The sequence below is a fragment of the Quercus suber genome, unplaced genomic scaffold (genome assembly GCF_002906115.3).
Source record: "Quercus suber isolate HL8 unplaced genomic scaffold, Cork oak 2.0 scaffold_1196, whole genome shotgun sequence".
Classification (NCBI taxonomy): domain Eukaryota; kingdom Viridiplantae; phylum Streptophyta; class Magnoliopsida; order Fagales; family Fagaceae; genus Quercus; species Quercus suber.
In genome coordinates this window covers 1-63,954 of record NW_027070592.1, presented here as the reverse complement: position 1 = coordinate 63,954, position 63,954 = coordinate 1, and the positions used below count along the sequence as shown (strand labels likewise).

The following is a 63,954-nucleotide window of genomic DNA, read 5'->3' as shown; positions in this document are numbered from 1 at the left end:
TGGTCTTGAAGGTGGCAATGTGATCAAAAGGGTCTCGATTCCCATCGTACGAATCTAAAGAAGGCATTTTGAATTTCGGTGGTAGGGGATGGCCATTGATGGAGGCCGTAAAGGGAGAATCAGTTCTATGAACCAAATCTTCTACTGGGTTTGCCCTCCTCATATTCTCCTTCATTTCGTCCATGGCCTTCTTCATCTGATCCATCTCTTTCTTCAAGTCGGATGCCCTTCTCGAAGTGGTATCTCTTGATGGACTCCCATGCTGAAAGTTCTCTCTGCCCTCTTGACCCTGAGTTTGCCCTTCTTCTTCCTGCTCTTGACGCGTCTGCCTTATTAAGTTAACTTCTCTCCGTAAATCCTGATTCTGGTGAGTTGACTCCGCCATCGCAGCCGCCATAGATTGCATATGTTGGACAGACGGGGCTTGTATATTGGGTGCAGATTGTCGGTCGCGATGAGGATTACTCGATGCGTCCCTACTCTGTTGAGGGCCTAGGCTAGTTGCCCTTGATCTAGTCCGAACCATTTCAAACCCTTTCACGTGAGAAAGAAAATCGCAGAACTAAACAAGTTCAAGAGCGATAAATACGTTCCCCACAGACGGCGCCAACTGATAACTCAAGAAAATCAGTGGGTTGAAAATCTTCAGACTTCAATAATCTTGAGAGTTGAATCCTGTAAAACCAAACTCAATCAGAGTAAAGACCGGTGGAGGCCGGTCTATGACCCTCCGATGATGAAGTTAGAAGGCTGGAATAGAGGAAAAAATATCTAAGTGTTTTCTCCTTCCTCTAAAATGAAAAAGTCAGAATCCTTTACCTCTACGCAGAATTGTGTTTATATAGTGTATGGAACGGTTATTTTCTCTGATAACCGTTCCTATTGTCAAGGAGTTCACCAAAATCGGAGATAACTTCCATAACTTCCGTAGATGTTGCTTCACCTGAACCGGTGTCTCACTGCGAGTGATGGAGGTTTTGATTTATTGGTTAAGTCACGAATGCTTGGCTCGTCCATCCCTAATTAGGGGTGGACGTGCCTTAGCATGGCCATGCCTTTCTCGTTCGTCCTTTGGGACGGACGAGACCTTGTTCGTCCGTCCCAAAGGACGGACGCGACAATCTTGGCTGTGCCATCTTTCTTCTTCCGTAGACGAGCCATATGGACATTTTCAAGGTGGTGTTTTATGGCATCATCAACTATCAATTGTTTATACCCTGTATTTGTTGTGGGAATTGTTGTAAGGGGTGTGTGATAGAGAGTGTGTGAAGACTCAAGCAATTTGGAAGCTGATGGAATCTCGCGGGTATCTCGCGACTAAGCTTCCAACGAAGTGAAGCATGTGCCCTGCACATGCTGGAATGCGAAGAGTCAAGACAGATGAAGACAGCTGTCTCTCGCGAGTATCTCGCGAGTAAGGCCTTCCCGCGAGACACCCGCGAGACATGCTGTTCTGCCAGCCTGTACTGAATGACTCACAAATTTTGCACCTATCCTATATAAACCCCCATTACCCACAAATGTTGAGGAATGCTTCAGAGAGAAAACCCTAGCCAAACACATTTGTAATTAGAGATTGTCATTCCCACCTTTCTCTATACATTTGCTTGTGGTATCTCCTCAACCCTTCCCTCTCCATTTCCACACCATTGAGAGGTTGATAGCCCAAACACTTACCACACTTTTGAGAGTGTTGTGTGACGTTTTGGTGCTGCTGGGAAGCATTGGAAGAAGCCTGGAATGGCAGATGCAACATGAGCTTGTTGCGGGATCCGGAGAACTAAGACAAGACACGGTTCCGAGAAGCCTTGTTGGAGTAGGAGCTTGGAGGGCTTAGGTACATCGGGTAGATTAGGTTTGGAGGGTCTCTTGCTTACTCATGTATCCCAACTGATTGTCTAGTGGATCGATTTCCGCTTGGAGGGCGGCGGAGAGGTTTTTCGCCGAGTTCTTCGGTTTCCTCTTCGAAAACACGTCTTGGTGTTTTCTGTGTTTGCATCTCTCTTCCCTACTCTTTTATATTCCATTACACTGCTGTGTTGTTTAGTTTATGGATTAGAGTAGCTATATTGTTCATCTGCTCGCTTTTACACTATTCCGCACTTTATATTAAAGTTGTGTAAAATCTATCGAGCCGTAATTTTAATCGGGGGTCTAAACAGCTCTTGTGTTTTTCAACACGTTTTCGAGCTTTCATGAACCATATCCTTCTTCTAACTTTTGTTGTAATGTATTATATTTGCCTAATAAACAACAAAACTCTATAAGTTTCAAATTTATTATTCCAATTTCTCACCTCTTAAGGAAAAAGGAGATTTTCGTAATAATAAAAATTCATCACAAAATTACAATGTTATCTTAACCAAAATTAGAATGAAATCAAAGAAATAAAAGATAGACTTTATAATAATTTATTACTCAAACAATTGGTAGACATATTCAAATTCATAGTCATGTAGATTGTGCTTTGATATAAACTCAAATTCCTATTTCCAACAAAACTAAGTATTAACCCTGTAGGGACAAGGGCCTAAAATTATATATTGGACCTTGGGCTTATTCGAGGTCGTGGGCATGTCCAAGGAGGGATAAATAGTTAAAAGGGATTTCAGTTTAGAGTCTCATAAGTAGAAAAAAGTGTAGGAGGCGGTCTGAGGAGGAATTCCTCCTCGGCTATGACAAATATGGCTTAGATATGTATTCTAACGATGAACGTGACCTTCATAGAAGTTCTAGTGATAGGGACATGCCTCACGAACATACGAGAAGGAAGGGAAACCAAAAATATCTAAAGGAAAAATGCTACCACTGCATTAAATGTAATGTAGCTACTTTTCTGGCCGCATTTATATAGAGAAGACCCCTGAACATTACTGCCTTGGCTACCACGACTCACAGAAAGCCAGAAAGGGTGTCCAATGGGACAGACACTCGAGTAAGGGCTCAAATGATCAACAAGTGTAGGGTTGAGATAGCCCAAAGGGAGATATATAATGTAAAAGATCCTCCATGAGAGGGGGATGAAAAATAGAGAAAGAATATTGTAACAATCAAAGTAACAATTGTAATCAGTTTTATCCATTTATAATAAGATTTGTCTCATCGGACAAAGAATTCATTCAGTCTTATGTGCTTTACTCTTGCCTGATCATCTCTTGAATTCATACTAGCCGTTGTCAAATTTATTGGGGCCTAGTTCTCCAACCCTCTACAAATTTATTGTACTGAGCTCACTGGGCCAAGACCCCATACATTTAGGGCTTGGGCTGCAAAACGTGTCCCTACAATTGGCGCCATTTGTGGGGAGAACTTGTGTGATAGTGAGTGCAACGGTTAACTATGGTAGGTTCAGGTCTACACTAGGTAGAGTCTATAGCATCCCAATGCAAAAATCCCTTCACCAACCTCGAACGCAAGTAGGATTGAGAAGGCAGCGTACACCCACACGTACTGGTAAAAGTCATTCTCGAGTTGGGAGTCACATCTCTTAGGAGCAGAATAATAGAACCATGCAAAAGGAGATTGACGATTTAAAGAAGAAGCTGCGCCATGCACGACAGAAACGAACTCCCTCCAATTCTGACAACTCTTCCAATGATGAAGAGGATGCTAGTTATAGGCGAAGGTCAAGAACTCCACCAAGCGAGTCTTTCTCCTACGATGAAGAGCACCATCACAAATGAAGATACAAGAGCTCACCTTATAAAGGCTTAGGAAACGACGCTATGAGTAAGGTGTTGAATCAAATCTCCAAATCACCTTTCACGCGCAAGATAGAGAGGGCAAAACTTCCTTGGCGATTCCATCAGCCCATGTTCACCATTTATAATGGTTGAATGGACCCTGTAGAACATGTGAGCCAGTTCAACCGGAGGATGGCTATCCACTCTAAGGACAAGGCTTTGATGTGCAAAGTATTTTCCTCAAGTTGGGACCTGTGGCGATGAGATGGTTCGATGGTTTGAGGGCCAATTCCATAGATTCCTTCTAGGAGCTCACCTGGGCCTTTAGCTCTCACTTTATCACATGTAGTAGGGTACCTTGGCCCTTGGACTCATTACTGTCCTTATCCATGCGAAAGGCGGAGACTTGAAAACGTACTCGAATAGATATTGGGAGATGTACAATGAGATAGATGGTGACTTTGATGACATGGCCATTAGTACTTTTAAGGTCAGCCTCTTTGCCGAGCACGGTTTAAGGAAGTCTTTGATTGGCAAACCTGTCACTAGTGTGATCCAATTCATGGACCGAATTGATAAGTACAAGAGGGTTGAGGAAGACCAATAGCAGGGGAAAGGTAGAGCGAAAGTTATCCTTTAGGAGAGGAGGGATTTTAGGTCAGACCGATTCAACAATAATCGACCTTAGAGAGATTTCATTGGATAGTCAAGATTTGCCAATCCTCAAGCAGTCAACGTTGTATTTCGAGAGTCGGTGCATCAGGTTCTGGAGAAGATTAGGAATGTGCCATTCTTTAAATGGCTAAATAAGATGGCAGGAAACCCTTCAAGTTGCAATCAAAATCTTTATTGCTAATACTATTAAGGCCAAGGACACACCACGGAGGATTTTAGAAATCTGTGAGACCATCTAGACTAACTCGTCCGTGAAGGAAAATTAAAGAACCTTTTACACCATTCTAGTGACCACCAGGTCCAAACACACTCAGAGCCCCAAAGGGATGATTCTTTAAGACCGCCCTTGGGAATTATAAATGTCATCTTTGCTACTCTAGGGAGAACCGGCTCCTGCCCCTCCAGAGTGATGATAGTGGCTCAGTTACCCGCCGAGGATACTAATTCAGGGCTGAAGAGGGCTAAGATGGATATCCTACTGCATTGAGCTTCTCGGACGAGGACAAAATTGGCACCATACAGCCCCACAATGATGCCTTGGTGGTGACGCTCAGGATTGGGGGATATGACGTGAAGAGGGTGATGGTGGATTAGGGTAGTGGTGCTGAGATCATGTACCTCGATTTATACAAGGGGCTGAACCTAAGACTCGAGGATTTAACGGCCTACAGTTCCTTGTTAGTAAGTTTTGATGGGAAAGTGGTCATTCTGAGTGGTTAGATTAGGCTACACGTGCAAGCAGGTTTAGAAGTGGTGGAGGTGGACTTCATTGTGGTGGATGCCTATTCCCCGTACACGGCTATTGTGGCTAGACCTTGGCTTCATGTCATGGAAGCCGTCTCATCTACTCTGCACTAGAAAGTGAAATACCCGTCGAGGGGTCTCATTGAAGAGATTGTGGGGAGTCAATCCATAGCTAGGTAATGCCTAGTGGTGGCCATCCTACATCAGTGCGAAGCTAGTTCCTCGGCCTCTACTGAAAGGGGCTTATAGCAATCAAAAACTCTAGAGTTGCCAGCCCGTGGATCAACTGAGAAGCCGAAGTGTGAAGATTTGGAAAAGTTTGTTATTGGTGATGACCCGGAGTTCTTTCAGGTCGGGGCTCAGTTGCCTCCTATAGAGAAAGAAGAGCTGGTAGAATTCCCTAAAAGAAACATTGATGTGTTTGCATGGGACATTATTGAGGCCCTGGGGGTGGATTTGGGATTCATATGCCATCATTTAAATGTGAACCCATCCATCACTCCCAAAAAGTAGGTGCCTCGGTGCCTATCTAAAGAGCATGCAGATGCTGTTAGAGACGAGGTGATGAAGCTCAAGCGGGTAGGGGTTATCAAGGAAGTTTTCTACCCTGAATGGTTGGCCAATACTGTGGTGGTGAAAAAGAAGAACAAGAAGTGGTGAGTGTATGTGGACTTCACAGACCTGAATAAGGCTTGCCCAAAAGATCCATTCCCTATGCTTTGAATAGATCAGTTGGTGGATGCAATGATGGGCCATCCTAGGATGAGCTTCTTAGGCGCCTTTCAAGGGTATCATTAGATACCACTTGCCTTGAACGATCAAGAAAAGACAGCTTTTGTCACTCCTATAGGAAACTACCATTACAAGATGCCCTTCGATTTGAAAAATGCAGTGTCTACTATCAAAGGATGATGACGAGAATGTTCAAATCGTAGTTGGGTAAAAGTATTGAGGTCTATATAGACGACATGGTGGTGAAGAGCAAGGTGGTGTTCGAGGACGTTGGAGACCTCGAAAACATCTTTGAAATCTTGAGGGAACACAAGTTGCATCTAAACGCTTCCAAGTGCTCATTCGGCGTGGGATTAGGCAAGTTTTTGGGATACATGGTGACTCACAGGGGAATCGAGGTTAACCTCAATCAGATCAAAGCCATTAACAGTTTGCAACCACCTTGAAATCCCAAAGAGGTCCAGAAGTTTACCAGAATGACTGCTATCTTGAATCGGTTTATTTCACGGTTGGCGGAAAGGTGCAGACCCTTCTTCCTCTCGATGAATAAGTGGAAGGGATTCAAGTGGAGCGAGGAGTGTGCTTTGGCTTTCCAAAAACTTAAGGAATACCTGTCTAAACTCCCCATCATGTCTAGTGCTGAGGCAAATGAGGTCTTGTTTGCCTATATCACTGTAGCCCTTCATGCTGTAAGTTTGGTATTGATATGAGTTGATAGTAGCATACAATGGCCAGTTTACTACGTGAGCAAGTCACTACCCGAGGTCGAGGTTTGTTATCTACCATTGGAGAAAGCCATCTTGGCGGTGGTCCATGGTATACGAAAGCTTCCTCATTACTTCCAAGCACACACAGTTGTTGTCTTGACTCAGCTTCCACTCAGGGCTATACTTCGAAGTTCTAATTACATGGGGAGGATTGCTAAATGGGGCACAATTCTAGGGGCTTTTAACATCAAGTACATGCCTCGTACCTCTATCAAGGGCCAGGTCCTCGCAGACCTAGTGACCAAGTTCACTGAACCCCCATTAGAAGAAGTGACAACGACATAGAGCATGGATGAAAAATCGGTTGACACAATCTCCCTACAAGAACCTTTATTCTGGAAGGTATACGTTGACGGTGCGGCAAATCAAAAGGGCTCTAGAGTGGGGCTAGTTCTAGTTTCCCTTGAACAAATCACCATTGAGAAGTTATTGAGGCTGGACTTCTCGGCCATAAATAACGAAGCTGAATATAAGGCTTTGCTGATGAGGATGGCCATGGTTAAAAAAATGGGCGAAAAGGCATTGGAGGTGTTCTCACACTTAAGATTGGTCATTGGCCAAGTGAAAGGAGAGTTTGAAGCCAAAGACGAAAGGATGCGAGGGTACTTAAGTTAGGTCAGACATTTGCCGTCAGTCTTTGAATCTTTCAACCTGTTGCACATCCTTAGAAGTGGAAACACGTATGTTGATTCCCTAACCACACTTGCAATCTCCTTGGCACAGAACTTACCTTGGGTCATTCTTGTAGAGGATTTGCACAAACCCGCGGGGGTGGAAAGAGAGGTGGTCCATGTTCACCAAGTTAGAGTAGGGCCTAGCTGAATGGACCCCGTGGTACTATTCTTGAAGGAGGGTATCCTGCCCAAGGAGAAAGCAGAAGCAGACAAGATACATTGGAAGGCTCTTCGATTCTGGCTCTCCGAGCCATACCTACTGTGCATACACCCCAAAACAACAGAATTACTCCTTGAGGAATTACATGAGGGAATTTGTGGAAGTCACACTGGAGGCAGATCTTTGGCATACAGAGCCATCACTCAAGACTATTGGTGTCCAAATATGCAAAGGGAAGCACAAGAATATGTAAAGAAGTGTGACCAGTGTCAAAGATTTACGCCAAACATACACCAATCGGGAGGAGTCCTTAATCCTCTGTCTAGCCCTTGGCCATTCGTTCAATGGGGCTTAGACATTGTAGGCCCTTTCCCCAAGGTAGCGGGAAACAAGAGATACTTGTTGGTCACACTGACTACTTCACTAAGTGGGTGGAAACCGAGCCCTTAGAAAACATCAGGGACGTGGATGCAAAGAAGTTTGTTTAGAAGAACATTGTCATAAGATTCGGAGTCCCTCGTACCCTCATCTCGAACAACGACCTTCAGTTTGATAGCAAATCTTTCAGAAGATACTGCGGTGACTTGGGAATTACAAATAGATATTCTACACCAACTTATCCCCTAGGAAATGGACAACCTGAGGCTATTAACAAGGCCATAGTGAGTGGACTCAAGAAGAGGTTAGATGATGTGAAGGAAAAATGGGTGGAAGAACTGTCATATGTCCTCTGGATGTACCAAAATACACCTCGCAGATCAACCGGGGAGAACCTTTTTTCGATGACTTATGGGGCCGAGGCTGTTATTCCTTTGGAAACTGGCTTCCCTACACTGAGAACTAGCTATTTCAATCTGAGCAGTAACAATGAATTGCTAGAAAGGAGTTTGGACTTTCTTGAAGAAAGAAGAGAAAATGCAATGATTCAATTGGCATACTACCAACACAAACTTAAGCAAGGTTATGATGCCAATGTAAAGCTAATGCCATTAATGCCTGGTGACTTGGTGTTGAGAAAAGTTCTGGGTACTACGAAGAACCCAATGTGGGGAAAGCTAGGCCCAATTGGGAAGGACTATATCGCATCACCTCGGTGGCTGGTATCGGAGCATATTTTCTAAAAGACTTAGATGAGCATGTAATACCATGCCCGTGGAATGTAAACAACCTGAAAATGTATTATTATTAATGAATGTCTCTTTTGTCAATATGTTCATTTATTAAAGGCATTATATTTCTCATTATCCAATCTTCATAAGTGTTAAACAGATCCCAAGTTATATCAGGCCTCTTGGACCACATACTTGGGTGAAATTAACACTCAATGGCATTTTCATAAGTGTTAAACAGATCCCAAGATATGTCAGGTCTCTCGGACCACATACTTAGGTGAAATTAACACTATCCCAAGTTATGTCAGGTCTCTCGGACTACATATTTGGTGAAATTAACACTCAATGGCATCTTTATAGGTGTTAAACAGATCCCAAGTTATGTCAGGTCTCTCGGACCATATACTTGGGTGAAATTAACACCCAATGACATCTTCTTAAGTGTTAAACAGATCCTAAGTTATGTCAGGTCTTTTGGATCACATACTTGGGTGAAACTAATACTCAATGGCATCTTCATAAGTGCTAAACAGATCCCAAGTTATGTCAGGTTTCTCAAACCACATGCTTGGGTGAAATTAACATTCAATGGCATTTTTATAAGTGTTAAATAGATCCTAAGGCATGTCAGGTCTCTCGGAGCACATACTGTTAGAAATCAACACTAACTCTCTTGTCTTTAGAAATTTCTAGAAACTTCTAGAAACTCTTAGAACGTTTCACATATTCTCTAGAACATTCTCTTGCATTCCAGATTTCTTTATGAGATGTCTCTCTTTAGTTCTCTAGAGACTTCTATGTAGAAGTAAAACTCAGCCACATGTTTATAGAATAGTTTAGAAGCTTGGTAAATAAAGTATTTAAAAAGAAGAAGCTAGAAGCTTCAAGTTGGTTTCCTAACCAACATACATTTAGTATAAATAGATGTAGCGTGTGTGAAGTAGAGTGTGAGACTAGTAAAGTGAAGTAAGGTGAAGTGAATGAGTGTCATAAAGCATCAAGTGAGAGATGTGTAAAGTTGTATGAGGTGGTAAGTGTGTGCCATAAGCCAAGTGTGTAGAGTGAAATAGAGTCAAGAGCTAGTGTGTGTAGGTGTCTAGAAGTGAGGTGTGTGGAAGTGTATTTGGTGAGTAAGTGCCGTGTTTGCAGTGCATTAGTGTCAGTGTATGGGAGTCAAGTATCAGTGCTTGTAAAGTGTTGTAATTCAAAGAGTTAAGTTTTTAATAAAAGCTCTCTTGTTCAGTCATTTGTTCAATAATCTAGTGTCAGAGCTTCCGCTAACTCAACACATACTTGGGTGAAATTAACACTCAATGGCATCTTTATAAGTGTTAAATAGATCCTAAGGCATGTTAGGTCTCTTGAGCTGCATACTTAGGTGAAATTAACATTCAATATCTATGGGAAATCAATACTTGATGGTATATTGCTAAGTATTAACACTGGGATACCTATTTTTCCTTCACTAATTGGTGAAACAAGTCCAGGATTATGTCCAAACTCCTCGGATTGTTGGTTTTGAACAGGCTAAAAGCCCTCATTTGTTTGTCTAAATGTTGGGCAGAATGTAGGATGTTTGTCCCTTCTATTCTTCACAAAGTAATTTACTTACCTGTATTAGATTTGATCTTCATCACAAAAGGATCAATTCACAGTGCAAGTATATGGCAAATCTTTTTATTGCTGATATTTAGTCAAATTATTTAAGTTGATGACAAGTTGCTGTTATTAGATGTTATTAAAGAAAGAGATATAACACTTCAAGTTTATTGGCAATAGTCAGTCCTAAAGGCATACATACTAGAAACACATAGAATAAGATTAAAATAAAATGGAAGAGAATGAGAAGAAAAGTCTTTTCATTGATTAAAAGAAAGATGCATTACAAATGTTGGTAGAACACCATTACCAAAAAAAGAAAAGAAAAGAAAAAAGAAAAGGTAAAAAGTACACACAGAAAGCTACAAAAGAAAATCCTAAACTTAGGTCTTCGCCTATGGAGGGTCCTTCTTAGAATCAGCCTTCTCGAATTGGGAATCTCTAACCTAAGACCTAAGCTCTGCATCCTTGGAGGGCTTAGCCTTCATCGGAGGCTGAGCCTCCTCACTCACTTTAGCCTCTTTTGGAACTTCAGCATCATGAGGGGGAGCTTGGGTGGTAGGAAGTTGCTTGGAAGGAGGGACCAAATCTGGAATTTCTCAAATATCCTCCGGGAAGAAGATATTCTCGGCCCTCCTAAGCTTGGAGTTTGCAAGGACTCCTGCACGGTCCATCGCTACTTCCCAAGACTCGGTGCAGTAGTCCCTGCACATTACAACCACCTCCTCGACCAGTCGGGTCTCTGTGTCCTTCACCCCACGCTTGTAGGATTCCTTCATCGTGGCCTCAACGGCTTCCCTGGACACCTGAGTTGCATCTTTGACTCTTTGCGGCTCTGCCTTGAGGTCCAAAACTGTTTGCTTTTCGGTGGCTAGGTTTAGCTTTGTTGTGTAGAGAAATTTGCGCTGGTCCTCGGCTTGGGTCTCAGCAGTCTTTAGGCCAGCCAAGGCACTCAGGCGCTCCTTGTCTACCTCCTTCAGCTTATTAGATAGCTCCTTGTGCTCCTCCTTAAGGGCTGCAAGAATCTTCTCGGCATTAGCTCGGGACTGGGCCTTGGCATTAACTTCATCGCGAGCATTCCTGACCCACTCCTCAGCTACAAAAACTTGTTGAGTGACCTGTATAACAATAGTGAAGTGGTCAAATATGTTCATATGGATAAACGTGCACCTAAGTGTTTGGTGAAGAAGAATGTTGACTAACTTACCATTGTGAGGTCCCTCTTCAATGACATGAAGAGGTTGGATTGCCTGGTGCGCCTAAGGCCATCCATGTCCTAGGAAGGAGAAAAGGCTGCTCTAGGTCCTTGGTGAGAACGGTGGTGTGCCCCCTTTGAGATTCCCAAAGTGTGGCATCCTAAGGAATGAAAGCACCGTCTACCTCTAACTGAAGGGCCCAGGTGCGCTGCCCTCGGTGGACTTCAGCTTCAACTCAGCTTTCTACCAATTTGGCCTTCTTGTCTTTGGGGTCCCTAGTCTTTTTCTACTGCTTGTCCCCCTTTTGAGGTCCCACCTCACCTTTCTTCAGGTCCTTAACCGACCTCTTCTTCCTTAAATTCGGAATGGCCTTCAGTCCGAGGTCATCAGGGAGCGAAAGGGGAGGAGGAGGAAGATTAGGAGTAACTTGGATCTTAGGGACTTCTTTCGAAGCTTGTCCTTTGTTCCTATTGGCCATTAGGCCTTTTAAACCAGTCTTTTGCTTTAGGTTCATGCCTTCTTCTTCGACTTCTGAGCTGGTATCAATCCGAGCAACTATCAACCTTAGAGAATGTGCAGCAAAAAATCAATCAAAGTCAACTTCGGAGTCTGAGAGCTCTACTAGCCTTGTTGGCACTTCACCTTCCTTGTTAAAGCGGAACCGGTCAATCTCGGCCTCGAGGGATAAGTGTGTAGAAGCTATCTCCTCTCTTGGAGCAGCTACCTCCTGAAGGGCGCGTTGAATGGGCAGCTAAACGGAAGGAAGGTCTCTCCGAGCCAAAAATCCTGGCTTAGAGATGTCTATCCGAGCCAATCTAGGGCTTCCGGCCTTTATTGCTTGGCTTGCGTCCTGAAATATGCGGGACAGGGGCACGTAGTCCAGAATCAAATGAGTGGCTTGTAGCTGTCCATCTTTACTCACAAATATCTTTGACCTTAAAAGATAGTTGAAAGCTGGAACGTTGGTTAGGCTGATCCTCGGAGCAACGTGGTTTTTATCTACAAAAATATCTGAGAAGGAAATTGTGGTTAGACCAATGAAAATCATCATTAGAAGAAGATGAAGTGTTAAAAATGAAAACGAATAAAAGGGCTAAATCCCTTGCCCAAAGAAACTAATCCTAGGGTAACCCACTTGGCTCTCATGCCCGAGTTGGGCAAGGAAGACCGTCGTGCCACTCTTTGGAGGCGACTAGATAACCGTCTTTCAAACACTTGTTGGACTTAGGGAGGCAAGATATTAACCTAACGACGTCGGAACGGGACTTAAGGTAATCTCCCGCGTTAGCAAGGGAATGACACTCGTACATATGAACGACGTCATGCCATGTGAGCCCTAAGTTCATCTGGTCGTTCAGGGCATCTACACTCCATTGGACTATAAACAGGTTGGGAGCGCACTGATGGGGACACAGCCTATGGTTAAGCAGGTAGTCTTTGGTTATCCTACCCATGGGAAGTGTCATTCCTCCCTCTATAAAGGCGATCATTGGAATGATAACCTCACCCATATCTCTATTGGTAAGTATTCGGTCTGGGGGACAATATTGTAAGCCCACTCCCTGCGGGATACATTATTTGGCCTTGAAACCCTCCATACCGGTCAGAGCTACCAATCTAAGCAAATGTGGATGACAAGGAGAAAGTTTTCTAATAAGGAAGAAGGCCGAGGACCACGACCAAGGAGAAAAAGAAAGTTTGAAGAAATAGATACTTAGGAAAACAAGTGTGTGTGTCAAATCTTGAACCTTTAACAAAATATTTTGGTAATTTCTTAAGGAAAAGAGTTTAGGAAACTTGGGGATCTATGGAGCTTAGTGAGTTAGAGTGCTTGAGATCTCTGGAGAACTTGAGAATTCGTAAAGTGAAGGGAAAATGATTTCCCTCAATGCTTTTTATAGAGGGTGAAAATGAGTGGGAGCTATACCACTCAAAATTCCAGGAGAAAGATCAACTGTTGGATTTGCACCTCACCGTTAGATCTGGGGAACAAAGTGTCGCCTAGAGCATTTAATGAAATCTCGCGGGCTTCAAAGCGTCAGTTGCAATTATGGGGCACGTAAAACGGCACTTTTGCATGTGCGAACTAGAGAGATAAATGGTTTTGCCTCTTAAAAATCAAAACCCCACTTTTTCTCCTCGGATGAGAGGGAAAAACCAGAGTTTTGAGGAGTTACTGTAGGGACAAGGGCCCAAAATTATATATTGGGCCTTGAGTTTATCCAAGGACGTGGGCATGTCTGAGAAGGGATAAATAGTTATGAGAGATTTCAGTTTAGAGTCTCATATATAGGAAAAAGTGTAGGAGGCGGTTCGATGAGGAATTCCTCCTTGGCTATGACAAATATGGCTCAGATATGTATTCCAATGATAAATGTGACCTTCATAGAAGTTCCAGTAATGGGGACATGCCTCACGAACATACAAAAAGGAAGGGAAACCAAAAATATCTAGAGGAAAAATGCTATCACCGCATTAAATGCACTGCAGCTACTTTTCTGGTCGCATTTATGTGGAGAAGACCCCTGAACAGTACTGCCTTGGGTAGCACGACTCACAGAAAGCCACAAAGGGTGTCTGATGGGACAAGCACTCGAGTAAAGGCTCAAATGATCAACAAGTGTAAGGTCGAGATGGCCCAAAGGGAGATATATAATGCAAGAGACCCTCCATGAGAAGGGAATCGGAAAAATAGAGAAAGAATACTGTAGCACTCAAAGTAACAATTGTAATCAGTTTTATCCATTTATAATAAGATTTGCCTCCTCGGACAGAGAATTCATTCAGTCTTATGTGCTTTGCTCTTGTCTGATCATCTCTTGAATCCATACTAGCCGTTGTCAAATTCATTAGGGCCTAGTTCTCCAATCCACTCTCTACAAATTTATTGTATTAGGCTCACTAGGCCAGGACCCCATACATCTTGGGCTTGGGCAGCAAAACTTATCCCTACAAACCCAAACCAAAATTTAACCAAAGCAATAAATAGGGGAGAGAAGACTTTCTGATGAGAAATTTTAAAAAACACAATACCAAAACACTTTTTTTTTTTTTTAATAAAAAAACCATCACCCTTAATCAGAGTTATAAGAAATAAAAAAAATCTACCAAAAGAAAAGAGAGAGAGAGAGAGAGAGAGAGAGAGAGAGAGAGAGAGAGAGAGAGAGAGAGATAGTACTCACTTTTTTTTTTTGTTGGAAAAATATGGATTGAATGGGAGAAACGATATCGAATTTATACAAAATAAAATGGGGGAGAAGAAGAGTCAAAATATAAGAAAGAGAAAATAATGAAGGAGTAATGGTAAAGTAAAGAGTAGTGGGGAGATAAAGAGGCAAAGAAAGATGTTTATTGGATATTGCTTGGGAATGACATTAAGCAAATGCTTGTGCATACTGCATAGTGAAGCAAAAAATCATGACTTAATTCAATGGAAAAAGAAATATAGAATTTAGTCACAACATTATAATTTAGTATATAATCATTAAAAAATTGTTAATAAAGAGTTTATATATATATATATATATATAATATTTTTATTATTTAGTTTTAAATACCATCACTTGAAAAGAAAATTAAAGGCACAAAAAAATGGGTTTGGGTTAGGTCTGGATATCTATTGGTAAAAAATCCTAGTATAAATTGCGTATGAATGCTAATCGAGTATTGGGATAGAGTATTCATGGGTATATTTTTTGGGTCGGGTTTGGGTATACCCAACCCAAACCTGGTCCACGGCTAGGGCTACTATCACAAATTTGTCAAATTTTCTAAATAATAACCATAATTTTATATGGCAAATGTTTTTGACCCCACCAACCTTCCTCAAATTTTACTCATAGAACAAAGTAGAACTTAAATTCCACAACGACACCTCAAATTCAAAGTTTTGAAACCCACACACTTCATAATTCAAATTCAGGAACCCAACCAACAAAATTCAAAATTATACAAAATCCATTTCAGTGTTTAGGATCATGAACAGTGAGATCAGAGGTAGGATGGATTGATTAGCGATAGGAGAGACAATGATTGAGAGAGACCTTTCTCTCAAAGAACCCTTGTCTTACTCATCTTGGTTTCTCTAGTTTCAACTTTCAATATGTAAATGTTTTTTTTTCCCTTTAATGTGTTTTCATGTGACAGGCACAAAATTCCATTACTCAGTTTAATAGCAGACTAACTGGAATACTAATTTGGCACATAAGTAAAGTTCAAGGAGCAAATTAGCTAAAATAAAAGCTTAGGAAGTGTAATGACTACTAACCCAAAGTTTAGGAGTATCTTGCATTTTTCTATATATATATAAAAGATCTTTTGTTACCTATATATTGCTCCCCTATGAATTTGTATCACACTAATTGGTAACCTGTACAATACACATGAAAGTTTAACAAAATATAATTTATTTATTTTATTTATTATTTTATTATATTTTTCTCTTAATATAAATTTATTAATTACATATTAAAACATTTATTATAATTGTGTTTATATATGTAAATCAAATGATGGATTATATCATTTTAAAAAAAATTTAATGTGACAATATTCTAATGGAATGTCTAATTATAATAAAATCTTGGGGCCATAAGCAATTGCATCAATCTGGCCAAATTTTTCCGTCTATTTTATACTAAGAACCTACTTTTTCTATTTTACACTACCATTTTTCCAAAACACCCACATCAGTTCATTTATTTTACAATCTTTTCTATTTTAATAATGTTTATTATTATTATTATTTTATCAATATCTATCTTTTTAATATCTTTTTCATCTTAACCTCATCTTAAGTCTCAACCGTGTGATTGTCAAAAAGTCTCAATCGTGTTTTTCCCTCTCTTTCTCAATTCTTCTTTGCCTCTAGGACTCCCTCAACTCTCTTCCTCTCTTATGTCTCAAACCAAAAGGTTTGGTACTCTCTTCCTCTCTTCCTCTCTCATATATCAAAACCAAAACTCACACATGGCAGAAAAGTCGGCGGCAGAAGCAAGCAGATCTGGGCAGCAGCAAGGTAGATTCGTGGCGGCAGCAACGGTGGCAGATTCGATGGGTTTAGCTTGATTTTGAGTTGGGTTTTCTGATGGTTTGATTTGATTTTCTGTTGATTTTGGGTCAATTTTGTGGTGGATTATCAACTGTTGAAAATGGGTTGTAGTAGTGGTGATTGGGTGGTGCTGGGTTGGTGGTTAGGTGGTGTTGGGTTGGTGGTTGGGTGTTTCTCCTCCTTTTCTTTTATTCTTCTTTTGCTGGATTACTGTGTTCGTTGGGATGCTGTGTTTGTTCCGTGTTTCTTTTGCTGGGTTGGTGAATGGTGAAAGAGAGAATATGAATGGTGAGAGAGAAAAATAATAAAATATTATTATACACAGTTATAGTAACCGCGTATATTTACACGGTTATTGTAGCAAGTGTATAAATATACAAATCTTTACACCCACTAATAGGGTTGTCCGCGGAAACTTGGTACTTGACCCAACCGCAATAAGCATCCGATCCGGCCAGAGAACCGGCCGACTCGACGTCGGTGACAGTCGGCGACAGGTCTCTACCTCTAGAACTCGTAAACGGCAGGTCAGTTGGCGGGTTTTCTCCCCCAAACATGAAGAAACCTAACCGAATCAGTGTTAAGGAGCATTTTTCGATGAAATTTTTTAGATCCGGTGAGATCTCAACTAGATCCTTGAAATCTCCATGGGATTTGGTGAGATCTCATTGAATCTAGTGAGATTTTGTCAAATCTGGCGAATTTCCGGCGAAAATATCATCAAAATTTTGCTGATTTTATCGTTGACTTGCTGAATTTTGGCCGATTTTTCGATCTCGGTCTCTGACCAAATTGACCGCCGTTTGTTGAAGGTCGAATAAGCTCAATCCGATCAACCACGCCGGTCGGCGGTGGGTTGAACTTTTGAATATCCGATCTAGTTTGGTCGGTTCCGAGTTGGGCACAAACTCGACCTAAACTGACCTGTGGACAGGCCTACCCACTGATGTGGGTAGTTTTGAAGAAAAATTGTGTAAATTTGGACACTTTTTGTATTATACACATCTTTACACCCGCTGACGTGGATGCTCTAAATCACTTTTTTTGACCATGTATTATAGATAAGGTTCGTTTTGAGCATAACTTCCAGGACTACCTCATAAAGAATAGGAAAATAGGAAAATGGTTGTTACAAGCAGAGATGAAGTGCCAGACTATGATAGAGCAAGGGAGTTGAGGGCTTTTGATGACACAAAAGCCGGTGTTAAAGGACTTGTAGATGCTGGGGTTACTGAGATCCCTCGTATATTCTATCACCCACCAGATAACTTCGACAAGAACTCAGCCACTACTGGTGACACCCAGTTCAGTATTCCTGTCATAGATCTGGAAGGCATCGACAAAGATGTAATTAAACGCAAGGAGATTGTTGAGAGAGTTGGTGAAGCATCAAAGACATGGGGCTTCTTTCAGGTAGTCAATCATGGGATCCCTGTGAGTGTTTTGGAGGAGATGAAGGAGGGAGTGCGTATGGTTTTACGAGCAAGATACTGAGATTAAGAAAGAGTTATATACACGTGACCGCGCGAGACCGGTGGTTTACAACAGCAACTTTGATCCGTACAGCGGAGCAGCGACCAATTGGAGGGATACTTTTTCTTGTATGATGGCTCCTAATCCTCCAAAGCTACAAGACTTGCCAGCTTCGTGCAGGTATGTGATTTACAATTTATAATCGACTGAAATATTTATTAACATTATTGAGCAAAAGATAACGTTAAGAACAACAATATCCTAGGCTTCTAGCCACTTCAAAGATCAAAGTTTTGTAAATGAATAAGTGCAAGAACGACTAGTCTCAAATAAATGAAATGATCATGTAAGTAGGGGTTAAACCTTTAACTCATTGGAATACTAATCAGTAATTAGTGATCACAAATTCACAATAGTGGTTTTTATCTTCTATACAAATACTATTAGGGTCATGTTAACGGGTGTTGCACAGTACCTGTTCTAGATATAAAATTATTATTAGATAGATCATCCGGAGAAAGTGATGATGACGTTTCCCTCCCATCGGCCTTGTCCTGGAGAGTTTAGAGAGCATTATTTTTGAATTATGGTTACTGCTTAATAGGCCTCATACATTTATATTTTTCTTCAAATAACTTAACCAGAAATACATAATGGTAAGCAAATATTATTTTTGAGATTTCAAAGAGTAAACTTTGCAACCTTTGTATTCTTAAATGCTCATTTTGTGAATCCGTATACTATTTCTCGTACCTATATTCTAATGGTTGTATTTTCACTCACATTGAGAATGACTTGTATCCTATGAAGCATGACCACCTTATGTGATTTATATAACTACTAGCAGAGATATACTTGCAGAGTACTCTAAGCAAGTAAAGAAATTGGGGATTTTGCTTTTCGAGTTATTATCGGAGGCCCTTGGTTTGAACCCAAACCACCTTAATGACATTGACTGCGCGAAGGACTTGCAGTTTTGTGCCATTACTATCCCGCTTGTCCACAACCAGATTTAACATTGGGCGCAAGCAAGCATGCTGACAATGACTTCCTCACTGTGCTTCTACAAGACCATATTGGTGGCCTCCAAGTTCTGCATCAGAACAAGTGGATCGATATCCCTCCTTTGCTGGGGGCTCTAGTAGTTAACATTGGAGATCTTCTTCAAGTAAGTCTTCACATTATTTTTCTGATGGAATATTAACGTGTGAGTAATGTGATTAGTTAAGGATAAAGTCTAATATCGAATAACAATGATAAGAATAAGTTGTTAATATAATATTGTTGGATCCAAGTAATTATTATCAATTTTGGTAACGACACTTAAAGATTTAGCAATACATTTTCGTTTTACTCTTCTATTTGTCTACTGGGGATCTTGTTATGCTGCAACTCCTAAAATAAATTGTTTTATGGAAGTGCATAGTATAATCATATTAAAAATACTTAATGACCTGTTGGTCTAATGTGAGAGAGACGGGACTCCAGATTTGAAGCCATTGGCCAAAGAGTATTAATTCCAATGTTCTCAGCTCACCAAAGTAAACTGTTTCCAAGTTCCAACATGGAATAGCTTCTGTTACTCTTAACACATACATTTGATCAAGAGCAAATCCATTTACTTGCATATTGGAAGGATCATTTATGTCCAAACAAATGGAGTACATGAAATTATGTATTAATGATATGAAAAACAATGAAGCTTGTTTTTGTTTCCTTGGTTTGATGCTGGTGTAGATAAATTTCTTATGTATTTCTCAATTTTGATGCTCCAAAATCAAGAGGGATTCTTATTGTTGTAGCTAATTTACAAAATTTTACCGTTTGGTGTTTTCAGCTTATAACAAATGACAGGTTTGAAAGCGTTGAACACAGAGTATTGGCAAACCAGGTAGGTCCAAGAGTATCTGTGGCGAGCTTTTTTTGCACAGGTAGTGTTCAGTCATACCCAAAACTTTACGGCCCCATCAAGGAGTTATTATCGGAAGACAATCCTCCAAAGTATAGGGAAACCACAGTTAGAGACTATTGTAAATACTACATTGAAAAAGGCTTAGATGGGACTTCCGCCTTGCTGCATTTCAAGCTTTGAACTCCGATAATAAAGATGAAGAGAGTGTTAGAATGATTCTTTAGCCTTTCACAATTTCGGTTTGTGATGATGTAAAACTTTTTTTTTTAGACATATTGACTGCATGTTAGTGAAGCATGATTAGAAGCATAAATGAATAAAACTCTTTATATGCAATGTTTGAAGGCTTAATCAAAATCTATGCCATTCTATAGCTCCTTCTTTGTCTTGAAGCCATGACTTATCAATTTTCTGACGGTGAGTTGGTGCATATTACTAAAAGAATTTACTTTGCAAGTTGTTGTTCTACTCTATTATTTGGGAACTTTTAGAAAATTAAAGAAAGAAAAAAAAAAGAAAAAAAAAGCATACACAAAAAGACTTACTTGGCGTGGCACTAGTTGTTAAGACTTGAATCTCAACAGTAGTGCAATCGGGCAAGAAGAGTATCCCTTCTCCCTCCACCGCTATTTTTGGAAAATTTTATTTTGGACAATCATAAGTTTACATTATATTGTTCATATAAAGTGTACACAGTTGTACATATTTCCTTAGTCTACAATGTAAAGTGTACACCAATAGTTTGTAAAAAATATTGTAAGATAATTTGTAGGTAGAGACCGGGCCAGACTATTGAGAGATTGGGGCTAAATTTAAAAAAAAAATGAAAATGTAAATTAATATACATTTAGTATTAACAAGCTATCAACAAATGAAAAAAGACATAAAATAACAGTTTTTTAATATAGTACAATACAACTTGTTGGGAAATTTAGACCCCAGTTAATAGAATTAACAAGTTTTAAGCCCAAGTTGTTAATTAGATTAATTATGAATAAACATTGTTAATAACAAACAAACATCAATATCATGTCAAAATCATGCAGTGGAAAAATAAATAAGACAAGATATGATGATCCAGGAAAACCAATGAAACCAACCAGTTTCACAGTAAAAAACTTAAGGGGAAACCTTCCCGAAAAGCAATCCACTATAGTAAAGAGAAGTTTCAAATCTAGTTCAAAACCTTTGTCTCTAGACTCCACAATTCCTGTAGATGAACTCACAGCAGAAACCTTCTACTGCTTCAGAACCTTTGAACTCTTCAATATATGAATGCCACCTTTTGATGTTGCACGGATCCCAATACGTGACTAACTCTTTTACACGAATCCTAGTACGTGACTCACTCACCAACTTAAGGAAGAAGAATGTTGGCTGCAAAGTTCTTCACTTCATCAACAATGAAGATCAAGAAGCACTTGGTTACAAAACCCTAAGGCGCAAAGACGCAATAGCTTCTTTCAGAGAGAATAAGACATCGGTCACCTTTTGCATATGTTCTCCTTGTATTCTCTTATGTGACGGCCTCTAAAATAAGCCTTATATATGTCTAAGGTTGTGAGAAAAGAAACCCTACACAAATACAAAAGCCTGGCCCACAAATCAAATCTGAAAATTTTGATTTCCGTAACCTCGATAGATAGTAGGTGTCGAGGTTTAATGAAGTTCGACAGATACAGCTATCGAGGTGTCGAGAAGGTGTCAAGGAGACAGAAACTTTCTCGATCAATTCACCAGGTGTCCAGGAGGTGTCGAGATTACGATAAGGAAAAAACTTAAGAAGCTCGATAGATAGCTAGCTGTCGAGAGGTGTCGAGCAGCTGTCGAGTTATCTGTCCACAGGTGTCGAGCTATCTGTCTAGCTTTATTGAACACATTTTCTTCACTTGTTTTTTGGTCCAATCTTCATGGCTTTAATACTAGACTTGAACAACATGTTTCTTGAAGTATTAAACACATCTTAGATCTACCCAAATACAAGTAAAATGCGTTTTGTCAAAAGATTAGCCAACTACATAAAATATGTCCTTAACACAACTATCTATTAAAGTGAACATATGAGGACAAATCACAAATAATCAAACAAAAAATGCTAAACTAAAATACTAATTTGTTAATAAGATTGTTGCTAAGATTATTTATTTATACCTAGTAATGTTTTGTTATCTCTTTAATATAATTATAACAAAATCAAACTAAAAGACAAAACAACACAACCATGTCAATAAAAAACAACATTGCTATTGGTCCATTCTACTACGAACAGTTTCCTTTTAAAAAACTACCAAAGAAAAACATACAAGAAATACTTTACTTTTACTTAGATGAATGGGCCCCAGTGGTTACAAAAGAAATATCTTTCTCCCACACAAGTAATTTGCCTTGTTCTCATAAGTAATTAGATGGTTGTGAGACATTAATTAGGGTGTCCCCAAATAATAGAAATCATTTATTGGAAGATTACTAATCCAATTTGGGCCATAAAATACTTAGCTTCATGTTTAGTAACTTCGCTAGGATATATTTGAACGGTTTTAGACCCCTTAAAACAACCAGATTGGTTAGCCTAGATTAATTAGCCAAGTTGTTACTTAGTCAAACTATGCAATTCTAGGTTAAAGCAATCAAATAATCATATCAAAATAATAAAGCAGCGGAATAGTAAAAGACACAATGATATGATCACCCAGGAAACCACACGGTAAAAACCTGGGGAGGATTTGACCTAGCTATCCTCAAGGTAAACCTGAATCCACTATGCGAAAGAATCGAAGTTCATACAGAAGGACTACAAGCTCCCCGCTTGACTTCCTAATGCTACCCACCAGTAGAACTTACTGACACGACCACGTGCAAGCTCCGAATCCACGGACTCCTTCTTTCTTGGATTCTTTTAAAGAGTTTATATATATATATATATATATAATATTTTTATTATTTAGTTTTAAATACCATCACTTGAAAAGAAAATTAAAGGCACAAAAAAATGGGTTTGGGTTAGGTCTGGATATCTATTGGTAAAAAATCCTAGTATAAATTGCGTATGAATGCTAATCGAGTATTGGGATAGAGTATTCATGGGTATATTTTTTGGGTCGGGTTTGGGTATACCCAACCCAAACCTGGTCCACGGCTAGGGCTACTATCACAAATTTGTCAAATTTTCTAAATAATAACCATAATTTTATATGGCAAATGTTTTTGACCCCACCAACCTTCCTCAAATTTTACTCATAGAACAAAGTAGAACTTAAATTCCACAACGACACCTCAAATTCAAAGTTTTGAAACCCACACACTTCATAATTCAAATTCAGGAACCCAACCAACAAAATTCAAAATTATACAAAATCCATTTCAGTGTTTAGGATCATGAACAGTGAGATCAGAGGTAGGATGGATTGATTAGCGATAGGAGAGACAATGATTGAGAGAGACCTTTCTCTCAAAGAACCCTTGTCTTACTCATCTTGGTTTCTCTAGTTTCAACTTTCAATATGTAAATGTTTTTTTTTCCCTTTAATGTGTTTTCATGTGACAGGCACAAAATTCCATTACTCAGTTTAATAGCAGACTAACTGGAATACTAATTTGGCACATAAGTAAAGTTCAAGGAGCAAATTAGCTAAAATAAAAGCTTAGGAAGTGTAATGACTACTAACCCAAAGTTTAGGAGTATCTTGCATTTTTCTATATATATATAAAAGATCTTTTGTTACCTATATATTGCTCCCCTATGAATTTGTATCACACTAATTGGTAACCTGTACAATACACATGAAAGTTTAACAAAATATAATTTATTTATTTTATTTATTATTTTATTATATTTTTCTCTTAATATAAATTTATTAATTACATATTAAAACATTTATTATAATTGTGTTTATATATGTAAATCAAATGATGGATTATATCATTTTAAAAAAAATTTAATGTGACAATATTCTAATGGAATGTCTAATTATAATAAAATCTTGGGGCCATAAGCAATTGCATCAATCTGGCCAAATTTTTCCGTCTATTTTATACTAAGAACCTACTTTTTCTATTTTACACTACCATTTTTCCAAAACACCCACATCAGTTCATTTATTTTACAATCTTTTCTATTTTAATAATGTTTATTATTATTATTATTTTATCAATATCTATCTTTTTAATATCTTTTTCATCTTAACCTCATCTTAAGTCTCAACCGTGTGATTGTCAAAAAGTCTCAATCGTGTTTTTCCCTCTCTTTCTCAATTCTTCTTTGCCTCTAGGACTCCCTCAACTCTCTTCCTCTCTTATGTCTCAAACCAAAAGGTTTGGTACTCTCTTCCTCTCTTCCTCTCTCATATATCAAAACCAAAACTCACACATGGCAGAAAAGTCGGCGGCAGAAGCAAGCAGATCTGGGCAGCAGCAAGGTAGATTCGTGGCGGCAGCAACGGTGGCAGATTCGATGGGTTTAGCTTGATTTTGAGTTGGGTTTTCTGATGGTTTGATTTGATTTTCTGTTGATTTTGGGTCAATTTTGTGGTGGATTATCAACTGTTGAAAATGGGTTGTAGTAGTGGTGATTGGGTGGTGCTGGGTTGGTGGTTAGGTGGTGTTGGGTTGGTGGTTGGGTGTTTCTCCTCCTTTTCTTTTATTCTTCTTTTGCTGGATTACTGTGTTCGTTGGGATGCTGTGTTTGTTCCGTGTTTCTTTTGCTGGGTTGGTGAATGGTGAAAGAGAGAATATGAATGGTGAGAGAGAAAAATAATAAAATATTATTATACACAGTTATAGTAACCGCGTATATTTACACGGTTATTGTAGCAAGTGTATAAATATACAAATCTTTACACCCACTAATAGGGTTGTCCGCGGAAACTTGGTACTTGACCCAACCGCAATAAGCATCCGATCCGGCCAGAGAACCGGCCGACTCGACGTCGGTGACAGTCGGCGACAGGTCTCTACCTCTAGAACTCGTAAACGGCAGGTCAGTTGGCGGGTTTTCTCCCCCAAACATGAAGAAACCTAACCGAATCAGTGTTAAGGAGCATTTTTCGATGAAATTTTTTAGATCCGGTGAGATCTCAACTAGATCCTTGAAATCTCCATGGGATTTGGTGAGATCTCATTGAATCTAGTGAGATTTTGTCAAATCTGGCGAATTTCCGGCGAAAATATCATCAAAATTTTGCTGATTTTATCGTTGACTTGCTGAATTTTGGCCGATTTTTCGATCTCGGTCTCTGACCAAATTGACCGCCGTTTGTTGAAGGTCGAATAAGCTCAATCCGATCAACCACGCCGGTCGGCGGTGGGTTGAACTTTTGAATATCCGATCTAGTTTGGTCGGTTCCGAGTTGGGCACAAACTCGACCTAAACTGACCTGTGGACAGGCCTACCCACTGATGTGGGTAGTTTTGAAGAAAAATTGTGTAAATTTGGACACTTTTTGTATTATACACATCTTTACACCCGCTGACGTGGATGCTCTAAATCACTTTTTTTGACCATGTATTATAGATAAGGTTCGTTTTGAGCATAACTTCCAGGACTACCTCATAAAGAATAGGAAAATAGGAAAATGGTTGTTACAAGCAGAGATGAAGTGCCAGACTATGATAGAGCAAGGGAGTTGAGGGCTTTTGATGACACAAAAGCCGGTGTTAAAGGACTTGTAGATGCTGGGGTTACTGAGATCCCTCGTATATTCTATCACCCACCAGATAACTTCGACAAGAACTCAGCCACTACTGGTGACACCCAGTTCAGTATTCCTGTCATAGATCTGGAAGGCATCGACAAAGATGTAATTAAACGCAAGGAGATTGTTGAGAGAGTTGGTGAAGCATCAAAGACATGGGGCTTCTTTCAGGTAGTCAATCATGGGATCCCTGTGAGTGTTTTGGAGGAGATGAAGGAGGGAGTGCGTATGGTTTTACGAGCAAGATACTGAGATTAAGAAAGAGTTATATACACGTGACCGCGCGAGACCGGTGGTTTACAACAGCAACTTTGATCCGTACAGCGGAGCAGCGACCAATTGGAGGGATACTTTTTCTTGTATGATGGCTCCTAATCCTCCAAAGCTACAAGACTTGCCAGCTTCGTGCAGGTATGTGATTTACAATTTATAATCGACTGAAATATTTATTAACATTATTGAGCAAAAGATAACGTTAAGAACAACAATATCCTAGGCTTCTAGCCACTTCAAAGATCAAAGTTTTGTAAATGAATAAGTGCAAGAACGACTAGTCTCAAATAAATGAAATGATCATGTAAGTAGGGGTTAAACCTTTAACTCATTGGAATACTAATCAGTAATTAGTGATCACAAATTCACAATAGTGGTTTTTATCTTCTATACAAATACTATTAGGGTCATGTTAACGGGTGTTGCACAGTACCTGTTCTAGATATAAAATTATTATTAGATAGATCATCCGGAGAAAGTGATGATGACGTTTCCCTCCCATCGGCCTTGTCCTGGAGAGTTTAGAGAGCATTATTTTTGAATTATGGTTACTGCTTAATAGGCCTCATACATTTATATTTTTCTTCAAATAACTTAACCAGAAATACATAATGGTAAGCAAATATTATTTTTGAGATTTCAAAGAGTAAACTTTGCAACCTTTGTATTCTTAAATGCTCATTTTGTGAATCCGTATACTATTTCTCGTACCTATATTCTAATGGTTGTATTTTCACTCACATTGAGAATGACTTGTATCCTATGAAGCATGACCACCTTATGTGATTTATATAACTACTAGCAGAGATATACTTGCAGAGTACTCTAAGCAAGTAAAGAAATTGGGGATTTTGCTTTTCGAGTTATTATCGGAGGCCCTTGGTTTGAACCCAAACCACCTTAATGACATTGACTGCGCGAAGGACTTGCAGTTTTGTGCCATTACTATCCCGCTTGTCCACAACCAGATTTAACATTGGGCGCAAGCAAGCATGCTGACAATGACTTCCTCACTGTGCTTCTACAAGACCATATTGGTGGCCTCCAAGTTCTGCATCAGAACAAGTGGATCGATATCCCTCCTTTGCTGGGGGCTCTAGTAGTTAACATTGGAGATCTTCTTCAAGTAAGTCTTCACATTATTTTTCTGATGGAATATTAACGTGTGAGTAATGTGATTAGTTAAGGATAAAGTCTAATATCGAATAACAATGATAAGAATAAGTTGTTAATATAATATTGTTGGATCCAAGTAATTATTATCAATTTTGGTAACGACACTTAAAGATTTAGCAATACATTTTCGTTTTACTCTTCTATTTGTCTACTGGGGATCTTGTTATGCTGCAACTCCTAAAATAAATTGTTTTATGGAAGTGCATAGTATAATCATATTAAAAATACTTAATGACCTGTTGGTCTAATGTGAGAGAGACGGGACTCCAGATTTGAAGCCATTGGCCAAAGAGTATTAATTCCAATGTTCTCAGCTCACCAAAGTAAACTGTTTCCAAGTTCCAACATGGAATAGCTTCTGTTACTCTTAACACATACATTTGATCAAGAGCAAATCCATTTACTTGCATATTGGAAGGATCATTTATGTCCAAACAAATGGAGTACATGAAATTATGTATTAATGATATGAAAAACAATGAAGCTTGTTTTTGTTTCCTTGGTTTGATGCTGGTGTAGATAAATTTCTTATGTATTTCTCAATTTTGATGCTCCAAAATCAAGAGGGATTCTTATTGTTGTAGCTAATTTACAAAATTTTACCGTTTGGTGTTTTCAGCTTATAACAAATGACAGGTTTGAAAGCGTTGAACACAGAGTATTGGCAAACCAGGTAGGTCCAAGAGTATCTGTGGCGAGCTTTTTTTGCACAGGTAGTGTTCAGTCATACCCAAAACTTTACGGCCCCATCAAGGAGTTATTATCGGAAGACAATCCTCCAAAGTATAGGGAAACCACAGTTAGAGACTATTGTAAATACTACATTGAAAAAGGCTTAGATGGGACTTCCGCCTTGCTGCATTTCAAGCTTTGAACTCCGATAATAAAGATGAAGAGAGTGTTAGAATGATTCTTTAGCCTTTCACAATTTCGGTTTGTGATGATGTAAAACTTTTTTTTTTAGACATATTGACTGCATGTTAGTGAAGCATGATTAGAAGCATAAATGAATAAAACTCTTTATATGCAATGTTTGAAGGCTTAATCAAAATCTATGCCATTCTATAGCTCCTTCTTTGTCTTGAAGCCATGACTTATCAATTTTCTGACGGTGAGTTGGTGCATATTACTAAAAGAATTTACTTTGCAAGTTGTTGTTCTACTCTATTATTTGGGAACTTTTAGAAAATTAAAGAAAGAAAAAAAAAAGAAAAAAAAAGCATACACAAAAAGACTTACTTGGCGTGGCACTAGTTGTTAAGACTTGAATCTCAACAGTAGTGCAATCGGGCAAGAAGAGTATCCCTTCTCCCTCCACCGCTATTTTTGGAAAATTTTATTTTGGACAATCATAAGTTTACATTATATTGTTCATATAAAGTGTACACAGTTGTACATATTTCCTTAGTCTACAATGTAAAGTGTACACCAATAGTTTGTAAAAAATATTGTAAGATAATTTGTAGGTAGAGACCGGGCCAGACTATTGAGAGATTGGGGCTAAATTTAAAAAAAAAATGAAAATGTAAATTAATATACATTTAGTATTAACAAGCTATCAACAAATGAAAAAAGACATAAAATAACAGTTTTTTAATATAGTACAATACAACTTGTTGGGAAATTTAGACCCCAGTTAATAGAATTAACAAGTTTTAAGCCCAAGTTGTTAATTAGATTAATTATGAATAAACATTGTTAATAACAAACAAACATCAATATCATGTCAAAATCATGCAGTGGAAAAATAAATAAGACAAGATATGATGATCCAGGAAAACCAATGAAACCAACCAGTTTCACAGTAAAAAACTTAAGGGGAAACCTTCCCGAAAAGCAATCCACTATAGTAAAGAGAAGTTTCAAATCTAGTTCAAAACCTTTGTCTCTAGACTCCACAATTCCTGTAGATGAACTCACAGCAGAAACCTTCTACTGCTTCAGAACCTTTGAACTCTTCAATATATGAATGCCACCTTTTGATGTTGCACGGATCCCAATACGTGACTAACTCTTTTACACGAATCCTAGTACGTGACTCACTCACCAACTTAAGGAAGAAGAATGTTGGCTGCAAAGTTCTTCACTTCATCAACAATGAAGATCAAGAAGCACTTGGTTACAAAACCCTAAGGCGCAAAGACGCAATAGCTTCTTTCAGAGAGAATAAGACATCGGTCACCTTTTGCATATGTTCTCCTTGTATTCTCTTATGTGACGGCCTCTAAAATAAGCCTTATATATGTCTAAGGTTGTGAGAAAAGAAACCCTACACAAATACAAAAGCCTGGCCCACAAATCAAATCTGAAAATTTTGATTTCCGTAACCTCGATAGATAGTAGGTGTCGAGGTTTAATGAAGTTCGACAGATACAGCTATCGAGGTGTCGAGAAGGTGTCAAGGAGACAGAAACTTTCTCGATCAATTCACCAGGTGTCCAGGAGGTGTCGAGATTACGATAAGGAAAAAACTTAAGAAGCTCGATAGATAGCTAGCTGTCGAGAGGTGTCGAGCAGCTGTCGAGTTATCTGTCCACAGGTGTCGAGCTATCTGTCTAGCTTTATTGAACACATTTTCTTCACTTGTTTTTTGGTCCAATCTTCATGGCTTTAATACTAGACTTGAACAACATGTTTCTTGAAGTATTAAACACATCTTAGATCTACCCAAATACAAGTAAAATGCGTTTTGTCAAAAGATTAGCCAACTACATAAAATATGTCCTTAACACAACTATCTATTAAAGTGAACATATGAGGACAAATCACAAATAATCAAACAAAAAATGCTAAACTAAAATACTAATTTGTTAATAAGATTGTTGCTAAGATTATTTATTTATACCTAGTAATGTTTTGTTATCTCTTTAATATAATTATAACAAAATCAAACTAAAAGACAAAACAACACAACCATGTCAATAAAAAACAACATTGCTATTGGTCCATTCTACTACGAACAGTTTCCTTTTAAAAAACTACCAAAGAAAAACATACAAGAAATACTTTACTTTTACTTAGATGAATGGGCCCCAGTGGTTACAAAAGAAATATCTTTCTCCCACACAAGTAATTTGCCTTGTTCTCATAAGTAATTAGATGGTTGTGAGACATTAATTAGGGTGTCCCCAAATAATAGAAATCATTTATTGGAAGATTACTAATCCAATTTGGGCCATAAAATACTTAGCTTCATGTTTAGTAACTTCGCTAGGATATATTTGAACGGTTTTAGACCCCTTAAAACAACCAGATTGGTTAGCCTAGATTAATTAGCCAAGTTGTTACTTAGTCAAACTATGCAATTCTAGGTTAAAGCAATCAAATAATCATATCAAAATAATAAAGCAGCGGAATAGTAAAAGACACAATGATATGATCACCCAGGAAACCACACGGTAAAAACCTGGGGAGGATTTGACCTAGCTATCCTCAAGGTAAACCTGAATCCACTATGCGAAAGAATCGAAGTTCATACAGAAGGACTACAAGCTCCCCGCTTGACTTCCTAATGCTACCCACCAGTAGAACTTACTGACACGACCACGTGCAAGCTCCGAATCCACGGACTCCTTCTTTCTTGGATTCTTCAATCAGCTACAAGCACCCACGCTTGATATTCTTTAAGCTTCAATGGTAGCAATCAAGTTGATCATCAAGATATTGATACTATCTCTAACTTGAAAATCCTAAACTTTGTGTAAAGGAAAGCTCCTCTAGATCTCACAAGAGATTTACACAAAACAGCAATGTATGAGCAACAATACAACTGGAGCAACTCTAAAAATGTGGCTAGGGTTTTACCTTATATACCTAGGGCAAAAACATAAAACCCTAAACGTTTAATGAGTTAGGGCTGAGTTGGAAATTCTGCAGAAAACGCATTCTGGTCGATTTTCGATCGATCGAATCTATTCTTCGATCGATCGAGCCAGACCGAAATGCCCCAATGCATCTGCAGTCTCTCGATTCCAACTTTACAATAATTGAACAACTTTGAGCACACTATAACAAGACTAAACATATTGTTTTGATCATGGTTTGCCAATATTACAAATTAGAGTTCTAAATACATAAATTCCTAAACCTTTAGAACCTAACAATATTGATCGACATCACAAAATAAATAGTCAAATATATGAATTTTTACAATTTCCTTCTTTTAAAAAAATTAAAAAGCAAAAAGGGTCTAATGAGAGATAAAGCAAAAACTGAGAATGCTAAGATAAGAGTAATAAAATGAGAGAAAGTTTGAAATAATATGTGAGAGAGAGAGAGAGAGAGAGAGAATACTTGCTGTGTAATTGCAAGTAGAGTCGCCAAGGAGAGCAGAGCTGCCAACACTATTAAGAAGAACTCATGATGACCATATTTCTCTTAGTATCGTTCAAAAAAATAAAATAAAATGAAATTATGGATTATTTTTATGGAGTGGGTTGAACAAGTTATGAATATGAATAATTATAAGTTTTCAATTTTTGGTTTTGAATGTGCTTTTTGTTGAGTATTTTATTCATTTATTGTTGTTTGGTCTAATCTTGTTGTTGTTTGGGCTATTAATTGGGTTAATTTTTGGAGTTGTGTTAGGGATATAACAAATTATCACAAGAGTTAAGGTGTCAGTCCTACATAGGTCAAAAAAAAAAAAAAAAAATACTTTGACCCACCACAATAAAAAATAAGGGTGTAGTGAAAATATTGTGAGATTTTGTTGTATCCACAAAATTTGTCTTATTTTTATTGTTGTTATTTGAGATTTTTTTTTAAAGGATTTAAGGATTTATATTTACGGCACCAAAATTATTTTGTTGAACAAAAGTTTTTGGGATTTTCCATTTATGGTGTTCAATATATATTTTTTTAGATTAGAAATGTTAGTTTAAAAATAATTATTGATAAGGGTGTTCTTGCAAAATATTTAATGTATGACCCACAAGAAGGCCGACAGTTCCTACGGACCCGTGAGCTTCATGTGCATATACAGAAGGATAAAAGCAGTGACACCATAAGCCAACGACCCTACCATGATACCTGACAGGCGTCTCCATAAGTCGACGGAGAACCTTCGGACAAGGTGGCTGACGGTGGTGAGGAGGCCGATGGGTTTAGCATGGCTTAGCTTGGTCTCCAAGAATGTCTATACATGGAAATATCTTGTATTCAATGCCCAACCCTAATAAGAGGAATCTCTACAAGGAAAGGATCTTGTAAAATACGAGTATTAATGATAATCTTCTCTACAAGGAAATACCTTCTCCACCAAGAAACGAAGGCCAGCTCTACACTACTATAAAAACCCTAAAGCCTTCACAAATCAAGGTACACGTAATTCTCCTAGCTCTGGCACTCTAGAGTGGTAGAAATTCTCTCTAACTTAACATTCAGAGGGTATTTGGCCGGTACCACACCAGTACTCTCTGCAAGGTCTTCTTTGTTTTTGTTTCATAGATTCTGTCTAGAGCATGTGAGGACTATGCAGCTCACTGACGATTTTTGGCATCATCAATTTGCATCGTTTGTGGGAAAGAAAATGATAGCAGCCATATTACCACTTCCTAGACAAAGAGTTGTATGATACTCACTCGCTCGATGGCAACCAACAACAATCACGGAGATGAACCACGCATTATTGCCCAAGAAAGATAGGTATAGACTCTAGTCGCAGTTGTGGAACGCCTTACTAAGCAAAACCATGACCTGGAGGAATAGCTGCCCAAAGGAATGCTAGGCCTAACAATTTAAAAAAAAAAAAAAAAAAATACTTTGACCCACCACAATAAAAAATAAGGGTGTAGTGAAAATATTGTGAGATTTTGTTGTATCCACAAAATTTGTCTTATTTTTATTGTTGTTATTTGAGATTTTTTTTTAAAGGATTTAAGGATTTATATTTACGGCACCAAAATTATTTTGTTGAACAAAAGTTTTTGGGATTTTCCATTTATGGTGTTCAATATATATTTTTTTAGATTAGAAATGTTAGTTTAAAAATAATTATTGATAAGGGTGTTCTTGCAAAATATTTAATGTATGACCCACAAGAAGGCCGACAGTTCCTACGGACCCGTGAGCTTCATGTGCATATACAGAAGGATAAAAGCAGTGACACCATAAGCCAACGACCCTACCATGATACCTGACAGGCGTCTCCATAAGTCGACGGAGAACCTTCGGACAAGGTGGCTGACGGTGGTGAGGAGGCCGATGGGTTTAGCATGGCTTAGCTTGGTCTCCAAGAATGTCTATACATGGAAATATCTTGTATTCAATGCCCAACCCTAATAAGAGGAATCTCTACAAGGAAAGGATCTTGTAAAATACGAGTATTAATGATAATCTTCTCTACAAGGAAATACCTTCTCCACCAAGAAACGAAGGCCAGCTCTACACTACTATAAAAACCCTAAAGCCTTCACAAATCAAGGTACACGTAATTCTCCTAGCTCTGGCACTCTAGAGTGGTAGAAATTCTCTCTAACTTAACATTCAGAGGGTATTTGGCCGGTACCACACCAGTACTCTCTGCAAGGTCTTCTTTGTTTTTGTTTCATAGATTCTGTCTAGAGCATGTGAGGACTATGCAGCTCACTGACGATTTTTGGCATCATCAATTTGCATCGTTTGTGGGAAAGAAAATGATAGCAGCCATATTACCACTTCCTAGACAAAGAGTTGTATGATACTCACTCGCTCGATGGCAACCAACAACAATCACGGAGATGAACCACGCATTATTGCCCAAGAAAGATAGGTATAGACTCTAGTCGCAGTTGTGGAACGCCTTACTAAGCAAAACCATGACCTGGAGGAATAGCTGCCCAAAGGAATGCTAGGCCTAACAATTATGGAGAAGAGCAAGAAGGTATCAGCGCTGAAAGGAGGGACAAAGAAGGACCAGAAAGCAGCAACGCCCTAAGTAGACAAGAGCTACAAGACACCAGTCGTCCATCCATTGTAGATATGATACACATGGTTGCAGAGATGCAGATGATGAAGGAGAGGATGGACTTCATGATGAATGCCTTCAAGGGACAAGTGTTAAATGACCTTGACGAGTTGGTTCACCGGACGAACTTACCATTCATAACACCTATCATTTCGTTCCCTTTTCCAGTAAAGGATCCTATAACGGGTCAAAGGATCCTTTGGATCACTTGGAGTCGTTCAAAACCCTCATGCATTTACAAGGTGTTCCTGACGAGATCATCTGTCGAGCTTTCCCAACTACATTGAAAGGTCTTGCCAGGATATGGTTTAGTAGGTTGACTCCCAACTCCATTGGTACCTTCAAAGAGTTAAGTGCGTAGTTTGCATCGCACTTCATAGGGGGGCACAGGTACAAGAAATCCACTGCATGCTTGATGAGCATCAAGTAACGAGAAGACAAGACATTGAGGTCCTACATAGCATGTTTCAATAAAGAAGCCCTTTCGATAGACGAAGCTGATGACAAGATACTTATTGTTGTGTTCACCAATTGCTTACGGAAGGGGAAGTTTTTGTTCTCCTTATACAAAAATGACCTAAAGACCATGTCAGATGTGCTTTATCGGGCCATTAAAGGACTTGTAGATGCTGGGGTTACTGAGATCCCTCGTATATTCTATCACCCATCAGATAACTTCGATAAGAACTCAGCCACTGCTGGTGACACTTAGTTCAGTATTCCTGTCATAGACCTTGAAGGCATAGACAAAGATGTAATCAAATGCAAGGGGATTGTTAAAAGAGTTGGTGAAACATCAGAGATATGGAGCTACTTTTAGTTGGTCAATCATGGAATCCTTGTGAGTGTTTTGGAGGAGATTAAGGAAGGAGTGTGTAGGTTTTATGAGCAAAATATTGAGATGAAGAAAGAGTTTTATACATGTGATCCCATGAGACCGGTGTTCTATAATAGCAACTTTGATTTGTAGAGTGAAGCCGTGACCAATTGGAGGGATGTTTTTCTTTCTGTGGTGGCTCCTAATCCCCCAAAGCTACAAGACTTGCCAACTTCATGCAAGTATGTGATTTGCATATTATAGTTGGTTGAATTATTGTTAACATTTGATAGGCCAAGAATGTATTGACACCTTGTGATAAATTAACCAATTAATTAGCCAAGTTAATTAATTAATTCAATTAACATGCAATACGCGTGGTGGCATAAACAAATCACCAACTAAATTAATATGCAGTGGAAAATAAAGTTGACACAGTGATTTGTTTACGAATGGGAAAAACCTCTAAGGCAAAATCCCATCGGGTGATTTTAAGGTCACCACTCTTGAGAATCCACTATTATCATAACAAGTGGTTACAAGTAAAGGAATCCCAATACCTTATACCAATCTACAGTTGAACGCTTACCCTAACACCCAATTGGACTTGTTTTGTAGTGACAATCTCTCATTTTCAATGCACTGCTCCTCGTACGTGACTAATCAATCAATGCATGAATCCAAGTACGTGACTAAACACCAACTTGAGAAGGATGTTAGCTGCAAAGTTCTTTAGTTCATCAACACGATGAATGTCACAAAGCTCATTGGTTATAAAACCCTACAGCGTACAAACTCTGCAGCTTTTCCAAGAAAAAGATGAACTAGGGCGTATGTTTTCGGTCACAATATGCTTGCGAAGAACTTTGGCATTAAGTTGCATCCACTTTCACTTGCTGTGACGGTCCTTAAAATAATCCTTATATATGTTTAGGGATGTAAGAAAAGAAATCCTAAAAAAATATATGAAGATTGGTGTGAAATCAGATCTGAAATACTGATTTATGTAGATCTCGATAGATAGGTTATCTATCGAGCAGCTGCCGACTAGTTTTAAACCTCGATAGATGCCATCAGTCGAGCTTTAAAATCCAGCACTTCTTTACTTGTTTCTTGGACAGATTTACATGGCTTTAACACTTAAACTTGAACTCTTGTTCTTTGAAGTATTAAACATATCCTAGATCTACCCAATTACAAGCAAAGTGCGTTTTGTCAAAGAATTAGCCAGTTCTAGATGACATATATTTCTAATATGATTCACATATGTTCTAACAATCTCCCCCTTTGGCAATCTGTGACAAAACCACAGCAAACAAATGAACATATGAGAGAAGTCATAAATCACTCAACTCATACTCACTTGTTGAATACAATAAAATCCATCCTAACACAAACTCTTGAAAAAAGTTGCAAGAAGAGAGTTCATGGCAAGAAAGACTTTGACAACCTGTATTTCTAAAACACTTTATACAAAACTCATCACGGCATCTTAGTGTAAAACCAAAATATAGAAGATTGCGTACAATTAATAAGAAGCATGTGCATAAAGAGAGAAAAGAAACAACTCATGAAGAGATAGGTGAAAAAAAATGTAATAACAACCTCAATATATATATATATATATATCAATAATGAGTACAAGGTTTGCTATCACAATATAAGAACAATGTATCTAAAAGAAGAAAAGAAAAATACATAAGTCCTCACTACATCCCTTATAAACAAAAACACTTCCCCTAACAAAAAAATCTCCTATACTAACTTTTCCCCTAAGAACATGACTACTCTCATACCCATAACTACTCCCCTTTTTTGTCACGAATGACAAAGGGCAAGTAACTCAAGCAGTCATCTCGTCGTCACTGAAAGAGCTAGCATCCTCATCCTCATCATCATCGTCGGAGTCACCATCATCATCCTCGTCCTTAGATGCCTCTAGAGAAGGAGAAGGAGACTTCATGAATCCACCGAGCCTAATGTCGGGCAATACGACTGACATGGGTGTTCACTTGACACAACTCATCACTGAGTGTGTTAAGGCGAGCATCCATATACTGAAGCTGCGCCATGATCACCTCGAGGGTCACACCACCCACAGAAGAAGAACAAGCGGATGTGGATGGAGCGGAAGAAGCTGGAAGAGTCACCGTCTTGATCTGTGGCCGCTTCGGTCTAAGCTGGGCCTTGCTCCATCAAATGGTCACTGTATCCATGGCACACATAATAGAGAAGTGTGTAGACTTAGGATAGGAGACAGACGCATGGTGGAGAATCCGTGTGATAGCCAAAAGAAAAATAAACTTATCACGAGTCGCCATATCCTTATAGACATCTATAAGGGAGAGTATGAAGTGAGAGGGAAAATCAATAGTGAGTCCCTCAAGTAGGGATAATAAAAATCGAGCACAAGGCTCAGTAATGGAGTTATAGTGAGACAAGGGATGGAGAACAAATGTCATCACCATGTTAAGGAATCTCAGACCTTTTACAAACCTCGAGCAAAGGGTGTTTTAACGGTTACCCCAAGTTACAGGTGTCTCATAGAATAGAGACGAGAGTTCACTTTGGACACAGTCCTAAGACAATCACAGTCGGGGTAGTCAGGATGCGCTACTCTTGGTATGTGTAGCACCTCGGATATAAGATTCGAAGTGACTACAATGCGCGTACCCTGAACGCGAGTAAAAAAATAAGGTACAGAATAAAAAAAATCTGTGCATGTTGGAGTAAAACTCCTGTATAATCATGGAGGGACAAGTGACAGGGATGCCACAAAGCGACTCCTAACCTCTACTGTAGATGACAGTGGGAAGTCAGTATTGGAAAAATCCGATAGGACGACTTGGAGTTCTAAATGAATGCCACATTGTGAAAAGTTCTCCGAGAAGTTTGAATGGGCCTTTTCATCATGGAATCGAACATAAGAGGGGGTAGAATCAACAGAGGAAGAAGCTACCCCGGAACGAAGAGGGTTTCAGGACAAAGTAGACTTATGCTTAGGTACCATTGAGTAACTAACCGAAAGAAAGAGAGAGATAGAGAGGGGGACAAATAGAAAAGTACCAATACAGATCAATATCAATAAGATAGAGAAAAAAATGGTATGTATGCATGAAAATGCAGGAACATGTGACATGAAAAAGTAAAAGCATCATAGGCTCAGCTCAATCCAATTCAACCAGCACATATCATTTCAACAAAGTAAACACACATCTAAAATGCATGAATCATTGTTAAAATGTGTTAGGACATATGTGTTTTCACTTGTTAAGAACATATGTCACTTATTTATGTAAATTGGCTAAATCCTTTGACAAAACACACTCTACTTGTAATTGGGTAGTTCTAGGTGTTTTTAATACTTCAAAAAAATAAGGTTTCAAGGTCAAGTGTCGAAGTCATCAAGTCTGTCCAAGAAAAAGCAAGCTGAAGTGCAAATTCATTAAAGCTCGATACCTACTCGATAGCTACCTCGACACTTGCTATCTGTTGAGATTTATAATTTCAGATTTTTTGATCTGATTTTCTTGGGATTCGTGAATATGCTTTTGGGCCTTCTTTTCTCCAAACCCTAAACATATAAAAGGATTGTTTTAAGAGCCGTCAAGTGTGACACAAGTTGCAAAAGCATTGAGCAATCTCTGTTCAAGCAAATTGTGATCAAATGACGAAGTTCTTGACCTAGTTCATCTTCTATGAAGAAGTTGCTGTGTATTTGCACCAAAGGGTTTTGTGACCAAGCATCTTCTTGATCTTCATCGTGTAGGATGAACTGAAAAACTTTGCAGCCAACCTCTCTTCCTTAAGTTGGTGTTTTGAAGTCGCGTACTGGGATCCGCACATTGGTTAGTCACGTACTTGGGAGTCGTGCATCAAAGGTGGGAACTGTCACTACAGATCAAGTCCAATTGGGTATTGGGGTAAGGGTTCAACTGTAGGTTGGAAAGGTACTTGGGATTCCTTTACTTGTAACCGCTTGATTTGATAATAGTGGAGTTTCGGGAGTGGTGACCTGAAAATCACCCGGTGGGGTTTTTGCTGCGAGGTTTTTCCCCATTCGTAAACAAATCACCGTGTTATTTAATTTCTGCTGCATATTTAGTTTTTGGTGATTTGTTTGTGCTTCCACGTAATTGCATGATTAATTGATTAATTAATAACTTAGCTAATTAATTAATTGGTATAATCACAAGGGGTCATTCAGTTTGTGGCCTATCAAAATGTAAATGTGATGCAATGCATGAACATTTAAGATCTTTTAAACAAAACCCAACCCAAAATTTTTGCAAAAAGCTTATAAATTTTGAAAAACTCCAAAATTTATCAAAAACCCGAAAAGTTAGGTCAAAAGGATGAAATGCATGAATAAATGTGAGCCCTTGAGGCCGAAGATTGATTGGGGAAGAGGTTTAGAGTGAGAGAAGGGTTTTTGGGGAGGTGAAGAGTTAAAAATAATCGAGAGAGATCGAGAAAAATGAGAGAAAAAATGTGCTGAGCTATATATAAAAAAACACAAAGCTCGATGGATCAAGAGGTATTGAGAGGTGTTGAGATTTAATTTTCGACAGATGGAGCTGTCGAGGATCTATCGAGAGGTGTCCATACCAAAGTGACCTCGATGGATTGAGAAGCTATCGAGCATTTGTCGAGCATACAGAAACTTTCTTGATGGATCGAGAAGTTGTTGAGAAGCTATCAAGAAAAATTCTCAGAAACTTTGATGGATCGAAATTGCGATAATAGTTGTCAAGAAAAGAAGATCAAGAGGCTTGATAGATAGCCTAGCTATCGAGAAGCTGTTGAGATTGCTCAAAAACAGTTTTTGAAAGAAGAAAAAAACACAAATATGAATGCAATCAAGCATGCTACTCAACCAAGGATCCAAACAATATTTTAAGCTCTCAAAAACATTTCTTAACAAGAAAATGTCAAGAATTTAGATCCAAAACACACACACAGACACACACTAAACAAGTCTAACCAATTTTATATTTCAAAAACAAGTAAAGACAGTTTAGTGAGCATACTTTAGCACATGTATTTCTTATGATAGCCAAATCACATTGTACCTGCACATGTAGCAAGAGTAGCAAAGAATATTGCGTGTTGTATGTGAAAAACATCGCATGATTGTATTAGTGTCTACATGTTATGATGGTTTGAGATATGAGAAATCACTTTAACTCACACACAATCATAACAACTTGATGGGGACTATCACCTTTGAGGTACATCTTATAACTCCCACATCTCCTAGAAGACACGCTTGCAATCATATATAAAGCATTTTGATTCTTTTTGCTTTTATTTTTCTTTGCATATTTTCTTTTGTTAAGCATATCATGCATGGGCATATAAGAGAGAGAAAAGAAATACCCAATTATGTTAAGCTTTTGACATTGCACTTTTGTTATGTTGAAGCATACAAATGTGATTTCATGATTGTTAGGCAATAGTGGTGAGATAGTTATTTATGCCTTTCTCTTAGGATTTTCTAGTCATTCCTGTCAAAAAGAGTGATACAAGTGTTAAGTACAAGAGATTACTTAATCTTAATCATCACAAACCTGAGCCACAAATCTCACTTGCTTAGTTGTGCATAGAGGTGCTACAAAAGATACAAAGTTTAGAAAACTTTGTTTTAATAGCCATCTAAGATACACAAGTACCAATGTACACAAAACACACTGTTTTTGTATTTTTTTGAATTAATTTTTTTTAAAATTTTTATGAAAAACAAAATAAAGCAAAATTAAAAACAAACAAACAAAAACATGTTAAACAAAGCAAAGCATAACACTAGACTGACTCAAAACTAGAAAGCAAAACACACAAGTAATGCAAGCAAAAAAATAGAGGGAGAGAGAGAAAAGTGACAAAATCACTTCGAGCCTTTTTCCTTCCACACCTTGGAAGAACCTTTCCGTTTAGTAAACCCTTAATCCGGCAGTGAGGGGGAAGAATTGAAACAGTTCAAGTTTGAAAGGAACATGAGGGCCTTGAGAAGATCTCCAAGAGGACCAAAAGAGGATGGAAACTGATTCTGGTTTCCTGATGAGATCATATTGTTGCTCTATTGAGTGGTTAACCACTTATAGCAATTAGGCCGAATATGTCCAGTTGCTCCACAGTGATGATAGAGATGCTGCTTCTTCTGTTTAGACTTTTGAGTATTGCCCTTCTTAGTCCTAGGGTTTTTAGTCTCTTTCTTATCAAGCTTAGGGGGTCCTCCTAAGATAGATTTACTATTGTCTATGTTTTCAATAGCTAAAGTAGTTTTAACATCATTGTTCTCAGAATCAACATTATTAGCAGGTGAAACAAAAATAGTAGTACTAGTAGAAGCAATACTAAGAAAAGAGAAATCATACCCTAAACCGGTTTGATCAAAAACAGATTTCTGAAAGTGTCAAGTTTTACACTTAAAGTCCTTTCCAACTAAGCTCTGACTTGGAACAGCTCTGCCTTAAGCTTTTTGGTATTCTCAGCCAAGAAATTATTCTCAAATCTCAGTGCTTTAATGGTCTGATTGGCTTCATCAAACTTTGTGAAGATTTCTTCTCGTTCAAGCTCCACATCACTGAGCTTTTTGGTGGCCAACCTATACAACTTCTCATGCTTTTTCGAGACTTTGTATAATTTTGCATAGGCTGTGTGGATGTTATCTTGCTTATCCATCTTTTCAAACTTAGACTCTACCAAGTCCTTTTCTTCATCCATTTCTTTAGCAATCCCCTCAGTAGGATTTACAGTAGTAGTGAAGGCATTCAGGATTCCATCATCCTCATTGTTCGAATCATCCTCAGGTTTGGTGTCACTCAAAGTAGAAGCAAGGGCCTTGCTTTTCCCAATGGTCTTAAGATAAATTGGGCACTCTTGTTTCACGTGTCTGAAGCCTTGACACCCAAAGCACTTTAGCCCTAATGGAACAGTGTATTGACCACCATCCTTAGCATTTTTCTTCCCTTTGTCTTGGCTCTTGAACTGAGATGAACTGGACTGCTTGCGATCTTTGTCAAATCCTTTAGCATTGGCATTCTTCATAAAATTTTTGAATTGCCTTATAATGTAGGATTTCATTTAAGAATCTTCATCTTCTAAAGATCATTTGTGTCATTGCTCTTGTCCTTCAGTGCCATGCTCTTTCCTTTACTCGATTTCCCAATCCTTGTCAAACCTAACTCATAGGTCTGCAGATTGCCAACTAGCTCTGTCAAAGGAATTTTGTCAATATTCTTTGATTCCTCAATTGCTGTGATCTTAGCATGAAATCTTTCGGGTAGAGATCTAAGCCCCTTTCTAACAATCTTGGGTTTGGGAATGGTTTCCCCAAGATTAAAGGCTGAGTTCACTATGTCCTTGAGCTTGGCATAGAACTCATTGAACGATTTATCTTCCTCCATCTTGACCTCTTCAAAGCTTGTAGTAAGTGTTTGAAGTTTCGAATCCTTGACAGCCTTGGTTCCTTCATAGGTTATCTGAAGGATGGTCCATGCTTCCTAGGCAGTTTCGGTAGAGGATATCTTCTTAAACTTCTCATTCGTGACTTCACTGAATAAAGCATTCAATGCCCTGCTGTTGAAGTTAGCTGCCTTGATCTTAGCATCATCCCAATCGGCCGGCGCTTCTTTTGGCTAGGTCTAGCCTATCTCTACAGCTTGCTACACATTGTCATCTAATGACTGCAAGAAAGCTCTCATGCATACTTTTCAGTATGCATAGTTAGTGCCATCAAATAAAGGAGGTATAATAAATGATTGTCCTCTATCCATGACAATAGGGGTCAATGGATCACACAATAAAGATTAACCCTAATCAGAGTGTGCCTGTTCTGATACCACTTGATAGGCCAAGAATTTATTAACCCCCTGTGATAAATTAACCAATTAATTAGCCAAATTAATTAATTAATTCAATTAACGTGCAATACGAGTGGTAGCACAAACAAATCACCAACTAAGTTAATATGCAGTGGAAAATAAAGTTGACACAGTGATTTGTTTATGAATGGGGAAAACCTCCAAGACAAAATCCCATCTGGTGATTTTAAGGTCACCACTCTTGAGAATCCACTATTCTCACAACAAGCGGTTGCAAGTAAAGGAATCCCAGTACCTTATACCAACCTACAGTTGAACCCTTACCCCAACACCCAATTGGACTTGTTTTGTAGTGACAATCTCTCCTTTTCAATGCACAACTCCCAGTACGTGACTAACCAATTGATGCACAGATCCAAGTACGTGACTAACCACCAACTTGAAAAGGATGTTGGCTGCAAAGTTTTTCAGTTTATCAACATGTTAAAGATCATGAAATTCCTTGGTTACAAAACCCTACGGCATACAAATGCAGATGCTTCTCTAAGAGAAAGATGAACTAGGGCATATGTCTCTGGTCACAATATGCTTGCGAAGAACTTTTGCATTAAGTTGCATCCACTTTCACCAGTTGTGACGGCCCTTATAATAATCTTTATATATGTTTAGGGTTGTGAGAAAAGAAATCTTAAACAAATATACACGGATTGGTGTGAAATTAGATCTGAAAAAATGATTTTCTTAGATCTTGATAGATAGGTTATCTATCGAGCAGTTTTCGAGCATTGGGCTAAACAAGCCTTTTAAAAGTCAATAGATGCTATCTGTCGAGTTTTAAAATCCAGCACTTTTTCACTAGTTTCTTGGAAAGATTTGCATGGTTTTAACACTTGGACTTGAAATCTTGTTACTTGAAGTATTAAATACATCATAGATCTATCAAATTATAAGTAAAGTGCATTTTGTCAAAGGATTAGCCAATTTTAGATGACATATGTTCCTAACATGATTCACATATGTCCTAACAACATTGTTGGCAAAAGTTAATGTCAAGAAAAAGTCTCAACTGTGTAATTTCATGTGAGTTGGGGTAAAAGTGTGATTTTTGCCAGGAGGTTGATAGGAATATGTGTAATTTGGGAAATATGAGGGTATTTGTATAATTGTTGTGAATTGGGTGATATTTCTATAAATAGGATAAGTGAGAGTAGGCTTGGAGTGAAATGGGTGACTTAGGGTTGATAAATGTGGGCTTGGGTTGACTTGAGTTTGGGCTTGAGTCAAAGTTGCTTGGACTTGTGAGGAATGGATTGGACTTTGGAGTTTTTTTTTATTTTATTTTATTTTAATTTAAATTTAAATTTTTATTTTTTATAAGGATGGTTTGAATCTTAGAAGTATCTATTGAAAATACCAAAAAAAAAAAAAAAAAAAAATCCAAATTGAGTTATAAGACTTTTGACGGGTTTGTATTTTTATTACTCTTTTGTGAAGGGTTAAGATTTAAGATGGGATTGTATTTATGTTACGTTTGGAATGATGGCTGAGAGAGAGAGAGAGAGAGAGAGAGAGAGATTTTGCGAGCTATGCTTGCCTCATTCTTTTATTACCTTTTCAAATCACTTAATTAGAAAAACAAAATGGTAGAATTTTTATTTTTATTTTTTTGGGGATTTCAGAGTATAAACTTTGTAATCTTAAATTCTCATTTGGTAAACGCTCCCATTCTTGTATCTATATTTTAATTGTTGTATTTGCACTCACATTGAGATTTGAGAATGACATGTATCCTATGAAGCATGGCCACCTTATGTTCTTTATAATTTATATAACTGTTAGCAGAGATATATTGGAGGAGTACTCTCAGCATGTAATGAAATTGGGGATTTTACTTTTTGAGTTATTATCGGAGGCCCTTCGTTTGAACCCAAACTACCTTAATCTATATTATTATTTAAAGGGCTTCCCCTATTTGGATTACTTATTTTTTAGTTCAAAAATGCTCCTACACCCCTATGTTTAAGTAGAGACAAAACTAAAGGACAATCTGGTTAAAATGAAACTTTAACTCCCACTAAAATATTGCCTAAAAAATAGGACTACTCTCCTATTAATTTTCAAATTGATTTTTTCACTTCTAAATTAAATTTTCAAAATAAAAATTATATATATAAAATAAAAAAAACACATTTTTTTTCTACAAAATAGGACCACTAACAAAAAAAAAAAAAAAAAAAAAAAGCTCATCACACTAGATTTAACATTAGGCTCAAGCAAGCATGTTCACAATGACTCCCTCACTGTGCTTTTACAAGACCATATTGGTGGCCTCCAAGTTCTGCATCAGAACAAGTGGATTGTTATCCCTCTCGTGCCTTGGGCTCTACGCTCTAGTGGTTAACATTGGAGATCTTCTTCAAGTAAGTCTTCACATTATTTTTCTAATGGAATATTTCTGTGGATGTTACATATATTAATTTGTTAGGAAATAATATTAATGATTATTTATTAGTTGTTTCATGTTTGTAGGGAATTACCATGTTTATAGGTACTAGTTAAGATAGGGATTAGCGTGAGTAGGAAGTTGTTAGTATTTGAGTTGAATTTAAATTGTATTGTTAGTGGTGTCCTAGTTTTAGGAGCACGACTTTTGTGGCCATAAGTTTAGGAGATGTGACCATCACACACCCTTATTGCGATGGTCCACTACAAAAAACGTGAGCTATAGCTACGTTTTTTTAGTTGTGTTTCTAAGAAACGCGGCTAAAGCCTCAAGCTATAGCAGCGTTTTTAAAAAATGCGGCTATAGCTAACCTATAGCTACATTTTTAAAACGCGGTTATAGGTCCAGCCGAATAATTTTTTTTAAAGTGGACCTATAGTTGCGTTTTTCAAAAATGCGGCTATAGTTGACCTTTAGCCGCATTTTAAAACACAGCTAAAGGTAAGTTATAGCCGCAGCTATAGGTCCAGCTGAATAATTTTTTTAAGGAGGACCTACCCTCACTTTCTTCTTTTCTTTTATTTCTCCTTCTTTCTTTTTTCTTTCTTCATTCTTCACTCACTCCACTGTAACTCTTCAAGTTCTTTGTTTTTTCTTCCTTCCTCACATCTGGGTAACTCTTTTTTTTTTTTTTTTTCCTTTTTCTTTCTTCCTTCTTCACATCTGGGTAACTTTTTCTTTTCTTTGTTTCTTTGGAGCTGCTACTTTTTTTTTCTTTTTTTTTTCTTCAATATCTCAAGCACACTGGTTTGTCAATAAATCTATTTTTTTTTGTTATTTTATGTTCAGTTAGTAAGAAAATGGAGGAGATGCTGAAAATTTTGAATGAAGTGGATATTCTAGCAATATTTGATTTTGAATTTTTTGGATCTGTGCTTGAGTTTGTGCTATTGTGTTGTTGATATTGTGATTATGTTTAAATGGGCTTGTGTTCTTATATTTTGGAGCACGTTGTGTGTGATTTTGAATTTTTTGGGTGTGTTTGTATTGTGAGTATGTTGTGTTTGATTTTTAATTTTCTGGGTTTGTGTTTGATTTTGAATTTTTTGAGTTTGTTATTAATTTTGAATTTTTTTTATTTGAATTTTGAATTTTCTGGGGAAAAAAAACCCAGAATTAAAAAAAAAACCCTATAGCCGTGTTTTAAACGTAGCTCAAAGCGAGTCTATAGCCGTGTTTTTGAAAAACGCGGCTATAGGTCTGACCTTTAGCTGCGTTTTTCTATAGGCCAAATTCATCTTACAGGGTTAAAAAACGCGGCTTTAGGTATTACCTTTAGCCGTTTTTTTGGCCAAATTCATCTTACAGGGTTAAAAAATGCGGCTTTAGGTATGTCCTTTAGCCGCGTTTTTGAAAAACGTGGCCATAGACCTATTGCTGCGCTGTTTAGGCCGTGTTTGTAAACGCGGCTATAGGAAACGTGGCTCTATCCTATAGTCGCGTTTTTTAGGTTTATATGCATTTTTTAAACGTGGCTATAGACGCCTTTTTTTGTAGTGGTCACTCCACAAATATAAGTGCTTGTGGAATGTAGAGGGTAAGGGTTGAGGTTTAAGTTTATAGGAGGAAGTTTTATATACATATACACTTAGATTAAGCTAGAGTAGAATTTTTATCTTGTATATAAAAAGAAGTTTAGGAGACATGTTCCATCACTTTAGGTTTTTAGCGTTACTTTGTTGTATTTAAATAGCTGAAGTTATTTTCAATAAAATATATCAGAAAAGTTTAATAAAATTGGATCCTAATTGGTTTCCAAAGGTCAAAATTTCCTCAATCAAATCTAAAAGGTTCACAAATGTCCAGATTTCCTCAGTCAAATCCATACTTTATCCTTTTGTTATCTTTTGTTCATATTACATATCAAGTGTTTCATTATAAACAACCAAAATTCTATCTCCGTTTCTTTAATTATTTCTATTTTCTCTCCCCAAAAATTTGTGTACGTATTAGTGCAGTAATGTTGTTAGTTAAGGTTAAAGTCTAACATTGAATAACAATAATAAGAATAAGTAATTTATATAATATTGTTGGATCCATTACATAGACTAAATCATTATTGACAATCAATTTTGGTAACGACACTTATAGCTTTAGTAATACATTTTGTTTTGCTCATCTATTTGTCTACTGGGGGATCTTGTTATGCTGCAACTCCTAAAATAAATTGTTTTATGGAAGTGCATATTATAATCCTGTTACAAGTAATTATTAATGATATGTTGGTCTAATGTGAGAGGGACGGGACTCCGAATTTGAAACCATTCACCAAAGAGCAAATCCGTTCACATGCACATTGGAAGGATCATTTATGTCTAAACAAATGGAATACATGAAATTAAGTATTAATGATATGAAAAACTATCAAGCTTGTTTTTGTTTCCTCGGTGTGGGGCAGGTGCAGATAAATTTCTTATGTATTTCTCAATTTTGATGCTCCAAAATCAATAAGGATTCTTATTGTTGAATCTAATTTACAAAATTTTACCATTTGGTGTTTTCAGCTTGTAACAAATGACAGGTTTAAAAGTATTGAACACAGAGTATTGGAAAACCAGGTAGGTCCAAGAGTATCTGTGGCGTGCCTTTTTTGCACAGGTCTTCAGCCATCCCCAAAACCTTACGGGCCCATCAAGGATTTATTGTCAGAAGACAATCCTCTAAAGTACAGGGAAACCACAGTGAAAGACTATTGTAACTACTTCAATGAAAAAGGCTTTGGTGGAACTTCTGCCTTGCCACATTTCTGGCTTTGAAATAAGATAATAAAGATGAAGACAATAAAGCTTAAGTGTTAGCTAGAGTGACACTTAAGCCTTTTTAACACTTTCGGTTTGTTATAATGTAACACACTTTTTGCTTAATAACATATTGTCCGCATGGTTGTGAAGCTTGAATAGAAGCATACAAGAATAATATTGTTTATGTGGGATGTTTGAAGGCTTAATCAAAATCTGTGCCATTCTATAACATGGTTTTAAAAATCGGACCGGACCAATTGGTCCAATCGGTTCAAGTAAGAACTGAGTACTAGTTTGGTTCAATAAAAATGTCCAAAACCAATAAAAAAATCGGTAAAGTTTGGGAACCCAAGGCAAATCTGGTTTTGCCCTCGGTCTCGTTTTTAAAACTATGTTCTATACCCTCTTCTTGTCTTGAGGCCATGACGACAATTTTTTGATGGTGAATTGGTGCATATATTGCTAAAAGAATTTACTTTCCATCCTATTCTACTATGTTATTGGGAAATTCTAGAAAATTAAAGTGAAACACACACACACACACACACTTTGACCTCCACAGTGTGGCATTTGATAGGCCAAAAATGTATTGACCCCTTATTATAAATTAACCAATTAATTAACCAAATGAATTAATTAGTTTCAATTATATGCAATGAGCGTGGTAGCACAAACAAATCACCAATTAAACTAAGTATGTAGTGGAAAATGAATTGACACGGTGATTTGTTTATGAATGGGGAAAACCTACACGGCAGAAACCCCATCAAGTGATTTTAAGGTCACCACTCCCAAGAATCCACTATTATCAAAACAAGCGGTTATAAGTAAAGGAATCCTAGTACCTTATACCAACCTACAGTTAAACCCTTACCCCAATACCCAATTGGACTTGTTCTGTAATGACAATTTCTCCTTTTGATACATGGCTCCCAGTATGTCACTAACCAATTTGCGTGGATCATAGTACGCATCTTCAATCACCAACTAGAGAAGGATGTTAGCTGTAAAGTTCTTCAATTCATCACTCGATGAAGATTACGAAACTCCTTGGTCACAAAATCCTATAGTGTATAAACACAGCTTCACAAGAAAGATGAACTAGGGCAAATTCTGTCTCCGGTCATAATTTGCTTGAACAAAACTTTACTTAACACTTGTGCAACTTGTGTCTCCTTTGATGGCCCTTAAAATAATCATTATATATGTCTAGGGTTGTGAGAAAAGAAATCCCAAACATATAATCATGGATTGGATGAAAAATAGACTCGAAAATCTGAGTTTCATAAATCTCGATAGATACCCTATCTGTCAAGTTGCTATCGAGCCATGGGATTCAGACAACTCTAAGTCTCGATATATGCTAGTTGTTGAGCTAGCTGTCGAGATTTAATGAACAACACTTGTCACACTTGAATCTTGGACAAACTTGCATGACTTTAACACTTGAACTTGAAACAAGGTTTTTTGAAGCATTAAACACATCCTAGATCTACCCACTTACAAGTAAAGTGTGTTTTGTCAAAAGATTAGCCAATTACATAAAATAGTGACATATGTTCCTAACATGTGAATCACATATATCCTAACAATCTCCCCCTTTGGCAATCTATGACAAAACCTCAACAAATAAATGAACATATGAGAGAAGTCATAAATTACTCAACTCATACTCACTTGTTGAATACAATAAGATCTATCCTAACACAAACTCTTGGAAAATTTTGCAAGAAGAGAATTCATGGTAAGAAGACTTTGACAACCTGTATTTATGAAACACTTTAAACAAAACTCATCAAGGAATCTTAGTGTGAAACACAAATAATAGATTGTATACAAGATATAAGAAGCATGGTGCATAAAGAGAGAAAAGAAACAACACATGTAAGGGTAGGTGAAAAACATACATCAATATATAAAGAATATAAGTACAATGTATGTCAAAATGGTCACAAGACCCATCTACAAGAACAATGTATCTAAAAAAAGGAAAGAAAAGAAAAAGATACATAAAATCCTCACTACATCCCTCAAAATCAACACTCCCCCTAACAAAAATCTCCTCTACTAACTCTCCCTCTAACTATGACTACTCTCATATTAAAAACTATTCCCCCTTTTTGTCACGAGTGACAAAGGGTAAGAGTGTCAAGTAGACATCTCATCAGCACGGGAAGAGCTAGCAGCTCCATCATCCTCATCATTAGAAGTAGTAGCATCATCATCATCATCCTTATCCTCAGAAGCCTCTGGAGTAGGTGGAGGAGAAGAAACGAAGCCACCTATGACCACTTGGCATTGTGCAATATGACCAACACGGGTGTTCACCTGACACAACTTATCACTGAGAGTGTCAAGGTGAGCATCTATGCGCTGAAACTGCGCCATGATGTCCTTGAGAGTCACACCGCTAGTAGAAGAAGAGGGAGCGACTGTGGATGGAGTCGAAGGAGTGGGAGGAGCTATTGACCCAAACTGCCTCTATTGAAATTGTGCCTCGTTTCGTTTAATAGTAGCGGCATCTATAGCAACTTGAGAGTCACACCGCTCGTAGGTAGAAGAAGAGGGAGCGGATGTGGATGGAGTCGAAGGAGTGGGAGGAGTTGCTGACCCAAACCGCCTCTACCAAAACTGTGCCTCACTCCGTTTAACGATAGCGGCATCTATAGCACCCATAACAGAGAAGTGGTCGGACACGTGAAAGGGAACAAAAAAATGGTGTAAGATCCTCGTGATAGTCGAAGGGAAGATGCGCTTATCACGGGCTGTCGAATCCTTATACACATCTATGATAGAAAGAATGAGAAGAGAGGGAAAATCTATACTAAGATGCTCTAAAAGAGATAGCAAAAACCGAGCACGAGGCTCTGTAATAGAGTTATAATAAGATAAGGGATGAAGAACAAAGGTCATGACCATGTTCAGAAATTGAGAGCCTTGATAAGTGTAATTTTTACATGATTTTTATTATCCTCTAATTTATTAAAATTGTTAGTTTTCCTTTATTTCTTTTAATCTAATTTGATTTTTTTTATTTATATTTATCGATTCATTTGTGCTTTGAAGGATTGAGAAGATTTCAGATTAATCCACATTTTGTGGATGTAAATTGATTGACTTGAAGGCCCAATTAAATTTAAGTCCAATTCGGATTAGGATTCCAGCCTGCACATTAGTTAGTATTTTTGGTATAACTTTCGGCTCAGATGTCCAATCGAGATGATTCAAGGTGGGCTGGAAATTTAACTTAAATGGCTAAAACTTTGTAGTTCACCAAGAGCCCGAATTCTGACGTTAAATGGGCCAAAATCGTCGGTTAAGTGAAGCTTAAAAATATGGGATTTTCTTCAAACGAGAACTCAACTTGTAATAGAATTCCTTGACCTATTTAAAGGCTCTTTAGGGCAAATTCAAGGGGGGCCATATTGAAGAATATTTTTTGGGAGTCTTTCTGAGGAGGAGGATCTGAAGACAAAGGCAAGAGTTTCATGTTGATTAACCAATTCAAATGAAAAACATAAGTTTTATTTGTTTTCTTTTCAATTTTATTTTGAAATAAATTTTATTTTCTAGAGCGTTGATGTAGTCTAGCAATGAACACACAATTTATATTCTGAGTTATTTTATTTTTAATATTTTCATGATTGAGTGTTTAATTCTTATTCTTAATGCTTACTATCTTTTTTATGGATTCTTGTTTGATCAATTAAATTAAAATGAGACTGAGAGGTGATTTGTTATTTTAGTTCTAGAATTAAACACCATTAGTTGAGCGAAAGTAGAAATGCTTTACCGTGATTAGTGTGATTTTTCAGAAAATTTAAAGTATGTAATGAGTCTCTAGTTAATTAAATTTGCATAGAGATATGGAATTGTTAGCTGAAGATATTTTTGATATTATTCCAGAGAAGATATTGAATAGTTAAGGAATTTTTAATCATCAACGGGAGATTATTAGAATTTAATAATTAGGAAGAATAAATTGTGTGGGATTTGTTAGGTGAAATCAACTGCTCTAGATCCATTCTTATCATATTTTTACACTTTTAGATTTTTACGCTTTGTTAATTTCTTTTATTCGTAGATTTATTTTTATTAAATAGTTTAATTTAATTTAGATAGTAGAAAGTTCCATTTATTTTTGATTTTCCAAATAGTAATTTATTTAGTGAGTTTTGGTATTCAATAACATAGTTAATCCTTGTGGGTTCTACATTCGTTTTCTAAAAAAAGCACTTTATTACTTGTTACGATTCTGTGTGCTTGTAGATTATTTTATGCAAACAAGCCTTTAGTAAAGCTTGAACAGTAAGTGAATTGACGCTCACCCCAATCAGAAGCGTGCTCACAAAAAGAAGAAATAAGCTCGTCTTTGGACACAGTCCTCAGACGGTCACAACCGAGGTAGTTAGGATGCTTTACCCTCAGAACACGGAGCACATTGGATACAATATCCGGTGTGACAACAATGCGCGTACCTTGAACGCGAGTAACAAAAAGAGGTATTGAAAAATCAAATCCATGTATGTTGGAGTAAAACTCCTGGATCAGCATGGATGGACAAGTGACCGGGACGTCACATAGTGACTCCCATTCCCTACTGTGGATGACAGTGGGAAGGTCAATATCGGAGAAGTTTGACAAGATGACTTGGCGTTCAGAATGAATGCCTCGTCGGGAAAAGTTCTCAAAGAAGTCCGATTTTGCTTTCTCATCACAGAACCGGACATGAGATGGTGTAGGATCAGAAGAGGTGGATGTCCTAGAACGAAGAGGGTTCCGAGACGGAGTAGATTTGTGTTTGGTTGCCATAGAAGCAGACTAACGCAAACAGAAGAGAGAGAGAGAGAGAGGGAGAAAGAGACAATCAGAAAAGTCCAAAGTAGTAGAAATATAGTGAATAGAAAGAACGTATGTATGGGAATGCATGAACATGTGACATGCAAAGGTAATTGCATCATGGGCTCAGCCCAATCTAATCCTACTAGCATTCAATCAGTTGCACATATATAACACACATCTAAATGCATGAAAATATAGTTGTAATGCAAATGAAATGCAATGCATGAAGTTTTTAAGATAAAATTTTAAAAACCCATCCCAATAAATATGCAAAAATCTCATCAATTTGAAAAATCCCAAACATTTTCCAAAAATCCCAATTTTTAGATCAAAAGACATGAGAATGCATGAAAATGATGGATTAAGACACTTACCAAGTGAAGAAAACTTGATTAAGACCAAAAAATCCTTGAGGAAGAGATTGGGAGAGAGAGAGAGAGAGAGAGAGAGAGAGAGAGAGGTTTTGGGAGGTGAGAAGTCTAGAGAGATCAAGAGAGATCGAGCGAAGTGAGAGCCGAATCGCGTTGACCCTTTATATACAAGCTCAGTAATTCTCGACAGATCGAGAGGTCTCGAGCTTTAAAGGGTTCAACAGATGAAGCTATTGAGTAGATCTCCAAGGCAAAAAGAAGCTTGATGGATCGATGAGCTATCGAGAAGCTATTGAAGGGACATAAACTTTCTCGATAGATTGACCTAGCTATCGAGAGGTGTCGAGATTGCGATAAAAAGTAGCTGAAGAGCTCAATAGATAAGCTAGGTATCGAGAGATGTCGAGGAGCTGTCGAGATTGCATAAAAATAGTTTTTCAAACAAGAGAAAAACACGGACATGAATGCAATCAAATATGCAACTCAACTAAGGATCCAAACAACATTTTAATCTCTTAAAAACATCTCTCAATCAAGAAAAATGTAAGCACATAGATCCTAAAACACACACACAAACTAAACAAGTCTAACCAATTTTATATTTCAAAAACAAGTTAAGACAATTTAGTAAGCATACATTAACACATGTAAACCTTGTGATGGCCAAATCACATTGTACTTGCACATGTATCAAGAGTAGCAAAGAATATTGCGTGTTATGTGTAAAAAACATTACAAAATTGCATAAGTGTATACATGCTATGATGATTTGGGATATGAGAAAATCATTTTAACTCACACACAATCATAACTGTTTTATGAGACTATCACCTTCGAGGTACACCCTATAACTCCCACATCTCCTAGAATACACGCTTGCAATCATATATAAAGCATTTTTATTCTTTTTATTTTATTTTATTTTATTTTCTTTGCATATTTTTCTTTCTGAGCAAATCATGCATGGGCATATAAGATAAAGAAAAGAAATACCCAATGATGTTAAGCATTTGACATTGCACTTTTACTATGCCGAAGCATACAGATGTCATTGACATTGCACTTTTGCTATGCCAAAGCATATAGATGTCATTTCATGATTGGTGGGCAACATTGGTGAGATGTTTATTTATGCCTTTCTCTTAGGATTTTGTAGTCTTTTCCGTCAAAAAGAGTGATACAAGTGTTAAGTATAAGAGATCACTTAGTCTTACTCATCACAGACACGAGCCACAAAGCTCACTTGTTTAGTTGTGCATGGAGATGCTTATCTAAGTTACAAGAGATACAAAGTTTAGAAAACTTTGTTTCAATGGCCATCAAAGGTACACAAGTACCAATGCACACAAACACACACATTCAATTTTTCAAATTTTTTTTTTATTTTCAATTTTTATATAAAAAACAAAACAAAGCAAAACTGAAAACAAAACCAAACAAAAACATGTTAAACAAAACAAAGCAAAGCATAAAACTAGATGCAAATGCATGAGGAGGAAGGAGGAGAGGAAGAGATCAATCCATGGAGATGACACCAATGTTTTGACGAAGGAATTCAAACTGTTTGCTGTTAAAAGGTTTGGTAAATAAATCAGTTTTTTGATCATTAGTGTGAATAAACTCAAGAGTAAGAGTACCATCTTCGACAAGCTCCCTAATGAAGTGAGTTGAATCTCTATGTGTTTAGTTCGAGAATGTTGAACCGAATTCTTAGAGATATTAATGGCACTGGTATTGTCACAGTAGATGGTAAGATGCTCTTGACAAATACCATAATTATAGAAGAGTTTTTGCTTCCATAGGAGTTGTGTGCAACAGCTACCGGCAGCAATGTACTCAGCTTCTGCAGTGGATAATGAGATGGAATTCTACTTTTTACTCATCTAGGAGACAAGATTATTACCCACATAGAAAAACCCCCCTGAAGTACTCTTTCTATCATCAGCATTCCCAACCCAATCAGCGTTCGAATACCCAGCTAAAACATCATTTGTGTCTTTGCTGTACCACACACCAAACTCGGTAGTGGTTTTGAGATACTTTATGATTCTTTTCAAAGAAATCATATGAGACTCTTTGGGATTAGCCTGATATCTAGCACAAACGCCTACATTGTAACTAATGTCAGGTCTACTAGCAGTAAGGTAAAGAAGACTACCAATCATGCTTCTATATAGAGATGAATCTACACTTTTACCTAACAAGTTAATAGTGAGTTTAACATTTGGACTCATAGGGGTTCTAATAGAACTAGTAGATTTCAAACCAAACTTTTTCACAAGATTCTTAGCATGTTTAGATTGTGATAGGAATATACCTGAATCTTGTTGACGAATTTGCAATCCAAGGAAGTGAGTCAGTTCTCTAATCATGCTCATCTCGAACTCAGCTTGAATGAGTTTTGAGAAGTTATGAGTAAGCTCATCCTCAGTTGACCCAAAGATGATATCATCAACATAGATGATAGGCCACAATCTGAATGACCTCTTGTGATTAAACCAATTAATTACTTAGCCAAGTTATTAATTAATCAATTTATCATGCAATTGCGTGGAAGCATAAAAAAATCACCCAAAACTAAATATGCAGCGGAAATTAAAAAGACACGGTGATTTATTTACGAATGGGGAAAAACCTCGCGGCAAAAACCCCATCGGGTGATTTTCAGGTCACCACTCCTGAAACTCCACTATTATCAAATCAAGCGGTTACAACTAAAGGAATCCCAAGTACCTTACCAATTTACAGTTGAACCCTTACCCCAATACCCAATTGGATTTGATCTATGGTGACAGTTCTCCCTTTTGATGCACGGCTCCCAAGTACATGACTAACCAATTTGATGCGCGAATCCCAGTACGCGGCTTACTCTTTTGCACGAATCCCAGTACGTGACTAACTCCACAGCAACCCTTTGATTGTTGTAGTTGATTTGCGGTAGCTTCACATAGAAACACCAATAAGATCTTCAATATTGATGCAAGAGACTTTGCTTGGTTATAGAACCCAAAGGCGTACAAGAAACGCAGTAAGAACTATTTCTTCTGTAGGAAGAGGCTAGGGTTTCAAAAAGAAAACCTTATGGAGCTCTTTAGGGTTTGGTTTTTCTTTTTCCCACCTCCTTTAAATAGGAGCTTTAATGGGCTCTCCTATTCCAAATAGGTTTACACAAACCTTAGGCTTTCCTAGTCCAATAAGGATTATACAAACCCTTAAACAAATAGCCTTTTAGATTAAAAACGTTGTGGCTATAATCTGAAAACCCGTAAGCTCGATCGATCGAGACAGCTATCAAGCTTTAATGAATCTCGACAGGTCGAGATTCTATCGAGCAGGTATTGAGACTTGCAAATTTTACTTTTCTTAAGCAGTTCTTAAGTAGTCTTCATGTCTTCAATTTAACCACTTATAATGATCATCTTAAACCTATTTAGATTTACCCAAATACAAGTAAAGTGCGTTTTGTCAAATGATATGCCAATTACATAAAAATATGTCACCAACAATCTCCCCCTTTGGCAATCTGTGACAAAATCACAAGAGTACATTGAATGTCCTAGAATACATTCTACTCAAGATTACAGAATAAATAAGCCTAGTCTAAAAGATCTAAACTATGGAAGTTGCTGCAAGAAGAAGGTTCGGAATCTTGACTTGGCTTTAACTTGTCTTTCCTGAAAGGCACTAAACAAAACACATCAAGGTACCATGTGGAAAATAATGACAAGTTAAACAAGAAACATGTGTATAAAGAGAGAAAAGAAACAACACATGTGAGATAAAGAGTGAAACACATACATCATCATCAAATATAGAAACAACACATGATGTATGTAAATGGTTACAAAACCAAAAGATACACAACACAAAATATATGTCAATATCAATGTGTATCAAACTAACTCTTCCCTTTAGTTACATCAAAAAAATTCTTCCCTTTAACATGAAGTTCTCCCCCTAAGTCTATTACTCCCCCTGAGGAATGACATTCAATTCTCAAATTTCTCCCCCTTTTTGATACGATTGTCAAAGGGCATAAAAAGCCAAAAGACATGACAGGAGATAAATAGAAAACTGACAAAGAAGGAAACAAGGAGAACAAGGAACCATAGACCTACAAGAAAAAGAAAAACAAGATGCTATGGTCACAAAAAAAACGCAAACATCAAAAAAAAAATGAAGGCAAAGACACAAGAATAGAAGCTCGATCGATTGACTAGGTGTCGAGAAGCTATCGAGAGGTCAAAAACTTTCTCGATCGATCCACCAGGTGTCGAGATTATGATAAGAAAAGGCTTGAGAAGCTCAACAGATAACCAGGTATCGAGGAGGTGTCGAGCCAGGTTTAAAATGCAGTTTTTCGAGAATCGAAAAACACAGACATGAATGCAATCCAACAAACACCTTAACCATTGATCCAATCAATATATAAAGCTCTCAAAATCATCTTTCAACAAAGAATTGAGCACATGGATCCTCAAAAACACACACACACACACACTAAACAAGTCTAACCAATTTTATTTTTCAAAAACAAGTCAAGACAGTTTAGTGAGCATACATTAGCACATGTAAACACTTGTGATGGCCAAATCACATTGTACCTGCACATGTATCAAAAGTAGCAAAGAATATTGCGTGTTGTGTGTGAAAAATATCGCAAGATTACATATGTGAATACATGCTATGACGATCTGAGATATGAGAAAATAACTTTAACTCACACACAATCATAACTGTTTGATGGGGAGTATCACCTTCGAGGTACATCCTATAACTCCCACATCTCCTAGAATACACGCTTGCAACCATATTTAAAGCATTTTTGATCTTTTTGCTTTTTATTTTCTTTGTATATTTTCTTTTATTTTTAGTATATCATACATGGGCATAAAAAGAGAGAAAAGAAATACCCAAGATGTTAAGTATTTGACATCGCACTTTTGCTATGCTGAAGCATATGAATGTCTTTGATATTGTACTTTTGCTATGTTGAAGCATACATGTGTCATATAATGATTGGCGGGCAACAGTGGTGAGATGGTTATTTATGCCTTTCTCTTTGGATTTTCTAGTCCTACCCATCAAAAAGAGTGATACGAGTGTTAAGTTTAAGAGATAATTTAATCTTACTCATCACAAACAAGAGCCACAAAGCTCACTTGCTTAGTTGTGTATAGAGATGCTCATCTAAGTTACAAGAGATATAAAGTTTAGAAATTTTGTTTCAATGGCCATCCAAGTTACACAAGTACCAAAGTACACAAAACACACACTGTTTTTGTATTTTTTTGATTTTTCAATTTTTTTTATAAATTTTATATGAAAAACAAAAATAAGCAAAACTGAAAAATAACCAAACAAAAACATGTTAAATAAAGCAAAGCAATGCATAAAACTAGATGCAAATGCATGAAAGCATGATTCCAAAAACAAATAAGAAATGAAGAAAGAAAGTCTAACTTTAGATAGAAAGAAATGGAGCAGAGGACAAACAAAAAAGACAATTAAGTCTTAGGATCCTTTATCACCCACACAGCACAGTTTTTGGCCGTGAAGATGAAAATGCACGTGTCCTAGTATGACTACTATAGGACATAGAGGAATTAGAATTCTCCTGAAATTGAGTCAAAAAGCTCAAAACTTTTAATAACTCACCAAGAATAGGTACAGAGCCTTTAGACAAAGGATGAGACCTATTGGACACTCGCTTATGAGGAAACAACTTGAAACAATTAGGGCGAGTGTGACCAGAATCACCACAATGGTGACAAACATGAGTAGTTTTAGAGTTACTCGGCTTCCTAGAAGGAGGTCTAACCTTAGAGGTTGACAACCTAGGACAATTTGGCCTAATATGACCAACAATATGACAATGATGACAATTGGGGACAAATTCAGAATTTTTATTCAACATAGGAGGAGTTTTAGATATAGGTTTAGAAACTTCAGCGTTAACATCAGAATTTTTACCATTGTCTATCCTAGGAATATTAGCCTTCAACTCTTCATTATTTCTTTTAAATGGGGGAACATAAAAATCTTTTTCTTTTGAGTTAGGCTCAACAACAAGTTTGGCACTAGTTAAATTTTCAACTTCAGTTTTAAATTCTACTAGTTGCTCTTCCAAACTTTTAATTTTGTCCACCTGAGATGAAATTTGATTTTTAAAATTCTCATTCAAATTATTGGCTTCATCCAATTTTGCAATCAAATCATCTTTTTCAAGCTTGACCTTTTTAAAATTAACTTTTAATTTTGTAGAAGATTCAAGAGATTTCATACAAAAATTATAAAGCTTGCAATAGGCATCTTGAATATCATCATCATCATTCAACATAAGATCATGCAAATCAAAACAATCAAGAGTTTCCATGACACCAGGGGTCAATGGATTAATACAGCAAAGATTAAAACCTAATTAGAGTGTGTCTGCTCTTATACCACTTGATAGGCCACAATCTGAATGACCCCTTGTGATTAAACCAATTAATTACTTAGCCAAGTTATTAATTAATCAATTTATCATGCAATTGCGTGGAAGCACAAAAAAATCACCAAAAACTAAATATGCAGCGAAAATTAAAAAGACACGGTGATTTGTTTATGAATGGGAAAAAACATCGCGGCAAAAACCTCACTGGATGATTTTCAGGTCACCACTCCCGAAATTCCACTATTATCAAATCAAGCGGTTACAAGTAAAGGAATCCCAAGTACCTTACCAATCTACAGTTGAACCCTTACCCCAATACCCAATTAGACTTGATCTATAGTGACAGTTCCCCTTTTTGATACACGGCTCCCAAGTATGTGACTAACCAATTTGATGTGCGGATCTCAGTACACGGCTTACTCCTTTGCACGAATCCCAGTACGTGACTAACTCCACAGCAACCCTTTGATTGTTGTAGTTGATTTGCAGTAGCTTCACAAAGAAACACCAATAAGATCTTCAATGTTGGTGCAAGAGACTTTGCTTGGTTATAGAACCCAAAGGTGTACAAGAAACGCAGCAAGAACTATTTCTTCTATAGGAGGAGGCTAGGGTTTCAAAAAGAAAACCTTATGGAGCTCTCTAGGGTTAGTTTTTTCTTTTTCCCACCTCCTTTAAATAAGAGCTTTAATGGGCTCTCCTATTCCAAATAGGTTTACACAAACCTTGGGCTTTCCTAGTCCAATAAGGATTATACAAACCCTTAAACAAATAGCCTTTTAGATTAAAAATGTTGTGGCTATAATCTGAAAACCCGTAAGCTCAATCGATCGAGACATCTATCGAGCTTTAATGAATCTCGACAGATCGAGATTCTATCGAGTAGGTATCAAGACTTGCAAATTGCACTTTTCTTGAGCAGTTCTTGAGTAGTCTTCATGTCTTCAATTTAACCACTTATAATGATCATCTTGAACCTATTTAGATTTACCTAAATACAAGTAAAGTGCGTTTTGTCAAAGGATATGCCAATTACATAAAAATATATCCCTAACAATAGACTTGGGCAATTATCAACTCACCATCTTCCCTTTTAATGAAGAGAGTTTGATCAGTTTTTTCCTCTTGTGAACCCATGTGACACTAAGTATTGTGTGAGCTGATCATACCAAGTTCTAGGGGCTTGTTTTAAACCATAAAGTGCCTCTTGAGGTACAACACATGATCTGAAAAGTGTGGATCAATGAATCCTTTTGGTTTAGTTGTATAGACATCTTTTTTAAGGAGCCCATTCAAGAAAGTAGTCTTTACGTCCATTTGGTAAAGCTTGAACTTTAAGTGACATGTTAGGGCTAAGAGAATTTTGATGGACTCCATATGGCTGATGGACTCCATATGGGCAACTGGGGCAAATGTCTCATCATAGTCTACTACTTCCATTTGTGAGTATCCTTGAGCTACAAGAAAAGCTTTGTTGCGAATCACATTACCCGCTTCATCAGTCTTATTGCGGAATATCCACTTTGTGCCGATGATGTGCTCACCCTCCGGTTTAGGTACTAGAGTCTAGACATCATTCCTTTGAAATTAAAGCAGTTCATCATGCATTGCTTCAACCCAACTTTCATCCTGAAGAGCTTCCTTAACTTTAGTGGTTTTAACCTGTGACAAATAATAAGAATAATACACAAAGTTAGCAACGTATTTATCAACTATACGCTTCCTTAATGTGAGTTCATTCATGTTTCCCACAATAACTTTAGGAGGATGATTTAATTTAATCTTGGAAGAAGGTCCTTTCTCTTCATGAGATTTAGAATCTGGTGAAGTGGTTATATCTGCAGAATCTTCCATAACACTCAGAGTATCAGGAGTACTTGGAAATGTGGGCTCTTGTTTAATAATTTCTTGAACTTCCTTTAGCTTAGGAGGAAGAATTTCTTTGGGGAATTCCTCACTAACTTTCTCAGAACCAGAATCTGAAGATTCATCAATAATAATATTCACTATATCCGTTACCTTCATGGTTCTTTTGTTGTATACTCGATAAGCCTTGCTTGTAGAGGATTAGCCCAGAAATATTCCTTTATCGCTTCGAGAGTCAAATTTTCCCAATGTTCTCTCTATCCTTGAGAATGAAACAAGTACTTCCAAAATTTTTGAAATACTTTACATTTGACTTTCTTTCTTTCCATAACTCATATGGAGTCTTCTTGGTATTGGGTCTGAAATACACCCTATTAACCGTATGACATGCAATGTTAACGGCTTCTCCCCACAAGTTTATAGCCACATCCTTATTGTGCAACATGGCTCTAGCCATATCCTGAATAATCTTGTTCTTTCTTTCTACTACACCATTTTGCTGAGGAGTAATAGGAGTAGAGAATTCTTGAGATATACCCGATCTTGTGCAAAAGGACTCCATATATGAGTTCTTGAATTCTTTACCATGGTCACTTTGAATTTGATCAATCTTTAGGCTTTTTTCATTTTGTAATCTTGTATACAAGGCTTCAATGTGCTCAAGAGCGTCAGACTTGGATCATAGGAGGATAACTTATGTGTACCTAGTGAAGTCGTCTACCACAATCATAATGTATCTCTTATCACTAAGAGACTCGGTTCTAGTTGGACCTATAAGATCCAGATCTAAAAGCTCCAATGGTCCAGAAGTAAAATATGTATGGGTGCCCGAATGGTTAACTTTCGTCTGTTTCCTAAGCTGACATGGTCCACACACCACATTGCTTACTCTACTGAGTTTTGGTATCCCTAAGACTGATTCATACTTAGATACAATTGAAAGATGTTTGTAACTAGCATGTCCTATCCTTTGGTGCCCTAGATCTTAATTTGGTAAACGAATGTTATTGCACACAATATCAGCATTAACAACTAATCTATAACAATTGTTTAAAGTGCGAACATCACTCATGAGTTTCTTTCCAGACTCATCCATGACAAGACACTTTCCTTTCAAGAATAGTACCATGAAATCTTGATCACATATCTAACTTATGCTCAATAGGTTCACTCTTAGACATTCTGCGTATAGAACATTTGCAATGTCCGGCAATCTAGGTAGAGAGACGATTCCCTTTCCTTTAATATGTGATTTGCTCCCATCACCAAAAGTGACATTGCCACATTTCTTAGAATCGAAAATCTTGAAGAGAGATTGGTCTTTAGTCATGTGTCTTGAGCATACACTGTCAAGGTACCACAAACACGTGTCTATAACTTCAAATGTGAACTTCATCATGAAGCACACTTCCTGCTTAGATGACAGATCAGTGGGAATGGTGTTTTCTCTCATCTGCCTTTTATGAACTAAACCTTTAACCTTCACTCTTCTCAGATGAACTCTTTTGCATATTTTCATTCTGAGACAGTCTAGTTTCTTCTTTATCAACCTAAGATTGTTGGGAAATTTAGACCCCGGTTGATAGAATTAACAAGTTTTAAACCCAAGTTGTTAATTAGATTTATTATGAATAAAACTTGTTAAAACAAACAAACATCAATATCATGTCAAAATCATGTAGCGGAAAAATAAATAAGACAAGATATGATGACCTAGGAAAACCAATGAAACCAACCATTTTCACAGTAAAAAACCTGGGGGGAAACCTTCCCGAAAAGCAATCCACTATAGTAAAGAGAAGTTTCAGATCTAGTACAAAACCTTTGTCCCTAGACTCTACAATCCCCGTAGATGAACTCACAGCAGAAACCTTCTACCGCTTCAGAACCTCTGAACTCTTCAATATATGAACCCCACCTTTTGATGTTGCACGGATCCCAATATGTGACTAACTCATTTGCACAAATCCCAGTACGTGACTCACTCACCAACTTAAGGAAGAAGAACGTTGGCTGCAAAGTTCTTCACTTCATCAATAATGAAGATTAAGAAGCACTTGGTTACAAAACTCTAAGGCGCAAAGACGCAGTAGCTTCTTTCAGAGAGAATAAGGCATCAATCACTTTTTGCATATGTTCTCCTTGTATTCTTTCACGTGACGGTCTCTAAAATAAGTCTTATATAGATCTAGGGTTGTGAGAAAAGAAACCCTACTCAAATACATAAGCCTGGCCCAAAAACAGAAATTTGAATTCTCTAACCTTGACAGATAGTAGCTATCGAGGAGGTGTTGAGAAGGTGTCAAGATTTAATGAATCTTGACAGATAGTAGCTATCGAGGAGGTGTCGAGAAGGTGTCGAGGGGACAGAAACTTTCTCGATTGATCGACCAGCTATCGAAAAGCTAACGAGATTGCGATAAGCATCAGCTGAAGATCTCGACAGATAGCCAGGTGTTGAGGAGGTATCGAGCAGCTATCGAGTTTTAAAATTCAGCACTTTCTCACTTGATTTTTGGACAGACTTGCATGGCTTTAACACTTGAACTTTGAAACCTTGTTTCTTGAAGTACTAAAAACACCTAGAACTACCCAATTACAAGTAGAGTGCGTTTTGTCAAAGGATTAGCCAATTTACATAAATAAGTGACATATGTTCTTGAAAAGTGAGAACACATATGTCCTAACAATCT

At 37.5% G+C, this 63,954-nt stretch overlaps 1 protein-coding gene and 2 pseudogenes across 1 annotated transcript; all 3 read left to right on the top strand.

The window, feature by feature from the left end:
* Positions 1-17,335: 17,335 nt before the first annotated feature.
* Positions 17,336-20,123, top strand: LOC136065823 (1-aminocyclopropane-1-carboxylate oxidase homolog 1-like; annotated as a pseudogene).
* A 5,045-nt stretch (positions 20,124-25,168) lies between these two features.
* Positions 25,169-27,956, top strand: LOC111993886 (1-aminocyclopropane-1-carboxylate oxidase homolog 1). The gene is given in 5 exon segments (XM_065769540.1): positions 25,169-25,698; positions 25,700-25,878; positions 26,546-26,667; positions 26,670-26,866; positions 27,536-27,956. Coding segments are annotated over 5 exon segments (1,104 nt in total). The 5' UTR covers positions 25,169-25,347; the 3' UTR covers positions 27,791-27,956.
* A 6,492-nt stretch (positions 27,957-34,448) lies between these two features.
* Positions 34,449-47,761, top strand: LOC112016461 (1-aminocyclopropane-1-carboxylate oxidase homolog 1-like; annotated as a pseudogene).
* Positions 47,762-63,954: the final 16,193 nt, after the last annotated feature.